Consider the following 57806-nt stretch of genomic DNA (forward strand, 5'->3'; position numbering starts at 1 on the left):
CAGTTGGGCCAGTGGATGGTTCCATACACGTCCAGTATAACCACAAACAGCAATGCAGATAAGGCACACCTTTGTTGAAGGCCAACGCCCACACTGAACTATTTAGATTTTGTACCAAGTATGCAAACACAGCTCATACTATGTTCATACAGTGACTGAATTGCACACAGTAGTGTCCCTGGTACCACATATTTATGCAGCACCTCCCACAGTTTGTGCCAGGATACACAGTTATATGTCTCCATAAAGTCGATAAAGCACATATACGCTGTAGCTGCATCCCCACAGACAGCTGTGTGAGGGAGAACAGCTGGTCCACAGTTCCTCAGGAAGGTCATAATCCACAATGCTCTCCCTGAACTCTAGGTTTGACCATTGAGTGATGTCTCCTCTCTCGTACCCTTCTGTAAGCTTTCCAAGGAAGGCAGAAACGTGTAATGCCCTGTTTATTATTATGGCATATTCTCACCAGCAACCCCTACCCCTGCTTTCCAGTATGGATGTTGTGTGGCTCTGTGGATTAGCAGTTCAAATCTGTGGCTTCCAGAGCAATAATGTCACTGCTCTTGAGCCCCCAAGAGTGCTAAAAGCTGTCCATCAGTGAGGGGGCTACAGTTTTGAAAAATCTGACGCCAAACGAAAGTGTAACATTAATCATTTTGTCACATCGAGGCATTGAAGGAGGCAAGGGCAGGCGCAGGGACAAACAAAAGGGGCTTTATTTGAAACAAAAACGGGAGCAGGACAAAACCAACCAGACCATGAGAGTTCAACCAGAAAGGCTGGCACATGCAAACCACTGGCTCACATGCAGGATAGTGACGTCAATTACTGGACTGAGGAGCACGACACTGAGAAGCATTTTATACACGGACTAATCAGAGCACAAACGAGTGGAGCTGGAGTAAATCACATCAGGGCAGGAACAATAGGTAAGACAAATGACGAACGGGCATGGCTCATTAAGACCACGCTCGGGTGGAAACAGGAGGGGCAGAGCTTGACACATTTGAGATATTTTTATTTATTTGTTTTAGAATGAATGCCTCTTTTAAAAAAATAAAATTAAAAGGAAATAAAAGATAGTGTCCTTGTTGAGTTTGGGGGGACATTACCCCCAAATGACCTCTCATGATATTTACCCAGAGAGCATGGTGGCATATGGGAAAAGCAGAACTGCATAGGAATTTGTTGGTTTTCCCGGAAAACCAACAAATTCCTATGCAGTTCTGCTTGTGCAGATGCTGAATAAAATCTCATCAGTCTAGTGATACATTACCTGCCTTCTTTGCAACTGGCTGTTATAGTCATGAAAATGTTAAATACCTTCTATGAAATATGCAATCGAGAAAAACTGCAGTTCTTAACTAAACCACAAACAAAATGATATAAGATTGTGTAAAATATATATATTTTTCATGGAATGTTAACAGTACTCCCATGCATGTATGTGCGTGTGTGTGGATCATCCTCCATCATATATACTTTAAGTAGTACACAACATTTCTACTAAAACAGGATATTTCAGACAGAAAATAAAACTTCTGCACAAAATGCTGCCTAACCTGGCTACTTTATTGGCTACTTTTAAGCTATATTATACATAGAATAGCACTGAACCTTAAATACGGGATGTCATGACAGGCGGGACTACTAAATACCCGACAGGGAAAGCAAAGCAATCGTCTTTTTTGATGGAATATTCAAGCCAGGATCTAGACTTATACCACATAGCAGAGAAATACCTCTCTCTACCACCGATTTCTCGCCGGGGATAAGTTTTTAGAATAGAACAGGCTGGTTTGGAGATTGTCTGTTCAAATAATCGGCTACACCGCCATCACTGAGAGACGGATCAGCAACATCATCACTGCAAGAAACATCAACCGAACTAGAGTGAGAGTCCGATCCACTAAGCTGAACATTAAAGGCTGTCATACTATATCTGGGGTAGCTTTTTTTTGGTACCAGTAATCTATACGTTTCTAGCTCGTAAATTTAGGCTAAACTCCTGTGACTAGCTATTTAACTAGTGTGTTCAGCTAACCAATAAAGTTAGCTAGCAACCTATCAAAATGTCTAAATGTTTAGCTAAATAAAAGATCGAAAACTGGTACGAACAATTAAGATGACAAGATGGAAAATGGTTGTTGATATTATGTTCAGTTAATGTACAGACAGCAAAGTTTCTTTGTAGATACAGAAATGCACACAGTAAACTGGGTGACCGCCAAAATGTCACATAAAATTATCAAAGTTAACATCGATGGATGATCGTCTCCGTTCGTATGAACGCGCTGTTTGTATGTACGGAGTCCGAGAATATTTATACTTTTGTTACGTTTATGCGCAAATCAAAGATACATTTTTGCAAGAAATAAAACGAAAAAATATGTCCTCGGGAAAAGAACACATTTTTTCTATTTCTCCAACACCTCTTGGCTGGGTGGGCCAGCCCCGCCCACTGGCCCACCCTGGCCCCCCCGTGAAGCCGGGCCCGGCTCTTACTCATTTCATCAGCAGCTACACCCAGGAATGTGCCTGTAGAGCTATAGCGGCCCTTTGACTGGCTGGCAGTGGGATAGGTAGGCTATGTGCTTCTGTAAAAGACTTACATGTTAGTTAAACTTGTGCATGCACACGGAAAACATCAAAGCTTTCATTATTACAGAAGCAGACTTCTGATTCAGGCAACACAAGGTAAGGAACTGAACTAATTATAATAACAATGAATAAATAGATAGAAATATATGAATTGAAAACCTTTATATTGTAGATATTTTGAATGTTAGTTTCAATGGAACTATCAATGTTAAAAAAAGTACCGTAGAATGTTAACAGACCAAGGCTTTCATTTGGCACTTCATGATACACATGCAGTTCCCCGGTTAAGAACGTCTGATAACTTGTACTAAGGAACGGACCGCCATGAAGTGTGTTATATTAAAACAATGAGCGCACGGACGTATTTGTGACGCTCGTGAAAACATTGCGCGACTTCAGTGGTTCGTCAGTTCGAAGTAAAGTAATAATAGTAATGATTATTATTATCATTATTCCGACTTACCTTCGACCTAAAGGCAGAAACTTTGTTCCCTGGGAACTACCTGTACATCAGGTATCAAATTTTGAATGTATACCGGTTTCATACAACCTGGTAATTTAAACTGCCCGATATTAATAATGGAGAAAATAACCAGAATAAATTATTTTAAACGATTTTATTAGTGTTTTATAAATGTTTATAAACAAACTAGTATCACCTGAAATAAGATCCAAAGCAAAGAACGTATAAAACACACGATGGAAACAAATTTGTTGCTATAGGCTCGCATTACAATTCTGATATTCCATTTACGCGTTATGGATCTTTTCCATTTAATACATCAGCACCGTTAAGGTTAAGAAGTCAGCTAAGGTAATTTCCGATCTTAAATATGTTATTTTTGCAACTAGAGCTGGCAGAACTATTACAGTTTTTCTCGATTGCTTTCGGACATTTTTACAACTATAAAAGTATTTCTCGTTTATGCGTATTGCATAGCATCATGGTTAAGATGCAAAAGGCCATAACTCACCCAAAACAATTATGTCTCAAAAGCAGATAATTCTATCAATGAATTAGTACGTGCCACTAAAATGAAAAGTACCCTCAAAGTGTATTTTCATCAATGTACGCAGCAGACTCATTTAAGTGTCTGAGTGATGCTGACAGCGGTGTACTTGATTACTTATTACAATAAAAGGGCTCTAGGAAGAGTTAAAATACATTCAAAAGACACATTGTCAAAATGTCCAGAGTTCCACAATTCTGAAAAATAGTTATTTTGCACTTCCTCACTGTTACTGACTGATCATTCCTCTAAGACCAGGAATCATTCTTGTAGCCCTACATTGAACCCTTTCCAAAGGAGCAATGTCCTTTTAAAGGTATGGTGACCAACCCTGCACACAATATTCTAGGTGGGGTCTTACCAAGGAATTATATAATCGTAGCATCACCTCTCTTGACTTAAACTCCACACACCTAGAGATGTAATTCAACATCCTACTGGCCTTTTTAATTGCTTCTCCACACTGACGAGAGTGGGACATGGAAGCATCAACATACACACCGAGGTCTTTCTCATAATTTGGACTGATACAAATATGGCTGCAACATATGCAAAATACACCAAACCTCTTGTTTCAGTTCAGAGTGAAGCAAAACTATACGTATACCAAAATACCATATCATTGGACAGCAGAAATTTCAACTGATGGAAATATATACTAATATTTCAGATATGGGATACTTAGCTAATAGTGTTGATACAAAAACTAGAAATAGATGACTGGACAGAGTTCTGAATTAAAACAGAGTGAACATACTCACAAATAAAACATAGTCAATTTCAGTCAGGGGAATCATTAACTCTCTAAACAAAAAAGTGACCACTGTAGCTTTGGCATATATGTAAACAATATGGTTTACTGTTTGGCAGGATGAACAGATTGGGCAGTGCCAGAAACTGTAATGTGGTCTATGCATGGTAAAAAAATGTACTATGTGCATGCATAGTACATGGGGGGTACAATTCAGGTGGTGTGAATCAGGTAGTAACACATACCCTCGCATGGCCCCTACACCCAACCCCTATGACGAAAATTACATCACCACAAAATTCTTACCCTCCTCTCGGGTGATGTGTGGGCGGAACCAGAACTGTGATTTATCCATCACAGATTTTATGGAGGGCTGGTTTCTTTGCAGTTGGACTGAAAAAAGATATCAAAGGGTATTTTCATCAATGTACGCAGCAGACTCATTTAAGTGTCTGAGTGATGCTGACAGCGGTGTACTTGATTACTTATTACAATAAAAGGGCTCTATGAAGAGTTAAAATACATTCAAAAGACACATTGTCAAAATGTCCAGAGTTCCACAATTCTGAAAAATAGTTATTTTGCACTTCCTCACTGTTACTGACTCATCATTTTTCTTTAGCAAACTGGTACTGATGTCAAAGACACCAGTTTCAATATTGCAAGGCTCTACATTTTACTATGTAAAATGCATTAGTAACTTGCATGCAGATGTACAAGTTTCACAGCACCGCTTAACACAAAAACCACAAAATGGCAATAAAATCATGTATTGTGGGGGTCAAAAACACAAAAATGCCGTATCACTGGAATTTATAGCATATATTCTTGAATCAGTCTGAACTGTTCTACATGTGGTGGCTTACAATGACTTACATATATAGTTTTGGGTGTAATATTATTTCAATGAGAAATTCCATAATCCATTTTGACAACAAGCAACTTAACATTATGCCAAATGATAACAATTGCACATAACCATTTGCATAAATATACTGAAATATTTGGAAATTAGTGTGAAACAATGACAAGTGATATTCTGCTGTGCAGAAGTGACATTATCGTGTGGGGATTATAACTTGTAGTTTTGCAAATTCTAATAGCCACTTTAGAAATGTATCAAAGCAGTTGATAAAAACTGTAGCAGGCCTACCATTGTCATAGCAATGTTCCTTGGATCTATGACTCAACAGGAACCACACCTTGTTAGACAAAAGCAAGGACGACACTTATGGATTATATTTAATGCATTTGATTATGTCACCAGTATGAGTCACTTCTTAGGACAATGCTTAGGACAAGCTTAAACTAATGTTTGTGTGAGATAAACCCACAAAAGTTTGCACACTTTAAAGCTTTTTAGGTTTAATCAAGTTTAACATTAAATATCAGAGTAATGCAGAGCATAAACAAAATGTTTATAGGAAGTTTGCATATGAAGAAGACTAGAGATTTAGTAAATATACTAAAATAATACTACATAAATCAGAGAAGACAAATATGAAAAGGAAAATGATGTGGCCTTTGTGTTACAGTGTCTCCTCTTGTAAAATAAATAAATAAGCAGGAACAACATTACTAGGTACATAGTGATATATTCAGGGGCAAATGAACACCTTTAAAGAATGTGAACCTAGTTAACTATAGAATTTACTGGAGGAACACACACACACACACACAAATATATCCTTTGTGAAATGCATTAACAAGATGATCAAGTAGCACGAGAAATAAGAAATTGTGACAGTCAAACATAATAATACTGGATATATGAATAACACTTTCTATGAATGTCATGTCTATAAGAATCTATGAACACATTTATAACATGTTATAATGCATTCCTAAAGCGTTCTAAACATGGCTCAAAATATTAAAAAGACACAATCCGTTTTAGCCATGTTTATCATATATTATGAATGCTTTATGAAGCTCTCATCTATAACGCAATATAGACGACAGCTTTAAGTGTTATCAACACATATTAAATGTGCATATAAATGAAATATGTATATAAATGTAATATCTTTTATAATATGACATTAACATATGTATTTTTTTTTCAGATTTATACAACTGCTGCTATAATATCGTTATAGCTTGATATGGCAAACAGAGATTCTTTTGCATGCATGACTCCCATATCAAAACACACATCACAAGCGATCCCAACAGCACATGTGCAAAGTTTCAGACAGCGTCTTCACCTTCCTGCAAAGAACAATGACTTGTCAGCCTACCCACTTTCCCATGCATTATCTACTGAACCCTGGGCTAGAAGTCAGAGGCAGACTGACTGCAGGGAGACGGATCCGATCTCCCCCACTCTTGATATATCTCTGGAGAATCTAAATCAGCTGATTCTAGAGCTGGACCCTACATTCGAACCGATCTGTGGTCCTTCAGCGATCAGAGGGAGTCCTGACAGCAGCCCCTGTACAGGTAGGCCTGCGTACAGCCTGAAAACAAGCACACGTTTGATCCTTTCTGAATGATGTGTCTCATCAGGCTAATCAAGTTTTATAAGGTATTTAAAGACATAATGTTAAGACTAAATACTGTAGTTTTTCTCAGTTGATTTTGACACATTTCATGAAACATACATAACACTGCATTGACTATAACGGCATTTCTTAAAACAGTTCATACATGTAGCACAACAATATGGTTTAGTTGCAAAAGGCCATAATTCATGACAGCCAGAATGCCTATGAGTCGTGAGAATGTTAAGTATGTTTCAGGAAATTTGCCAAAGCAATCAAGAGAAACGGTAATATAAAAATATGAATATAGCTATATAATTTTAAGATGGCGATTTATTAGTAATTTCATAGATATATGAATTTTGTACTGCAACCTTGTTCCTGTTTTGGATAGCTGGTCCAAATAATGGGCTGGAACCTAAGGTGTCGTGAGTCTGTACAGATTCATTGCCAGTAACAGACAGATTATGCAAATGGATTAGTAGAAGCCTCCCATATCTAGGAATAGTGGGCCACAAATACAGCAATTCCAAAACAGGCTGAAACTTATCTTGGAGAATGTTATTTGATTTGGATGGTTTAAATTGGCGTATTCATCATAAGACTGTAAGCTGGGTGTTACTCAAAACAGGCATGTGCTTGATCGGAATTTCCTTTGCTTCCAGGCTCATATATTCACTGCATTTAACTACACACCCTTGTATTACAGTCATGGTGATTGTTGTGAAGATTTGTTTTAGGAGCTGTGAAGGCTTCTCAGGTTCTCATGGAAAAAATAAGAATCCATATATAACTATCAATTTTTATTTTTTAACAAATGTGCTTATCTTTAAAAGTGCTTTATAAATAAAGTTGACATTGACATCAAAATGTAACAGTAATGATTGTAGTGTGATCCCTTTACTTCATGTTCCAATTTGTCACTGCCTGTCTCCTGATCCACAGCTATAGACACATCACCTGAGGAAGACCTTCCTGTCCAGGATAAGTGGTGTTCTTCTCAGACACAAAACATCTCACCTTCAGTCTCCGCACACTCTAGTAGTGTGCCCATTCCTCTGTCCTCAGGAACAAGCTGCTCCCCCAATTCTTCCTTGATTTTCTCTGGCTCACATCCTTTATCACAGCATCTCCTATCCAGCAGAAGTAAGGTTCCCCTATCTGCCTCTTGGGAAGCGTCATCTCCTTCCGGTTCCCTGCATTTGCTGAGCCGCTGTCGTGGCAGTGGCTCTTCATTGCTCTCCTGTTCTCCCAAGTCAGACACCAGCTATATTCTTGGCAGGTTTGTCCTCCTGTTTACTTTACACTCAGGCTTAAAACCGGCTTCCCATTCTTTTTTAATATAACTAAGTCCTTAAGTTATGCTTCTGACTCTAAAGTTTCTATCTGTTAAATATGGAATATATAAAACGTTGTATTATACACAATTATGCATAAGTGAAAATAGAAATATTAGTAAGCAGCCCCATAGAGATTAGTGATTTCATTCATTCTTTTGTTTGAATTGGCCTATATGGAGCCAAAGAAACTATTGATAAGCCTGATATATTCAGTCAGAGTCCCAGATGAAACTGTTAAATATCGAAAAAAAAGCCTTATTGAAGACAGTCTTGAAATCCTATATTTATATAAATTTCATTTATTGTTACCGTTTTATTTTAAGTATTTTGTTGCTTCTGGTTCTATTTTAGTTGTCATTCAATAAAAAAAAACTTTCTTTCTATCCAGCTGCCATTCTCTGCTCAGCGATGATGCTGATTTCCCAGATTGCAGTACTTTTGATTCCCCAATACTTTACAATGATGTCATCAGCTCCTGCCCTCAATCACCAAGGCGAACCAAACCATCCTTCTCTGAACACAAACTTGACAAGTCTGCACAGATTCTGCACACAACACCTCATCACAGTCACAGAGTAATCTGCACCTCCAACCCAAACAGTTGCTCATCTTCTGTGGCTGGATCTGTGTCAGACATCCCTGTGGTTCTGATTAATGGAGCCCCTGAGACTAAGGATGAAGCCAGACATCCTCAGAAGGAGCACCCAGTCTGCATCCTGGAAAGCCAGAATTTGGAGAAAATATCTTCGGATGGTTCCACCCTGTCTCCACATGGTAACAGCACTATACAGATTTCTGGTACTCAAAACTGATAATTCCTGTACTGTCGAACTTAAAATACTTTTTTGGGCTTCCAGTTTAATAAATATTTATATATTTGAACAATTAGAGCCCTTTACTTCTGGGATCCCTTAACTATTTTCTTTTGCATCATCATATACAAACAGTATATTAACAACCCTGTAAGTTACATTAGTTATAGGTTAACCGTAATTCAATTCATAGAGCCCTTTAATTGTAATAAGTAATCAAGTACACCGCTGTCCCCATCACTCAGGCACTTAAATGAGTCTGCTGCGTACATTGATGAAAATACCCTTTGATATCTTTTTTCAGTCCAACTGCAAAGAAACCAGCCCTCCATAAAATCTATGATGGATAAATCACAGTTCTGGTTCCGCCCACACATCACCCGAGAGGAGGGTAAGAATTTTGTGGTGATGTAATTTTCGTCATAGGGGTTGGGTGTAGGGGCCATGCGAGGGTATGTGTTACTACCTGATTCACACCACCTGAATTGTATCCCCCATGTAGTATGCATGCACATAGTACATTTTTTTTTACCATGCATAGACCACATTACAGTTTCTGGCACTGCCCAATCTGTTCATCCTGCCAAACAGTAAACCATATTGTTTACATATATGCCAAAGCTACAGTGGTCACTTTTTTGTTTAGAGAGTTAATGATTCCCCTGACTGAAATTGACTATGTATTATTTGTGAGTATGTTCACTCTATGTTTAAATTCAGAACTCTGTCCAGTCATCTATTTCTAGTTTTTGTATCAACACTATTAGCTAAGTATCCCATATCTGAAATATTAGTATATATTTCCATCAGTTGAAATTTCTGCTGTCCAATGATATGGTATTTTGGTATACGTATAGTTTTGCTTCACTCTGAACTGAAACAAGAGGTTTGGTGTATTTTGCATATGTTGCAGCCATATTTGTATCAGTCCAAATTATGAGAAAGATCTCGGTGTGTATGTTGATGCTTCCATGTCCCACTCTCGTCAGTGTGGAGAAGCAATTAAAAAGGCCAGTAGGATGTTGGGTTACATCTCTAGATGTGTGGAGTTTAAGTCAGGAGAGGTGATGCTACGATTATATAATTCCTTGGTAAGACCCCACCTAGAATATTGTGTGCAGGGTTGGTCACCATACCTTTAAAAGGACATTGCTCCTTTGGAAAGGGTTCAACGTAGGGCTACAAGAATGATTCCTGGTCATAGAGGAATGTCTTATGAGGAGAGGTTAGCTGAGCTGAATCTGTTCATCCTCGAGCAAAGGAGACTAACGGGGGACATGATCCAGGTATATAAGTTCTAACAGGTCTGGATGCTGTTCAGCCAAATGGCTACTTCAATATTAGCTTAAATACTAGAACTCGAGGCCATGGGTGGAAATTAATGGGAGAACGTTTTAAAATGGATTTGAGAAAGCACTTCTTTACACAGCATGTAGTTAGAGTATGGAATAGTCTCCCTGTTAGTGTAGTGCAAGCTAAAACCCTGGGTTCCTCTAAATCAGAGCTAGACAAGATTTTAACAACTCTGAGCTATTAGTTAAGTTCTCCCCAAATGAGCTTGATGGGACGAATTTGTATGAAACACTCTGTTACTACAGAATCTTCTCACAGATTCCGAGTAACAGGTAACTCTGATGATCATCTGGAATTTATAGAATCACGGTAACATTCAGAAGTAGAGTTCTCTTTCATTCCTCCCAACTGCCAGGGGCGGTATGATATTTCATACTAACACGAGTCATGAGGAAGTACTCACCAAAGCCTAATGAACTGCATATTCCACCATCTGCGGCGCAACCACTTTTACCTTGTATTACGTAGCACAGTGAGCACCAAGTAACTTCAGCATAGTTGTCCGCTATGTAGACACCTCTGAGTGCAGCTCAGGACATAGGAACACTCATCAACACCAACTGCCAAGGGCCGGCCACTAACATTCTAAGCCTTAAAGATGACCTTGATGATCCAGCAGAAGAACCACTGCTTAGAGATGGCAGCTTCCACATTGTTACCCCTGAAACACACAAATAACTGGTTGAACAGGGAACAAATGGTTTTTCGTGGACCTTCTCCTGGAATGGTGGACAATAGTAAGCCAATAGGACTATGGGTAGATTAGAATACTGCAATGACAGAACCTTAGTACTGAATATCGACCACTCACAACTATACAGTGCTCTGGTGAATGGAGCCCTAGCATTCAGAATAGTGTGGTGAACTTAGCTGTCAGAAACCTTTAAAACGGGGCTGGGCCCATCAGCGTCCAAGTCCAAAGTTGCAGATGACCTGGGTTGGGATACCAAATTTGGCTGTCCAGCTGAGACAGTGGATGTTGTCTGGACGGCTAGCTGGCAAGAAGACGAAGCAATGGAAATCAGGGTCTCAACAGGCACCTTGGCTCAATTAGCAGGAGGCTGTGCAGGACAACGGGAGCATGTGACAGAGCCTGAGATTTGGCCAGGCATGGGCCAGAGTGTCTAAGTCCTTCCAACTGTCCGGTTCTGCCTTCAGTGACGACTGAGACCTGGTGCTGCCCTGATGGTTTATGTTGTAGACAACAGAAATCTGAGAAAAGTACTTTAGAGTGAAGAAGACTCAGGAACCCTGTACCCTATACTCCTGAAACACCCCCCACAGAACACCCTTGAATCAAATCAAAGTTTAGTAAATGCACAACAGTAAAGCATTCAACAGCATAAGCAGACAATGAGATGAGTGCCAATTAAGCTACACTATATGGAAAAAGTATTAGGAAATGTTCATAGTGTACTTTTATCAATCAAAAGCCAGGTCATTCCATTAATGTGCAAGTTATCAGTGATGCCGGCATGACATTGACATTATCATTTGTTTGTTCTGAGCTTCATGTACCACTTCAGTATCTCCCATCTGGTCTGGTACCTCACTGGATAACAGTGCATCCCCTATTAGATGCTATACGAATGTTGAAATATGAGAGTGAGGATGTGGGTTTGCTCCCAGTTGTTGCAGTTACGTTGGCTCAGGGCACAGCAGGTCATCGCATTCTCTCTGTTTTCAGATCTGACCATTTTTTTCAGGGAGTATTGTAAAGCTAATGGAATTCACCGCAGTGGTGGTGTGTTGACAAAACAAGATTTAACTTTATTATCATTGCACAAAGTACAAGTACAATGTACTCTGACAATGAAATGCAGTTTGGCATCTGATCTGAATGTGCAAACAGCTGTACTATACATACATAGATACAAACATACATACTGCCAAGAGTAGGAGCACAAGACAATCTGGCAACTGGCTGCTAGCAAAACAAGACTTAAAAACACTGGGTAAGAGGTAATCAACGAGGAACAGGTATGGGCACTTGGCCAGTTAGGCTGATCAGTAGTTGCAGTCAGTTGATTTCTTGTAGTGAAAGATATGCCCAAAACACAGGAACAAGGAACTGTGGGCAGGAACACAACTAGAGGAAGCAGAAAAAGGAGAAATCCTGACTTATACTAATGTTTTTAAAGGGAAATAAATAGAAACTTAGAAGTTGAAAAGTCTGTACCTAAATATCCAATACAATTAAGCAAGTTTTAAACACACATCACAGTAAAATGGTTCTGTTAGAATATCCTTCTGTATTGCATTTCATTGTACCATATATAACATTTATATTATTGACATTGATATTTGGTTTGTCTGATTTTAAAGCGGATTTCCTCCTGCAAGATCAGGAACCGGGCTCCTTTGTAATACGGAACAGTACCTCTTTTCAAGGTTCCTTTGGACTCGCCTTGAAAGTTCATGAGAAATATTCAAACCTCCAATCTACCTGCCAGTTGGGTAAGACCTCCCGTGGACATTTTTAAATTGTAACTGCTAAGTAACCAAGGTAATCACGCATGCAGATACAAAACTATATACTTATTAGAAATTGATTTCATAATGAGAAAGCTACTGCTTATCCAGTGCAGGGTCATGAAGTGGTCTGACGCCTATGCCAGGCAGAGTAGGGAGCCAGGAGAAGATGCTGGTCCATCATGGGCAGATACATGTGCACATTCACACAATCACACATTATGGGCAACCATCACCATAGCGACCACCTTAACTACCCTAGCAAAACCTTAGCAACTACCTAACAACACCATATCAAAACCCTAGCACCCACATTATATACTTAGCAACACCTTAGCGACCACCTAGAAATACTTTCATGACCACCTTCAGTAACACATCACATCAACTTAGTATTTTTGGCTATTTTCTGTGAATTGAACAGTTGGTTAGCTGTGAGACACCACATCAACAACCTGCAGCACCTGCTTGTTGCTGTGCAATAATCACACTTGCATTTTCTTCCGGAAATGCACTTTTCTAGCTAAAGATATTGATTTATTAATAACTGCTTGTTTTATTAAAGGTGACGGCATCCATAGTACATCTCTAGTGAGACATTACCTTATTGAATCATCTGCTAAAGGTGTTTGTATTAAGGGGTCCACTGAAGAGCCATATTTTGGTAAGTTCTCATTAGGTCTTTCACTGGGTTTGGAGAGGAATGACAGTAGAAGAAAATATCCTGGGTGGAGTCATTCAGTGTGTACAACCCCAATTCCAAAAAAGTTGGGACTTTGGGTTTTTCAACATCTATATTTGGTGACAATATCATCAAATTATATATAAATTATATTGTACAAAATTGCATAATTTTCTTCAGATTATTTACAGTCTAAATTAAGATGTTACTGAAGAGTAAAAAAAGCTGGTAATTATAAATGATATTAAATTAAAATGAATTTACTTGTAAAGATGTAATTTTAAATGTATTTATCATTTTCATTAGAAATTACAATCTAAATTGATGGCATGTAAAGGTCAGGCAGGCTACATGTATGATGAAACTGTAAAATGCAGAAGCATATCACAGTGCAAACAATGAGACAGAGTGGTATTACACATTCTACCCCACTCCTCACTGCACTGTGATAAGGGAAAAAGAGATTTGTTATTTTAATGTTGGAGGGGTGAGCCTGGCATCTCTCCCAGGAATCACAGGGCACTAGGCAGAGGACATTCTACATGGGATGCCAGTCCATTGCAAGAAACAGCTGGAGTACTTAGTTAAATCAAATTCTATTTTGTTTGGTGTTGGTTCTAAGCAAACATTCATTCCTGTAATCTACACCTTGTGTTGTCCTTGTATAAACAACAAAAAAAACACATTTGTTTAATTTATTTGTGTTTCAACAAATAGCATCACACTAGAGCCAACTCTCTCCGCTCTACTGCAGGTAGCCTGTCTGTTCTGATCTACCAGCATGTTATTACTCCTTATGCACTGCCCTGCAGACTGCGCATCCCCACACAAGGTATAAATGAAACAAACAAATACTTTTTAAATTATACATTAAGATCAGAAAATTTAAAAAAACAAATACAAACAATGCATTTATTTGTCATTTTAAAACGGAACTATTTATGTTAATCTTTAATTGTGGGATAAAATATTACAATGTCATGAAAAATGTGTGGAAGCTAGTTTTAATTTTTTTTTTTAATTATTGGTAAAATGAATAGCCATGACTTACTTAATCATAAGAGTAAAATTGAGCATTTAGCTTGTCATTTCCAGAGTACAACTTGTAACATCTGAATCTTGTTACAGATTTCAGGACCAGAGAGAATAATAACAGCAAGGAAAAATCAGGAACAGGGTCATCAAAACAGTCTGGTGAGTAATCACACAAATTAGTCTTTTACACAGGTGAAAGTAATAGTCAAAAACATGACTCAAGCCCAACATTTACAAAGAACAAGAACAACACTGGTAAAATGGGGATGGGTGATATTGTAATTATTATTATTGTAGTAGTTGTTGCTGTAATAGTAGCAGTAATAGTAGTAGTAGTTGTTGTTAGTACAACAACAACAATAATAATAATAATGCATTTTCTTTAAGGGCACCTTTCAAAACACTCAAGGTCACCTAATCAAAAATAAAACATAGTATAGCAGAAAAGGGTGGCACAGTGGTGCAGTGGTTAGCCTTGTCCCATCATAGCAAGAAGGTCCTGGGTTTGGTCCCTGGGTCACCCAGGGTGCCTTTTTGTGTGGAGTTTACATGTTTCTGTGTGGAGGTTGCATGTTTCTGTGTGGAGGTTGCATGTTTCTGTGTGGAGGTTGCATGTTTCTGTGTGGAGGTTGCATGTTTCTGTGTGGAGTTTGCATGTTTCTGTGTGGAGGTTGCATGTTTCTGTGTGGAGGTTGCATGTTTCTGTGTGGAGCATTATTAATACCAACATCTCATGTCATGCACATGTGCATGCAATTCATACATCACTAGTCAGCAAGATTAAGATCAGGCTTCCTTACAGGGGCGCTGTAAAGGGGGGGTAAACGATGACGATTCTCGGGGCCCATGACTGAGAGGGGGCCCAGAGAAGCCCCCAATAAAATTGTGGTGCTGGTAGTCTCAGCTGTGTTGGGGGCCCTGTCAAGATTCTTTTCATGGGGCCCAAAATCCTTAGCAGCACCCCTGCTTCCTTACCTTGAATTCGTAATGGACATTATAATGCAGGGAGTCTAAGTTTCGCTAAAACATTTTTACACTTAGCAAGATTTGCAATTTTAATTATTTTTACTCTTCAATATTATCTAGTATATGTTTAAAAAACAGTTTAAACTTTACCTCCACTACTTTTGCATGAGCAAAAGAAATACCAAAGAAATACCACAGCTGGTTTGGCATTTTTCTGGTAAGGGTACTCAATGAAAAAGGAAAAGTACCATACCAAAAGTATGGTACTTGGTGCAGTGGAAAAGTGCACTAAGTAGGAGTGCAGTGGAAGAGCAAAGGGACAGGGAGGGAGAGCAGGAATAGATGAAGTCACAGATATTACTAGGTTACAATAAGGTTACAAAAGGATTTAAAATTAAGTAAAGGGATTTGGAACCTGATCCTGTAGGGGATGGGGAGTCAATGAAGTTGAATGCGTATTGGAATGATGCGATTGCTAGATTTAATTTGAGTGATGATACGGGCAGCAGAGTTTTGAATGACTTCTAGTCTGTTGAGAAGATTTTTAGGACTGCCAGCTAGAATGGCATTGCAGTAGTCAATCCGGGAGGTAGTCAGATAACTTACGAGCTCCTGATTGTGTTTGATTGAGAGGGCATGATGAATCCAGGCAATGATACATAAATGGAAAAAAGGAGTTTGACAGATATTACTAATGTGACAACTAAAGGAGAATCTACTTTTGAGGTGATTTAGAGACAGAGAAACCATCAATGAGAATACTGAAACTGTGTGCGGATTTGGAACCAGTAAGATTATGTCATTTTTGTTGCCGTTAAGTTTGAAGAAAATTTTTGGAAAACCAAATGTTAAATATTTATATGAATTAGTTGCAGAAAATGACAATCATATGCTGTTCATTCCAGAACCTTGCAGTAATAAATGACATGGCATGATGACATTTCCATTTTCACACTTTTTATATTGTTTTCAGCATATAATTTCCTGTACCTGAGAACGGTGGGCACAGAGATGCTGACAGGACCCTGTGCCCTCCAGAAAGCAGTATCTGCCATTTTTCAGCAAGAAAACATACCTACACCAACAATCGTCAATCTGATGGTGTCACCTAAAGGCATCACCCTAACGGACATTCAGAGGAAGTAAGAAAGCTGAAGGAATTGAAATCAATGGCCTGAACATAAAGCTACTGACATAATACCCAGACAATAATTAGTCAAACAATCAAACAATAAATAAACAAATAAATTAATGAATGAAATGAATGAATACACATATGCATCTGAATTTATGAATGAATTTTTAGCAGCCATTAATGTTATCGGGGCATGGCACAGTGCCTGCGGGAAAAAGACAATGATCCACTTATGGCTCCAAGAAACGGCATTCATTAACAAAACAATAATAGATTCTAACACAAACACACTGCATTCACCTACACAACTACATACAATGACAGACTGGAGAACAGAGCAGGAGCAGGTACTTAAATACACATTAGGCTAACAAGACAACGCAGGACCAGTGAGAACAATCATGAGGCACAGGGAAACAGGAAAATGGTGGATCTAATTAACTTAATAATGGTACTAAGACACTAACAGGGAAAGTAGGAAACAGATTTTAACACTAGGAATATAATAAGAAATGTAATACATAACCACAAAAGGCACAAAGCAAAAACCAAAGCAGAACACAAACCGCAAAATAGGGAAAACAAAATGAATAGAAAAGAAACACTGGGGAACAAAGATCTAATTGCTCTAACATTTCATACAGATTGTTCTCCAAAGTCAAATTTAGGAAAAATCTGCAAGGAAACTTTTGTCACAAAGCGTTTGCAAATTGTTACTGTAAATTCAGCTTACTTTACATAGTGAATGCACCATATTCTGTCAAGATATTTATTAACAAATAAAATTTTCCAAATAGGGTCTTCTTTAGACAATATTACCCTGGCCATCTACTGAGTTATTGTGGGGAAGATCCTGACAACAGAACGTAAGATCAAACATATCTTGTTGATACTTTTATAAAACATGCTTGTCTTGCCTCTGTCGCCATTGCTTTATTATTTATAACATTTTTTTTCACAACTTTTCTCTACAGTTGGCCAAAGGACTGCAAATCAGCAATGTAAGTTATTTTCTTATTTTTCTGCTTCCAGTGTAAATCTTTATCTCAAATTGTAATATCTTACTTTCATCATTAAAAAGGCCTCATATGAGTGACTATCAGTGACACCCTAATCAATAATTTTAAATATCCAAAATCCCTTATTTATATAAGTATTCAGACCCTTTATTATCAATGCCAATTTAGCTCAGTTCTTATTTCATTTGCTCATGTCTCTAGAACTTCTGTAATCCACCTATGGTAATTTCCCTTGGCATGATAGACACATCTGTTCTTTAAAGACTCCCAATTCACTGTACAGGGTGGAATATAAGACAAATCCTTGAAGAAAATCTGATCCACACAACCTTGGACTAGGGCTGGGATCTACTTTTCTCAATGCCCATGACCTGAAGCACACAGCCACACCAATGCTGGAGTGGCTGCAGAACAAGTTTTTGAATGTGTTTTAGTGGTTCAGACAAAGCCTAGAAAAACTGTAAACAGGGCAGAACATTGTAGTTTGCAAGCGTTTCCCCTCCAGTCTAGCAGAAAGGATACGCAAGGGAAAATCGAAGAAAATACCCAAGCATAGACATACAGAGCTGACATGCTTCTAAGCCAGGTTATACAAATACTGACTGAAGGCACTGCATATTTATGTAAATGGGGGATTTTACTTTTTAAGGTATCAGAAAAAATTGATTTCACTTTGTCATTATGGGGTAATTATGTGTCTGTTCAAAAATCTTAGAATTAAGTTCGGAAAAAGGTCTACACAACAATGTTTAGAAAAAGTGAATCCTTTTGGAAGGCACTGTACTTTGTAATAACAATCTTGTTGACGTATTACAAGACATGCGACCTTAAGAATCTCTCTTTTTTCAGAATGTTTGGCTTTGTATCGAAAGGCAACGAGTCAAATGCTGAGAACATGTGTCATATATTTGCTCCATGTGACCCCCTGCAATCTTCAAGCTCAGCTGTTGAGTTGATACGGGGCATCATCACTTCTGGTATCAAGTAACATCATTCTAACATGATATAGCAAAAATGGAAATCAGGCTAAATCTGCATGCTAAGTTATTTTTGATGCGATATCCAGGATTAGATGATATTACACAAATGATAAAAATGAAAAAATATTAATCATATTTAGTTGGACTGCCTTTAGTTTTCATTACGATTTGCTTGTGTCAATGAGCTTATGCAGCATCTCAACATTTATTTTTTTCTATATTTGCATTAATTTTATGCCAATATCGTGTATAAAGTTGAACCACTCCATAAAGTCTTCTCCAGAATATCCCAAATTATTTCAATGGGGTCAAGGTGAGGACTCTGTGGTGGCCACTTTGTGTGTTAAAATGATTCCTCATGCTTCCTGAACCACTCTTTCACAATTTGAGCCTGATGAGTATTGGCATTGTCATCCTGGAATGTGCTCGTGCCGCCAGGGAAGAGAAAATACATCGATGGGATAACCTGCTCCTTCAGGTACTCAGCTGACTTCATTTTATTGCTGCATAATGTTGCTGAGCCTAGATCAGGCCAACAGAAGCAACTCCATATTGTAACACTGCCTCCAGAGGCTTGTACTTCATGTTGCATTATGCATGAAGGGTCCTTCCCTTCATGTGATTCCCTTCCCTTTCCTGGAAGTCTTTTTTCCAATTAGCCTCACAAAAAAGTGTTTTTCTTGTGGTCACACAGCTGTTTAGTCCCAATCTTGGAAGTTTTCATTGTGCATGGAAGTGCTCTTTCTTTCACTATTACTGTACATGTAGCCATGAGTTCTACTGCTGTTTTTTTAAACGATTTGACTTTACTAAGAGTTTTAGTGATCTCCAGTCATAATCATTCTTATCAAGGAATCTTTTTTTTAGACCACATTTTTTCCGCAAAGTTGACGGTTCATCACCATCGTTTCAGGATTTTAAAAGGGTTGGATAGTTCTTAACCCATTTACAATATTTTAACCAATCTCCTTAGTTGTTTTCTTTGCTTGATGCAGGCTGATAATTTGCCCCTTCTTAAATGTACATGGGACCATGGGATACGTTTTCAGACATGGTTGTTTAATAAATGAGAAGTTACACACTGGGCCAGTTGAAGTTAAAGGAACTATTGCCAACTGAAACCTATTATTTACTGCAATAATAATGCAATCATAAAATATTTGCTTATATAAAAATTCAAATGGTGACCTTTTTTTTGATGAGGCAGTGTACAACATGTAATATGAGATGTAGATAAAAAAAATTGTGATGTTAAAATATTAAACAAAAATATTTTAAACAACAACACAAAACCAATTTTTAAATGATTCTGCATGGGATTCTGATTGTTCAATCACATAAATCACAATGGGTTTCAGTGTTCTGGTGTAATGTGTCTTCATAAAGGTATAATGTATCCTTTTGATAGTCCAAAGGCTCAGAATGTAGCATGAACCTTACATTGAATCTTTATGTGGGGATTTATCTCTGTGTTCATCTAAGTTCAGATTAGTCAATCTAGTTTCCCTGCTCAGAAAATAACTGCTGAAAATTTCTTTATTTGTTGTTTATTTGTCTTTTTAGCAGTGGCAGCTGGTGAAAAATATTCTAGGCTCACGACTGTATTGTTTTCAGTGTGTGTGGGTCACATCAAGTAATATGTGTTCTCTTTATATCATTTTTATCTATTTTGCTTTTATATAAAGTTATTTTTCATTACCATATGCAGTGTACAGAATATGCTTGCCAAAAGATGGTGGCCCAAGGCGACTGTGCAATGCTATTGCAGCCCTCCTAGGTCACCCCTAGTGGTCTGGCACCCCCAGCAAATGTCCAGGGCTCTTAATGGGGGCGATTTATTTATGGCCCTTTAGGCATCCGATTTGAGGACACTGATTGGCTGATTTTATGTTGCTATGTGCATTTCTTGTATCAGTAATGGACCTTTTTCACATTCCCTGTTTCCAGAAGGTGGGACTTCAGCAAAGCACTGTACCCATACTTCCAATTCATCATTTAACTATGGCCATATCATCATGGTGCTGTTACTGTAGTGTACCTGTTTGCTCCACTTTTAAATAAAGCCAACCCTATATGGATTTTCAGGATTTTCTCTAGAATATAGAATTGCGGAATGCCTGGGTGAGGTTGATAAAGAGGGACAAAGGTCCTCTCTTATTATAGATGCAGAGTCTGTTTCTGCCTTGCTCTGGTTGTAAATACACTTGGTTGATCGTCTCAATTGAGTTATGATGTTGGATATCTGAATTCGCCAAAACAGAGCTGACAGACAGTCTTGGGATCTTTTCAACCAGTTTTCTTCAGTGGGTGGAGGAAACATCAGGGTTAGTATGAACAGGTTGTGATGTTTTCTTATTGTGGGAGTTGCCTGTTGACAGGGGAGAATAATCCTGTTAATCATTTCTCTCCATAAGTGAACCTTAGTGGTCCCAGGTTCCAAAGGTTCCAGGAGATGCACAGCAAAGGGTGTCGCAACTCTCCTAACACCTTTCTGCATATATAAGGCTAGGTCTGGCAATAAAAATGAACAAACACACCCCGAATAGTCACATCATGAATACATCATGAATAGTCACAGCTTTTCTAATGTTATAAATAGAGAACATGTAAGTATGGTCAGCATTTGGCATTTGTCTTCTTCATGATAGTGGGTGAAAATATCCACAGCTGCTATTAGATTATATACCCAATTTAAGTTGAATGAAAATGATTCAATTGGCTTAATCATGCATAAGAAAATTTAGTGGGATTAATTCAACTATATTCTATTCTCAGAACACAAGGTGAACGTATACATTTAAAATGAATTTTTCATTTAAAAAACTAATTCTAGTTGTGTGGAACCACTGTACGATTTAACTGAGTTCATTCAAATTATTATGCATAAAAACTAATACTGTATATTTACATATTATCAAAACTAAGTAATACCAACAAGGAAGCTGAATCATTTTTAAGTGTATAATATACAATATGTTTTTAAATATTATTTTCATTAACTTTAGTTAATCAAAATTTCTCATCTAAGCTACTATTTTTCCCTACTTGCTGTTAAAACACTCAAACCCCGTTATTCGTTTGAGTTGCCTTTGCCGATGTGCCATATGCATTCTTCTTTATCAGATTTAATATTTTTCAGAATTTGACTTTACAAGGCGTTGGATGGAGAATTGCCCAATAGTGCCATGACTGTCAGAGGTCAACAAAGTCTTTAGTGATTTATTTGCTCCTTTTATTACAACAATTGGCATATCAGCTGCAGGCTGATTAGCTGAATCTAACTTTGGGACTGTACAGGCAGGCAGTGCTCTCATTCCAGCATAGGCCACCAGCATCCCAGGTGCCTCCACTCAGCCTTGCCTTCCTATCCAAAACTATGGGTTTGAGCTTTCAGAACGTGCCTGTTTTATCAGGACAGGAACAAGTGCATGTTAAATCCATAGAGGTCTCATTCAACATGGCCCAATGGACTGAAGCTGCAACTTAGGTGTAGAGTTCATGCCAAAAATGGCATTGTTTGAGAATGATGACAGTAACATCTACATGTTTCCATGAGGCATGCCATGTTCTTGGACTTACAGTACCAGTCAAAAATCTGGATATACCTACCCATAGAAATGTTTATTTGTAATATTCTCTACATCAAAGTCATAAAATAACATATATGGATTATGTACTGACTAAAAAGTATTAAATAAAAGAATGTTGGGGGAGGGGGGGCAGCTCTGTGGGTTGGGATTCAGAATGTTTCTGGATCGAATCCCTGGGTCGGCAGGCTGATGCCCTTGAGTAAGGCCCTTAACCCCAGCTGATCCAGACCGGCTGACGCTACTGTCTCCTCTATGCCAGTTTCATGAAGTGGTCTCCTGAGATGCTTTTCCAGCTGTCCTGAAGGAGATCCCACATATATGTTAAGCACTCATTGGCTTTTGTTTGTTGTTCTCCACGACGCTCCATGGCTGGGTTGCTCTCCATATGGAGTAATCTTTGATCCCTTGGAAGTCAAATGCCCCAACATTCAGAACTAGGCACACTGTTACTCACTGAAAATGTCAAGCAATGTGTTGCAGATTCAGAGGTAGCACAAACACTACTGGTAAGTTCAAGGACAGATCCTCTTGACTGGCATGGTATGGTGTGATTTTGTTGTGTGTGCTCAGGAGGACACACTAGTCGAGCGAATTTACAAAAATCTTGAAGTGATGTGTACAGACAGAGTGGATAATTTTTTCTTTTTTATACTGAAGTGTGAAGTGAAGCAATAAGTTATCAACTTTCAATATAGTATATCAAAAGCTTTGTTGTTCTCAATTGATCGCAACAGCTCAAATACCCTCAACTTCATTTGTTTACTGCCACAGGCACATATATGCATCCACAATGTGTGTGTTCTTTCTACCAGTCCAGCCTGTTTAGAGATGTTTTGGTATATGTTTTTTTGTACATTTTTACAAATCTGTACAAAACTTGAACTGATATTTATTGTTCATTTTTTTTCTACATTAAGTTTTCTGTTTGTTAATATGTTATTAATAAGATGGATTTATTATTCGTTGCCAAATGTCACCAGACCTTTACCTCCCCCTCCAACAAATGATTTTTTTTGGTGTGATACTTTCTTGCTCAGTGGATAATTTTGAATTTTTGGACCGTAGAGGGGAAACCCCACGACGACACAGCGGAGACGACACAGGCAAACTCCACACACATGGAGCCACGGTGGAGACTCAAACCCTGAGCCCAGAGGTGTGAGGCAACAGTGCTAACCACTGTGCCACCTCTGATAATTCCATATGTGTTATTTTATAGTTCTGATATATTTATAGTTATTGTAAAATGTAGATAATAGTACAAAGAAACCTTTCTATAGGAAGGTGTGTCCAAACTTTTCACTAGTACTGTAGACAAAGATGAGAGTGTTTAGGCTAGGCATCATGCCTTGACAAGACCATTCTGATAGCTCACAAGTAGGCATGCCTCAGTAAACAGCCAATTTATGCTCCCAGAAACTGACATGGGGATGACATTGGTGAACAACTTATGCACCTTTCCCTGACAGATGCAGCATTACTCATGTACCCTAAGCCTGGTAACAGGCTGTGTGTGTTTCACTTTGTGTGCAGAGATTTGGTGCACTTTGACAGCAAAACTGGCCAGTGGGTCCTACATTTTACGAGGAAGCTCTAACAGGAAGCCCTTACCCAGCATAATGGCCATGTCAGGGGTAAGAACAGGAATGATTCCTTACTGTCTGAATAGCTCTCCGTCACTAATAAACCCGGTATACAATGCAGACACAAAGTTATGGCACCAAAAGGCGGAATATCTATCAAGGCCTTGAAGGTGCAGTGGAAAAGACCTCTGTAATAGCAGATGATGGTGTTTGGCAGCGGAGCTCTTTGCAGTCCAGGATAACCTGGGCGTCCTCTGGCAGGTGGGTTTATATTCTCTCTCTGGGCTTCCAAATGCTCACCGAATGCAAGAGAAAATAGGGATAGTTGGCCCAGGATGATATGACAGAGTAGTGTGATGAAAGCGATGAGCCAGATCTCTCTGATTGAGGCCTGAAGTAATATGTATTATTAATACGAGGAATATATATCAATTGCAGGTAGCATCTTAGTCTGTTTTCTAGTTGGTCCTGTCTCCCTGGTCACTTTGGAGCTCGTGATCTGGGTCATTGGAAATTTAGCAGGTTCATTCAGTTCCCCTCAGGTGGTTGTAGGTGGCAAACATGCAAAGAAAACAGACCTTTATTAAGATACATAAGATGAATAGAATTAAAGATGTTCTCCCTCTTAGTCTAGTTAGAATAGTTACTTACTTACTTAATTTCTTACTAAGTTCATCCTCAGTTGCACTTCGCTGGTTATAGAGCTACTCTATATATCTCTTGAGTTATATTTACCATCAACCTAGACTGCTGGTTTTCAGGACAGTGGCAAAGTTATTAAAGCATTTATGACATTGGTGGATGCTAGTGGTGGTTGGTAGCAATGAGCTGGTGTGGCAGCAGCCATCCAGAAAAATCAGCAATAGAAAATACATTCACTTGCCAGTTTATTAGGAACACTAGACTAAAACTAATGCAGTCTAATACAATAGTCCTGCATTAAATTTTCATAAATGTGATAATATTCAATATTGCTTTAAACTAATTTAGAGAGCGGTTAATTCGACTGTGTGTTTGTTTTGGAGGCTGTATACACTACATGTACATGCTGTGAACAGGCTATCTATATTTGGGTTATAGAAAAAGGTAATAGTTTCTGATAATGAAAAAGCCATTCCAGAATTTAAAGGCAGATAATTTCAGACCTTTAGTAAGGTCTGCAATTTCATATGTTAAAATAACTTAAAACATAAAAATTAATTGGCATAAATTAACATATCATAGCATAAATCATGCATAAGGGGTGCTGTTGCAATTGTGGTTAATTTATTTATAGATTTTTTGTAACATTTCGTTTCAAGCTCCTAATCTGACAAAATCAGATTTCTTTTGAAAGAGGTAAACGTGAAAGCCGAAAATTTCCTTGCATCCCTTTCAGTGTCATTTGTTGTGCCGCTGTGCCAGTGTCCTTCAGAGAGATATTGAGTATTTTACGTAACCTTTAGTTTGACCTGGTGGAAAACAAATTTTGTCTTGCCTGACATTCTTGCAAATAGTAATTTTATTCAGTACGTTACCTTCATGCAATTCAGATTTCTGACGGAGTCCTTTTTATCCTTCGCTGGAAGAAAGAAAAAATGCTCAGCTGGTCGCCGTTGCATGTAGTCATTATATAAATGCAATAAGCGTCAGATAGACTGATCGTGGGACTGAAGCGACGATGAGCCCTTACGCATTACGCTCCCTTTTCGTATTCGCCTCTCTGACTCTAAGCGTGGCAGCAGAATACTCCAAGAGCGAAATCGACTACGATTTTGGCGACTACCGGGGAAAGTGGTGCCTGGATGACCACGGCTTTGTCTACAGTATAGGAGAAGTCTATTTCCCCGGTCACACTGCCTGCCCCTGCACTTGCACCGAAGATGGTCCCATCTGCATAAAACCTAGTTGTCCGCGGATTCATCCCAAATGCACGCGTATTACCTACAAGTCGTGCTGTCCGGTATGTGAAGCTATTAGCCGAGTCTGTATCCATAAGGGAAAAACCTACAGAGTCCTTGAGGAATTCATGGTAAGATACAAAGTGAAACGTATTTTAATTTCGAATAACTTGAAAAAATAGTACATACAGTAAAAGGATATTGGAACTGGAGTTGAATTACTAATCTTTTCGATACTTTGAATATTTGAATGTATTTTATCTAATTAGAAAAAAAAAACTTGAAAACTTGTCACATCTGTTTGACCCCTCCCCACCTCATTGTCCCCAAAAGTGTCGCCGGAGCCGTCAACTGTAACTTTCTCAACTTTATACATATATATGTAATATGTGTTGGAAATTTTTCTAAATGATAATTCTTGTTTCATTACTGTTTTTGTTTCAATATTGTCTTATTAAACAGTAACCTTAATTATTGGGCTAAGCGGTGTGTTATGATTGATTGAAATGATTAGAAAAATCGTGATAGTTTTTTACATTAATCTTAATCAAGTTCTAACAAATAGGAGCCGAAATGTGTAAAAAGTACATCGTAGGATCAAATATGTTAGCTTAATGCTAGAATAATATTGTAATATTTGATCTCTGGTAATAATATCATGGTGCAACATTACCTTGCTAACTTAATTTACAAAAATATTTATAATTATACTACAGTTAGTTCCAACCAAGAAATCTCATTAGACGAGACGTTTTGCGAGTGCGGCCACTGCAAATATTTTTTAAACATTTTAAAACAGAATTGTCTACAGCACATCCCTTTGACTTAAGGTTCACATACCAGTATAATTGGAAACTGTGCAATTGCATATTGTTTTATAAATAGTAGCGGTACGTCATTACATTCTGCTCATTGGAACAGCATGTGCCAGCTATATATAAACAAACAAACAAAATAGATAAATAAATACCATATTGCTTCTCTACCCACGGTGTTGTGTTGCCTGTTTTGTCCAGTTGTCCCCATGTGAGAGGTGCCGATGCGGAGCTAATAGGGAGGTGTATTGCACTGTGGCCGAGTGTCCTGGTCTGCATTGTGTCAACCCCATATACGAGCCCCACCAGTGCTGTCCTGTGTGCAAAAACGGCAAGTACTCCTCTCTTCAAAGGTTTACAGGCACACAATTATTTCATCGACCTTTAAACATATTGAATTGCACTCACACATATTATTTGCTGAGCACACGTGACATAAAAATGACAAATATTATCTGCAGTGGTGCACTCTGATACTAACGATAATGCAGATGTCTCAGTAATAAGAAGCAAGCATGAGCACAAAGGCAGATATGTATCAGTCATACAAACAAACTCGCATCTCTTTGCCGTCGTCTAGGGGTTGGCTGTAGGGGTGTAGGTAGCCCACAATATGTAAATAGACTTTATTTATCCCTCCAGTAAATAGAACTTAAGTTTAAATTATTGTCTCACGATTTCAAACTCTCACTTACTCCCTTGTATCTATAGATATATTAAATGAATCAATAGATGTATTTAAATATATAAGGAGTACCATGAGATACTTATAAATCATATAGTGAAACATTTACCCAGAAACGCATACAAAGTACTGTGTGAAAATGACTCTTTTCCCCATTACAGGACCAAACTGCTTCGTTGGAAACATAGTGATCCCAGCCGGGGTGAGGGTGGAGATAGACGAACGGAATGTATGTTTCTGCTCGTACAAGGAAGGCACGTGGGAGACACATCACCAGGCTACCTGTGAGGTTCAGGAGACCAAAAATGAACGAGATGAAACCTTCGAGCAGATGGATCGGCAGCTCATACCCAAGCTGGAGACCATCCCATGAGGCAGACAAGGGCTGGCAGAATGTAGATTCCTCAAGTGCACCTACATCCCTGCCACATCAGTATGAGTGGAATAAAACAAGCTACTTTAGTTTTCTATTTCTACACCCCCTTATATGGTTTAGAAAAATACTAACCCCCCTGTGCATAACTGCAGTTTTTGCTGCCCCGGACACACATGTTCCAGTTTCCCCATCTCTTCCAACTCCTTATATCTATGATTAGAACAGATAGGAACACAGCAGGGTCTGGCTGAGTTACTGTAAGTCCTTCTGTTCTGTCCAGAAGCTTAGTAAAACATGAGGGTTTTGCTCTTGGAAAATATCTCAGCCTCCTCATTTATATGGATAAATATACAGAGAAAATATTAGCTTCATCCTTTTTTTTTTTACTGATGACATAATATCCATAAAGTATATTTCAGTTTCAGTCTGCCGTATTGTGTATTTTTCACTCTTTTCTGGTTCAAATCCGATTTCCTTGTTGTTGTATTCTTACCTCCACCGTATTCTTATCCACAAAATTCCTAACAATATCCGGAAATATCATTAATTAAAAAGGAAGCACGAAATGATATTTTTAAAGAAAAAAAATCTGACATTGTAATGTTATAAATGCCTTTGCTGCCTATGCAATACTACTGGCTGTGAAATATCTTGCAACAGTGAGATGTTAAATATGTATATTTTCTATGGCATACATGTATATGTCACCATGTTGCTGCCCTGGACAAGCATTATGAAATTTGGACTGATAAATACATTTGTAGGTGTTTGTCTGTGCAATGAATGTATATGCTAATGTTTAAATTACTTGCATGTGCATCATTCATTTTTGTGAGATAGATGACACAACATGCAATGTGTTTCTAAATGGTTTGTTGAGTGCAAGATTAACCTGACCTGAATCTAGTCTTTCCAGTTTGGATTGCGGTCTACCAACTTATTAATTATTTTAAATGTTAATGGTTTAAAGTTTAAATTTATTACATCTGTATTTGGAATGTTACTATACTGCATTTATAGTAGAGGTCATACAATGATGTAAAACAATTATTGCTAGTTGAAAAAAATGCTGTTTCATTTGCAAATATGTTAGCAGGGTAACTTTGAATCTAATACACCATTATACTTATGAGGCTTGCTTTGTTTTCATCATTAACATTGTTTTCCAAACAATACAATATCTCATCATTTAAATTACAGAATCAATGCAAAATACATAGTTTGTCACTGGTGTTTACATAATGAGGCATGTATTTTGTCAGTTTGTTCATTTTCAATTTATAGTTCAAGTATGATACTCTTAATAAAGACAATAGTTCATCAAAAATAAGAATCATCTTGTCATAACTGCACTATAATACCAGTGACACACCATGTAACAGCAGTGACAGAATTTTATTTCATTTTATTTTACAAAATAGAAAAACAAACAGATAAAACATTAACAAATTCTAATGTCCATATTAATTAGCTTTTTCTTTTTCTGATCATTCATTACATTAACATTAATCACTGGTTTCAAGGATATGGTGTAACACCAGTGACTGTAATACCAGTGACATTCTGATTAAAATTGATGATTTTTTTAATGGCTGCTTCTTGGCCATCTGGCAGTTTGGACATTGACCCGGCGGGCCGATGGGTTTTTGGGCCAGCAAGTCATGTCTGTTTTTTTTTTTTAAACTGATGTGCACACACACACACACACACACACACGCACACACACACACACACACACACACACGTCGGGTAAACATATCTTTATGGAGACCACTCATTCATTTCTATGGGAAAAATGCTAGTTTTTGCATTTTTAGTTTTTTCATTTCAGCCACAGACTTTTGTTTGATTGAGTTTTTATGGGGACCTGTTTCCTGGAGTACAACCAGAACAGCCTGCAAACAAAAACAATAAGAAAACAGCTGATAACATATGTCACTGGAAATAACATGAGGCAAAGTACAACACAGTGTAAATGAAATGCGGAATGTGCAGAGGAAATCCAATATAATTTTTTTCTCTCATTCGTTACTACTTGAAGCAACCTTGGGACTGTGAAAGGTGCTATATAAGTGTAACATTATTATTATTATTTACTTCCTGTTTCCCCCTAATTATGAGCTAAATCTTTTCTGACAGGTCCTGCACACTTTCCACTGTTCATATTTCTATTATCCATCCATTCTTCAGTTTTCCATAAATAGCCTGGAGCCCATCCCAGAAAACACAGGGCACAACTTGGACCGAACGCTAGTATGTCACAGGGTGCACATTACATGAGATTACTCATGCACTGCAGCAAGGTCCAGCTTCTACAACCACCCCTAGCAACAGGCAGTATATGCCTGCCACAGTGTGACCCTGATTGGTTGAGTAGACACACCTGTCGTTGAATTCCAGGCACCCTGGCTGTCTCCAAAAGCACACGTTCAAGGTTATGTCTTTTCTTGCACTTCCTTCAAACAGCAAGACCCCCCAAGCACTCCCACCACGCCAGCTCCAGCCCTTGCCTATACCTCTGCACCCCTGGTCACATGTGGCCATGGAATTTATCACCAACTTGCCCAAAACTGGTACAGTCTACCATAATCATGGCTATCATAGACTGATTTTCTAAGATGTGCTGACTCTACCCAAGTTTCCCTCAGCCTCAGAGCTTGTTGACATTTTCTTCAACAAGGTTTTCAGGATTTGCTGTTTGCCTGAGGACTTTGCGAGTGACCGGGGACCCCAGTTCACGGCTTGGTTTTGGCAAACCATCTGCTGTTAGGTAGCACCCCCAGACATGCAGGCAGCGAAAGAGGCTCAACCAAGACACTGTGAGGCTCAACTTATAACTGTAATACCAGCAGCACCTTAATCCTCCTCACCACCTGAGGGTCCCAAAAGCACAGGAGCCAGGTGTGAGAAATGTAGTGAGCAAGTAGAGGACTGTCTGTCTATGGATGTGTATCTGGAATGGGCAGGGTGTAATACTGGATTTGAGCATGGTTTAACCTGGACGTTTTTAATGTTGTGGATATTCCCATACAAAATGTCTTATGGAAAATATAAAATTTGGTTAAGGCTGAAAAATGCTCCTTCAATCAACCCTGATTGTCCTTCTTGGGTAAGTCATCGGGCCAGAGGGTTTGCGGATGGGAAAGATGAAGGTGGCAGTTGTTAGATCCTGGCTGTTGGTCAGTAAAGGACCTCCCGTGCTTCCTTGGCTTTGCAAAGCGTTTTCGTCATTTTATTAGAGGGTTTAGCTCTGCTGTGGCTTCTCTTACCTCCGTGGGAAACCCTGAGCCCTGGGATGGGGTCTGCCTATGCAAGAGACCTTTGATCATCTCAAGGCTCACTATACCACCATTCCAGTACTTAGGTTGCCTGACTGTGAGCTGCCTTTTGGTGTATACCTCCATACCAGTACCACTTTAAATATTACAATACCAATACTGCAAGGATATACCAATGCAGAGACAAAACCGTTTTAGTCATGGTCAATTATGTCGCAGATTTTCAGGAGACATTTATCTGAAATGCATTTAAATTGCTACTCATTTCAATTTTAATACATTAAGCCTCACTCTACTCCAGTACATGCCCTAATACTTCCAGGCATCACACTGGCAAGCAGCAGGGGGTTCAGTGGGCTAAGCCTCTGTTCCTTCCAGTCAGATGCTTTTCCATCTGAGATGCCCTCACCGGTGCTAGCTTACAGGGTTTGGAAACTCCTTGACTCCTTGCTTTGAGTCCCTGGTGGATTGAGAGGGATTCTGGCCACAAATGTGATGGATCTTCAATTACCTTTCTGTGCTTCACATAATAATGTTTCCTTGATTTCCCCCTTTTATTTAATTTTTTAATCACTATGTTCGTTGTGCTCATACCTCATTTATAGTTTAGCCCTCCTATCATTTCCCTCATGTCGTTCACCTAGGTTGCTACTTATTTAGTTTGCAGCATCTGCTCGCTGCAGAATGCTCTAGGGCCAAGTGGTGATGTGATTACCCTGCAGGTTCCAGGATTCCAATCCACAACCATGCACAGTGGCAATTAACACTAACTTCTTGAAATTACATCATTTAGAGGTACTAGATCTCCTAAATGTCTACTCTTAAGTAAGAGACTGAAATAAACAAAGGAAAACTCCACACACTGAAACCAGGACATGATTTGTTCTCACAACCCTGGAAGTGTAAGGCCACAAGTATTCAGTGACTCTGGAATTTATCAGTTTCAAATATTAAAAATACTATAAGCAAACACTTCATTCTTTATTTCTTTTTATTGAAACATTTTTTTCTTTGGATTAAAAGCAGGGCTTTTGCCTTTCCTTTTTAATCACTAAATGTTGAAGTTCAAATACTCTACTAACAAGCACAATCCAAGCATATTAAGAAATGCATAGAGAAGAACATTTTCCGAAGAGACTTATACATTACAGGAACCCAAATTAAATGGATATTAGCTTTTATATATTTTTTTCATCTTTGGTGTCAGAGAAAAGGGTGATTTCACTTACCATTACTCATTTTAAATAATAATATTTATATATAGGACTCATAATATATAAGGAACGTATCCCTAGTTAGAAATGAATCATTCTTGTGTCAGGTCAAACTGCAATACAGAAATCATTAACTACACCGTGACTGAGATTAGAATAAACATGTCAAGTAGAATAAGTATATAAATTTGCATTGTACAACATACATTGCATGAATTTTATGTGCAGATCACAAATCAACTAAATGCCTTCCATTGATCTGTCCACATCAACCCTTTTATTCAACAGCTCACAGCAAATAAAATCGTAAAGGATTAGAATATAAGTCGCACCCTTTCTTATTTCTCATATGGTGTCTTTATGTAATCTACAGGATTTTAATGTTCTTTCTTACATCAAGGAACTCTGAAGCAGCGGGAGTTTTCTGAGCATATTGCCACAGTAACTGAGAAAATTAAAAAAGGGTTATTCTTGTGAATAAGTGAATAAGCATCACAAAAATGAACGGCTGGAAGTGAACAGTTGTGAACTTGCATTAAAACCATATTATACTCCCTGATTGGGTTGAAGGTGTGAGAAATAAATAGTGTTTATGTGTGACTTCAGTGTAACGCTCATCTTTGGCACAGCACATCATCAGGCTCTCGTGTCAGGGTGTGATGCTTGGGATGCTGCGTGATCTCTTCATCACTAGTCGCACTTCCACATCAGGCAGCTCGTCAAGCTGCGTCTGACCACAACCTTCGTCAGCCGCCGCCATATGCAGGTCAAAGCGAAGTGAGATGGATTTTTTCCGCAGTTTTGGGTTCCCCCGGAAGAAGGAGCCCTCCCACTGCTTTATGACAACATCTATCTTCTTTGTCCTGCAGGAAGGAGCAACAGGCGCATGGAGAAACAGGAAACTGATGCTGAGCATAGAATGCAGTGATTTATCATCTCATTAATGTCTTTTTACTTCTCCCAGTGTTTTTACACACACACACACACACACACACATGCATGTGTTTGCTACTTAAAAAGGTCCATACAACACATTTTTTGTGTTGTCATTAACAATAGCAATAACTAGGTGTTCCCCAGATTTAGTGACGTGAATGAAGGCTATCCCATGTAGTACCAATCAACATTCAGATCTTAACCCTTCGTTCACATCTCCGAGTCATGCCCACCCAACACCCTGTCAGCCATGCCATTTTGGAGATGCTCTGGCCCAGTCATCTGGCCACAAAGAGTTGGTCCTACTCAGTGTCACTCAGATCTTTAGCACTGCCATTTTCTTCCAAATTCAACATGTCAACTACAAGTACTAGATGTTAGCTTACAGTCTATTACATCCCAGTCTTTGACACTTACTGTTTTTGCTAGATTGTCAGCATAATTTGCTTCACGTGGGGTGGTCATAATAGTTTGGCTCAATGGTGTTTATAATTGGCCTACCTACTGCATTGTGCAAAAGTCTTAGACGGCAAAAAAATTATGCTTAAATTATCTTCTTGTTGGTATAAGACTATGCTGTTGTGCCTGTCAAAGTGTGTTAGCTTAGCCATTTGAAAAATTCTGCTAAAATCACCTCTGTATTCGCAGTAACCAACCAATCAGTGGCAACTGTCCTAAGACTACAATATATAATTATTTTTGTCATATATTAACTTCTTGAGGCAGGAGAATCCAATAAAACCCATTAAAGTGCAGCTTCACTGGACTCCAATGGCACTTCTGTTTTCAGTGCAGCAAATCTAGACGTTTATTGGACAAATGCTTCAAAACGCCATTTCCAGGTAATCTTAGTGTCTCTGGGAGGTATTGGGGCAGTGGACTGCTGAGGATGTTGGGCTGCTGCATGATGATTACAGGAACTGTCAAAGTAGCTGGACTTGATTGACAGTGTTTTGAATTAAAAAAAAACAAAAAAAAAAAACATATTTTTATTGAAATTTTCTTATTGACTTTAAACATCAAACACACACCGTCCCCCTGTCCAGCAAAATAAAAAATATATAAATTGAGATGAATAAAAATAATAAGTGAATTTTAAAAATCTGATCGCAGCAGTGCAAATTTTACAGAACTTTTCAGATTAATCACAATTAAAAATCATGAGTTTCCAAAAAACGCATGTAGGGGTTCCATAAATGAGCAAAGTTTTTATCTTTCTTTTTTTACAAGAAAGTAAGTGAAGATTGTATTTTCATTTTATCATTTTCATTTTATTTTTTGCAGAAAATACCTTCCTATACCTATGGTTCATAATTTAAAGAAACTAATTGTTTCACATCAGGACTGATTTTAATCCCTAAATATGCAAAACCTTCTTCTGTAGTTGCGAATGGCGTATCTACAATAGGCTGCAATCTCTCATTTTCATTCAAAAATATTAATGCCGATTTGGAATTGTTTATTTTATACCCCGATTTGTTTCCAAAGGTTTCAATTAAATTCATTAATTGAGGAATACTATCATTTAAGTTTGTTAGAAAAAACAATGATGTCATCCACATACAACGCTATGTAATGTTCATAATCACCGATAGTTATAACTGTGATGCATTCATGAACTCTTATAGCCATAGCCAAGGGCTCAATAGCCAACACAAATAGTAAAGGCAACAATGGGCAACCTTTTGATCGTTGGAGAGTAAATGGTTTAGAGACATTATTATTGGTCAATATTTCAGCAGTTGGGCTTGAGTACAAGAGCTTTATCCATCTCAGAAAATTCCCACCAATTCCATACTGTGGGAACACATTAAAAAGGAAGCCCCACTCGATCCTATCAAAGGCCTGGCGCACATCTAAGGACAATACAGCTGTATCTCCCGAACTATGTTTTTCATACAATATGTTCAGAAATGTCCAATATTATGAAATCCTTATCTATTACTAACAAACCCGTTTTGATCATTACCCACAAGATTCGGAAGATACGACTCTAGCCTTCTGGCCAAGGCCTTGCAGAGTATTTTTATGTGAGATCCCATCAAACTAATAGGCTAGATCTAAAAGAAGAGCATTCATTTGGTGGTTTATTTGGTTTCAGGATTAAGGTTATTATTGCAAGTCTTAAAGATGGAGGGAGTATTCCTTTTGCGTAGGATTCCTCATACATAGCCAATAATGGAACAAGAAGTTTCTCTTATAAAATTCAATTGGAACGCCGTCTGGACCTGGTTCTTTCCCACTCTGCATACTTTGAATGGCCTCTGCTAATTCCGCCATTTTTAAACCGCAATCCAATTCCTGTTGTTCCTTTTCTGACAAAGTCTGGAACTTCAACTGATCTAAAAAAGAATTTTGACTCTCCAAATCATTTGAACACACAGATGCATACAAGGACTCATAGAAATCCCTAAATGTGTTATTGATCACTGTTGGCTCTGAGGTCACATCACCTGCAGGTGCCTTGATGCTGTTGATTGCCCTGTCCGACTGTCTTTTTCTAATTTGCCAAGCCAATAATTTATCACATTTTTCTCCTTCATTATAACAGGGCTGTTTTAGAAACTAGCACAGCCAAAGCCTGTGTTGCCACCCATAGATGATGAATTTGATTCCTTTTTGAGAGACATTAGTGCAGCTGGAGCAGAATCTGCTATATTAACTGTTAAGGCAGAGTTCAATGACGCTTTTGTGCCCCATGTTTCAGACCCGAAATTTCCAAAGCTGCTAAACTGCACGCTGTACTACCTAGGGTGACCAGATAATCCATGTCAGGGAGGACACTCTGAGCTAGGACAGGAATTGTAAATTACCATTTCAATTAAAAGGATCTTGAACACTGCGATCTTCCTGTGTGCTGATTGGTCAGTCTCCTATAATCATTAACGTGTCACTAATGCTAATGTGAAACAGCTGGATGAGTCTATCTGTTAAAGAAACAAACCAGTCAAAGCACAAGAAGAGCTGAACTATTTAGCCAAACACAGGAGCCTTTCGGTTTGAAATCAGTTTGTAAAACCCGAAGTAGCTCAAAGTGTCCTCCCTGACATGGATTATCTGGTCACCTTAGTACTACCGTATCACGAATCACTTCGATTACTCCAAGATGGCCGACACGCTGTATGCACAGACTGTTGTGACGTCATACGAAAACCATCTATACCAGTTTAAATAGCCTACACAACATTCGGAAAGTGGCACAGCTGGAAACTGTGTAAGGGGGGGGGGGACCTTTTTCACTGCTGCACCGCTAAAAATGTACCTCGAAAGATTAGCAACGGAAGATATAGCTGACGCTGGAGTTGAAAATAATGAGACACTGGGGTTGTCAAAAAATTGATTCTCAGATACTAATCAATATTAAAAATTAGTATCTGATTAGATGCTCATTTTAACCATTATTGATACCAACAGTGTGGTTTTCGCTTCATTCGCCACACTTCACACAACACCACTACAGCGCAGGCGCGCATGCACGCACACAAATGCACACACTCGCGCAGCCCCTCCCCTCCTCTCAATAGCCGCTGAACGCATTCACGCCGGTTAATGCACACACCTAGATGGCCGAACATGGCATATGCTGCAGTTGTTCTATTGCTAAATAATGTTTTTGTTCTGAGCAAAAGTGCACTTACTACTCAGATAAATTGCTGTAAATGTTTCTTTTGACTGCCTAAGACTTTTGCACAGTACTGTATATGCCATATATTATACTGCATTTGGCAAGGTAAATATATTTTTTAAATCTGGGATTCTAGGAAATACTCTTATGATACAAACAAGCCTAGCTGGTGTTGAGTAAGCAAACACGTATCACATTTGTTTCTTGTACTCACTCCACAGTGCCATGTGCCTCAGCACTCTCCCGTACAACATTGCCATGCAAGATTTCTTGTGTCTTCACCGTAGCCATTTTCCTTTCAGTGTTCTCTGGTTGTATGTAGAGAAAGTGGCATTCTCATACAGACATATTACAGACATAACATTTCACTATACTAAACACCAGTAACAACATCTTGAGCATCTGAGTAGTGCCTGGAATCATATGTATTTTCTTTTTGATGTTTGTATATCTATGCATAAGACTCCTGGCTAGCTGCAATCCTGCTTTAAATAGGCATTTAATGGAAAATAGGTGGATGCATAATGTCTTTACATCCGTACCTGTAAAGATGATTAGACTTTTCTGTTTCTGTAGCACTCCAGGAGTTCTTCTCACATTGTTCTTTGAGGTGTGTTCCTCCTTGCGTCCAGGCTCTGGGTTTAAATTCTTGGCTTGGTCATTGCATCCATGAATCCTTTCAGAGGGAACATTAATAAGAAAATGAAGAAATGAAGAAATCCCATACAAATACAATACGACATGCTTAGGAGGTTAATGTGATTGAACTATCAAAGTTACAACATTGCTTTGTGAAAATTTAATTTAGTTTATTCATATCACTTCTTTAAACTGTTTCATCTACTACAAAAACTGTACATAAAATACATAGAGACACATAGACACAACAGATGCACAGACAGAAACTCCTTATTCTTTTTAATTTGAATACAAGAAAAAAAATTAAAAATGCAGTTCTGATCCTTCAGGAATATCAGCACTTTATAGCAAGTTTTTCCCTATTTTGAAAAGTTATACAAAAGTGAAAGTCTAAAGCTTATTCCATCTTAATCCTATTGTTTCTATGTTTCTGTGAACCTTTTACTGTGAAGACTGTGAGTGTGGTTTGTCATAGGCTTGACATACATGCATGAATTGGGGGTCTGGAAGCCTGACGCATATCCCATGAAATAGAAGGCATGGGGCACCCACTATGGACTCTACCTTGGTGGTATCATACCTCTGTTTTGTCTGTGTCACCCAGGCTTTCTGTCTTTTTCAGCTTTGTTTGGCGGATTCATTTTCCTGGGGAAATTCCTGGTAATTCAGATTAGCATGACTCAGTTCGACTTCCTTGAGTTTACCCTGTGCCCCACACAGGAACAGTTTGATTGTTGCAGAAAGGCTGATCTGGTAGCCATCGCGGGCTTCTTTAACGTGGTGATCCCTGTCTACGCCTAAAAACGGGAGATTAAGCAGGTCCTGTGGGACGGATTGGTCATGCAGGGAATCCTGCTGGAGCCTGGAGGTCTCTCGGGTGTTGCACCTTGTCCAGCCCGGCCGCCTACGACGGCAGAAGCTGGAGGCCTGGAGTCCCGGTTACGCATGGATCCCAGTGATCCCAGTGATCCCGGCTCACCCAAGGAGGACATCCTCCTTACAATTCGGCTTCGGGAACTTGAATTGGAGATTAAGAGGCATGATTACCAAGCCCAACTCCTTTGGGTAAAGGCTTTGGAGATGGAAGCGGATAGGGAGGCGGTCCTGCAAAAGGCACGGGTGGGCCAGCTACAGCCCATTCCTAAGCCACGCAAGGTAAGCTCGCCCCTTGGTGCTACTCGTTCCGCTACTTCCTTGGCTAGTGTGTTTAACAATTTGGTCAGCTACACAACAATGTATATGCGCGCACATGCTAACCTTGGTTGTCTCCACTCCATACCTCAACAACTCTCAAGAACAGCATTTCACAACAGTAGCATCACACTCTTATTATAAGGCACAAAACAGCACAGCAGGAGTCTCAGAAGCAGCAGCAGCTTTTGTAGGCCAAGCCCCTCCCACTTAACAAGGAAGAGGTGGAGCAAAGTCCCAAGCCCCCCCAGCTGGATCCAATGACCTAGCAAAAGAACAGAGGCACACACACACACACACGCACACACACACACACAAAACACTAACGCGTGCTTTCACGTAACAGGATGTCAGACAACTTCCTCCAGTTAAATCTAGACAAGACTGAGGTTCTTCTTACTGGCACTAAAGCCACCAGAAGTCAACTATCTGACATCACAGTCAATCTGGATGGACTATCTATTGCACCAAGTACTATTGTTAAAAACTTTGGTGTTAGTCTAGATTCCGGTCTTTCGTTTGATGTACATGCTTCTAACATTAGCTGTACTGCCTTCTTTCACCTGCGTCATATTGCCAAATTAAGAAACATGCTATCCTACCAAGACGCAGAGAAATTGGTTCTTGCGTTTATTACCTCCAGACTCGATTACTGTAATGTCTTATTCTCCGGCTGTCCAAGTAGGTCATTAAATAAACTCCAACTAGTTCAAAATGCAGCAGCCAGAGTCCTCCCCAAAACTAAAAAATATGATATTACCCCAATTTCATCTTCACTCCACAGGCTGCCAGTTAAATTTCATGTTGACTGAAAAATACTACTATTAACTTACAAATCTCTAAATGGTCCAGCACTGCAGTATGTGAGTAACCTCATTGGCAACTACATTCCGACTCGTACGCTTCGATTGCAAGATGCAGGTCTTCTATTCATACCCAGAATAAAGAATGTTACTTTTGGGGGAAGAGCATTTGCTCATAAAGCACCACAGTTATGGAATAAATTTCCTATTACTCAGAAACAATCTCTGCTTTTAAGTCAAGCCTTAAGCCTTACCTCTTTAGTCAGTCTTTTGGATACTAAAATCCCTTTTTCTTAAGGTGAATGTGAGATCTGGGCGTTCATGGTCATTTGAGATTAAAGATGAAAGGGGGGATTGGTGCTGTCACCCTGTCACTCTCGCTGATCACTTAAGTTGTTGACGGTAGTTTGGCTTGACGCCAAAACCCCTGCAAACCCTCATGTCTGTGCTTCCTTCCAAGTCTCCCTTTTAGCCAGGCTGCCATAGTTACTTCAGTACTGCCGGAGGTTGGGTGTAGGGCACCAACTCTCTTCTCCATCTTCTCTTTTCCGAGCTGAACACCCAGCTGACACTTCACCACTTGAACCCTCGCCTGGGCTCCTTGGAGACCATTATCTGGAACCAACTAGGACTTTTAAATTATATGGACTTGAACTTTTGAACTAATGTTAATGTGAATACATTTTCATGCACCCCGGTCGCCCAGAGGAGGATGGGGTCCCCTTCTGAGTCTAAGTTCCTCTCAAGGTTTCTTCCTGCTAGAGGGAGTTTTTCCTTGCCACTGTCGCCTCAGGCTTGCTTGGTGGGGGTTTGGGTCGGTTATATGTAAAGTGCTTTGGGACAATGACTGTTGTTAAAAGCGCTATATAAATAAGATTGGGTTGAATCGTATGTTGCCACGAGTATTGATGATGCCTCGCCGCCAAGCCATCCGCCTTCCAACCGTTTGTGTTTTCTGGTTTTGTTTCATTTAATGATTCTGATGTAAAGAGCCCCGTAACATTTTTGCATGACACTGGTGCTGCTCAATCATTTATGCTTGATACTGTGTTGCCTTTTTCTGAATCGACCTATTGTGGTAGTGATGTTCTCGTGTGAGGTATTGAAGGTACTGTTAGAGTGTCTTTTCACCAGGTTTATCTTAAAGCGCAGGATTTCTCAGGGTTGGTTAAACTGACTGTTCGACTGTGACTTCAAGTCTCAGGAGTCACTTTCATTTTGGGAAATTATATTATGGGAGGGAAGGTAGCTTCACTACCCGAGGTTACATCAGAACTAGACGACTGTTCTGACGATCTGAGAAGTGACCACCCTGCTGTCCCGTGTTCCCTGTTTTGCCCCCGTGCCCTAGCATTGAACCTGTGGTGGGAAAAAATCTTCACCACACTTAGAGACAGAGATTGACAGTATGTGTACGCAGGAAGAGTTCATCTCTGTTCAAGGAGCTGGCATGACTGTGGAGGCTTTTGTTCGCTATTTGGGACACTGTGCAAGAGTCTACTGGTTTCAGTCCGGCTGCAGGAGCAGTGGTTGTCCTCGAGACCACCTCCTCAGATGAAGAATGTGCTGAACTTTGTAAAGTCTCTGCAGGAATGCCAGCCAGAGATCTCGGCAGGTGCTCATTAAGTTCATCATAGGAGTCCTTTTGCACCGGGTTTATTTGTTCTGTGTCCGTGGCGTGTCAATAAAAACAGAAAAATATTGAAAAATACCTCTTCGTCCGCTTGTGTTCCCTTGCCCATCACACCCTGTCCTTCCCTTACTCCACGTCCCCTTTCCCTTTCATTCTGTTACACCCCAACCCTAGACTGAGGCTCGTAACACTAATGCAAAGAGCAACTAACATTTACGGGTGTGTCCAAATCCATTTTGCTATTTTGACAGCGGGAAAAAAATGAATTTGCACCAGCGCAAGGTGGAAAAAGGTTGTCCAAACTCTTAATTATTCAGAGGCATGTTTTGTGTGTAACAAGAAATAAACCAATCGGAATGATGTGTCACCTCACCTTTAAAAGGTAGTGCTGCACGATCTGCTGTGAATTGCAAGTACAATGACGCGTTTGTCCGGCAAGCCAGGTTGCTTTTCGGCCAAGGAATTGGACGTGCTTGTGTGCAAAGTGGAACAAAATGCACAAGCACATCATCTTCGGGAGCAGCACTGCTCCACCTAAGCCTTTCGAGGTAAAGCAGGCATCGGATGAGGGAGCAGTAAGTGTGTCCTTGTTTTCTGGCATCATTAGACCACAGTGCTAAAAGCCGTATCACGATGTCAGAAGATGGGGAAAGCAGAAGCTCACTGATGAACAAGCACAGCGGCTGGGAATTGGCACTTAATTATGCATGTTTTTTATTTAAATTTTGGGTCTGCTGTTCACAAAATATAACAGATGCGGTCTGTTACACATGTGAGAAAAAAGGTAATTTCAGTAAAAAAAGTGCAAAGCAACTAAGACTGTACACACAGTCAGCCTCGATGACAGTGATGTTCCACCATTTTTTCTTGCCATGGCATAAAATGGAGAAAACCCCTGGTTCACAGAATTGTCCATAAGAGCACATAAAGTGACCTTTAAAATAGACACCAGTGCATATGTCACTATGATATCTGAAGGCATATTTAAGGTCATAACGGAAGGCGAGTACAGTCTTGTGAAGGCAGGTGGCACGCAGCTGCAAGTACTAGGGATGTATCCTGAATCCTTAAGTAATGGGGAGACCACCATTCAAGAAGATCTGTATATGGTCAGAGATGTTCACACTGCCCTGCTCAGTAGGTTTGCCAGCATAAAACATCAATTTATAGCCCAAGCAGACTGAACATGACTCGAGAAAAAGGAAGCTAAATTCCTAGGGCAGCCAGTGGGGTTAGGCCAGACCAACAGAAGACCAGACCCTTGTGTGAGCTCTGAGTACCTGCTACATCTCTGGCTAAACTTAAATAACAGCTAAGATCTGATAATGTCTGTTCAGCAATTATGAAGTACAGTCTGGAGCAGGGGTGGGTAATCTCATCCACAAAGGGCCGGTGTGTGTGTGGGTTTTCGCTGGAACTCTCCAATTAGATTACTAATTAGAGGACTGATTGGCTGAAAAGTCCTCACAACCGGGTTTGAACAGCTGACCTAAAGGTTAGTCTGAAAACCTACAAACACAGACAAAAGCCAGCTGACTGGGGAAGTTGCCTCCTACTGGCCAGAGAGAGCATCTCTCAGTGTACATGAAGGGCTACTTTTGCAAGGCACAAGGCTAATAAATTCCCACAGCTTTGCATGCATCAGTCCTACAGACGCTGTCTGAAGGACACCAAGGCATTATTAGATGCAAGGAGCGGGCCAGAGAGTCCGTGTGGTGGCCTGGGCTGAGCTTCCAGCTGAAAAAACTAGTACTTAGGTGCACATTGTTTACTAGAGAAAGAGTCAGTCTGGTGGAGCCCATGCCCAGTTTTTGATGGGGAGGAGACTGTACACGGATGCCATTGCACCCTTCTCTTTGTACTGCAGCACTCCCTGATCTGGCCACAGTAGCCCACAAGAAAAGGGTGAGGAAGGTCAAGGAGACGTCAACCTTCAACAAGAGGCATCGAGCAAGGAACCTCAGCCATCTTACACCTGGGCAGGATGTTTGGATTACAGACCAGAAAACACAAGGGACTGTACTATCTGCTCATTCCACTCCACCGTCTTATGTAGGAGGAGGGCCACCTTGCTGCTTAGGTGCCACCTAATTCTACTTTGTGAGTCTGAGAAAGGAACCAAACAAGTCAGTTCATCCGATAGCTTACCAGAAAGTTCAGTCTGCTAGAGTGATACAGAATGCTACTTCCCCTGGTAGTCATAGGACAAGATCAAGCCATAATGTGATTAAACCAGTAAGATTAGATCTGTAAGAAATGTAAGCTTAGTAACAGACCTTAACTAAGTTAAATAAATTAACAAGTTTGGAGTTATATTTTGGATAGAATGGTTCAGTATTAAGAGCAAAGAGTGGAAAGCATATTCAGTTTCTATTGTAACACAATGTAATAAAATTCATTAACTATGTACGTAGTAAAAATTTAAGCTGTTTCATTACAGTGTAATAATTTTGCCAAGAATGCCGTGGATTACTGTTATGGTAAGATGGGGAATAAGAGGCCTAGAAAGGGGAGATGTCATGTAACCTGCGGTATTACTCACAGTCAGTCAGGACACTACGGGCCAGGTGAGAGTTTGGGGTTGTTGCTGTATGGTGGAGAATAAACTGGAAATAAATCCTGGAGGCAACATATGAATCTGTCCTTTATTAAGGTAAAACACGACAGTCCTTTTAAAGATAGCACAAGAGACTGCTAAAAACTTAACCTTGCTCTCCGCCTCATGATCTCTTCGCTACTTAAAAGTCACAATATTTTATTCATTAGACCTGTGGCATGGTTTAAATTTACAATGCAAAGCTATTCCACTGATAAGCTGGCTAGTTGTTTCACTGCTGGCACTGTAGATACTAAACAAAACTGTATTACCCGAATGTTCCGGGTACGTGGTTTGGAGCGATAGCCCGTCCCACTTTCGCTAATGTTACGGGAACTATTTTTTTTTTGCGTGCCTATGACCGAATCACAGCCGCGCTCCTTCTCGTACATCATTGCTTAAATTTGAAACACATTTGAGACCATTACTCCAAACAGAATCTCTCCAGATCCTTCAGATTCAGAGACTGATGCTTGTGGACTCATTCCACAGATTGTCTATGGGGTTTCTTCAGGGGACTGTGATAGCCATGGCAAAACCTGTTAGGTGCTCATTTAATATCTGCTGGTATTTGACAGAGTCTATGTACCATGTGTCCTAACAAGTTGTTCCTGTTCCTTTGGAAGAAAAACAGCCACAATGAATCAAAGATCCACCACACTGTCATCCCCTGATCGTTCCAATCCTCCTGTGTGCCACGCCCCCTCATTTGCTTTGAGTGGAATCCCTGTGTTTTCAGCTGTTTCTAGTTGTGTTAATTAGTCTAGTGTATTTAAGTCCTGTGTGCCTTTAGTTAGTCCGGTCATTAACATCGTGACGTTGTTGTTTGTTCCTGAATGTATTATCCCGAAATAAACCCCTTCTTCACTCGATTCCTGCTACTGTGTCCCTGCTCGGTACCCAGCGGACATAACACACACCACAACATTTATATACAAGCTGCTTTTCTGTATGCATATCTTTCTGTTTGCACCAAACCCACCTTTGATGTTTGTTGCCAAAACGTTCTATTTTCCTCTCAACTGACCATATAACCCAGTCCCATTTAAAGTCCTTAGTTAACTAGTGCATGCTGTCAGTGTTAACACTTGTTAACACTTGTAATTAATCTGGGAACCTGTGCTATGCTGTTTTTAACGCAAATTAACTCCCGCCTGCAGGATAAAACAAAAATCTCTACAAACAGTCAAATGTATTGTAAACATAAAAAAACACTCCCAGCAACCTTAAACAGTCTACTTTTCAACTATATCTAGGTAGAAATTAAACATATATTTTTAAGCTTTGTAAGGTAAATTAAAAGAAGAGAGTTACTGACTCAAGTGTCTGAGTCACAAAGCAGTCCAGATCACCCACCCATTTGCAAATATTACTATTCGATAACGATACAATAATCCACAGATGTTACTGGGTCAAGAAAACATGTGAAAACTCCCATCAACAACAGCACATTTCTGGGTTCTGTTTACACTGAGGAGCTTCAGACTTTCATTTCATGATGTTAGAGAGTTTTCACTGAGGAAATATGGGTAAAAATACATCTCTTCAACGCATGGATAGCTGCAAACTATAAACAGTAACTTTGTAAATCAAAATGTCACTTGTTTGTATAAACTTGTCTTTAAAAAGACAAAAAAGAAAAATAATTTTTGAGCTAAAAGAGTTACAAGATCAAGTATCTAAAACTATCCTTCTGTTTGCAATTACTATACAGCACTGCTTCTATTTTGGAGATTTGTCTCAGAATTTGACCGGTTTGCACACAATGCGTCTGCATAGTTGGAAAAAGATCCATGAGATACTTTTTGAGTTATCACATTCATGAGAAAGAAACAGACTGGTCCCAAAATCATATGTATTCCTCGATCCAGGGAACACAATGAAGTGCACAGATATAGATAAAATGAAAATTCACTTTGCCTTCCTTAGTCAATCGACTAAGTTCCCCAGGACTCAGAGGAACTGAATAGAGTTCAGTGCAGGATTAAATGTGTATTCATATAATTTACCTCATATTTCAGTGCAGTGTCCCGAATATTAAGACAAGGATAAAGACAACAACTTTAGACAACAACAGAGATTGTTCAGTATTTAAAAATGTACCTCTTTTACCCTATGTGAACATATACTATTGTTCATGTTAGCTTAGGCATAGCAGAGGCATATAGAGATAGGGGGATGTATAACCCCCAATATTTAATTTGGCTTCATTCGCCGCTGCCCCTCCCCCCACAAAAATACATCTTTGTATTTAAATTATTAAGTTGTGTCTTCCCAATGGCAAACACTCTCCCACAGCCGTGAATGATAGTAATAATTGATTCTGAGTCTTACCGTTTCTCCTCACAGTCGAGAAGCTGCCTGTAGGTGGTAATCTCATGCTCTAGCCGCACCCTGGTGTTGAGGAGCTGGTAATGGAGCTGACGCTGGCTTTCAATACTGCTCCGCACTTGGTCAAGTTCAGCTTCCAGACCCTGGATCACTCTACTCAAGTCCTGCAGCTGAGATTTGTACTGCTCTTGTGTGTCTTGCAGAGATCTTTCTAGACCCTTCTCCTGAAAGAACAGCGGGGAAAAGAGGTGGGTCTGTTTTCTATGTCAGTAAATCAGTGTTGTCCATTAAACTGATTACTGTATTTCCAATATGTTTCTGGTTTCAAGTTCAATATTATACAATGTGTATCAATGGTACAGAGAAACACTTATGTCCCTGTTTATGTAATTGTCCAATGTACTGCAGTAGATCACACCCTTTCAGCAGAATGTATAACCAATGTCCATTGGAATAACCATTTGCTTACCAGTGCATGCAATGACTCAATCTCCACCTGCAGGCTGTGCCATTGTCTCCTGGCCTGAGTGAGCTCAGCCCGAGCCTCTCGTAGGGCCTCCTGATCTCGTCTCACCTGGGCTTGTGGTGTTCCTTCCTGCATCTATGCCAGATATGACGGGATCAGGGCACATGTATCACAAAGGAGCAGAGATGCAAATGCACCGACACACACAGACACTGATACAAATGCACATTAAACATCGAAATTAATGCATTAAGAATAGATACTGATCTGACACACACTGGTATCAACACATTACACATTGATTTAAAGCTTTATATGAACAGTGTAAATAATGCAAAGGAACGTGTATAGATTCATCAGTTGACAAGCAGGCATTACTTATGGACAAAATGCTTTTCCTTGCTTAAAAGGACAGTGTTACACTGAAAGGAAATCATGCAAATATACTCAGAAACATACTGGCATATACAGACGTGGACAAATTTGTTGGTACCCTTACAGCTCATTAAAATGCTTCAATTCTCCTGAAAAGTGATTCAATTAAAAGCAATTGTCTAATGTATACCTGCATGCCTTTAGTATGTGATAGAGTAAACCAATAAAATTGTGAAAAGAAATAATTTGTTGTTTATTTTTCGAAGACATGCTCCAATAGTATGAACAGATTTATGGTGTCCCTAAAGAGACTATTTATCCTTGCATTATAGTTATGTTTCAAACTAAGTATTTAACCTTACTTAGTATCACAGGTGCCTTCAAGAATTTCATCAGCCATTCAGCCTATTTAAAGGGAAAGAACATGCTACTGTGTTGTTTGGTATGATTGTATGCACCACACTGAACATGGACCAGAGAAAACAAAGGAGAGAGCTGTCTGAGGAGCTCAGAAAGAAGGTTATAGATAACCATGCTAAAGGTAAAGGCTATAAGACCATCTCCAAGCAGCTTCATGTTCCTGTGACCACAGTTGTCAAAGTCATTAAAATGTATAAGGTTCATGGGACTGTAGCCAACCTCCCAGGACGTGGACACAAGAGGAAATACAACCCCAGGTTGATCAGAAGGATAGTGTGGATGGTAGGAAAAGAGCCAAGGAAACCATCCAAAACCATTCAAGCTGAGCTCCAAGGTCAAGATACGTCACTTTCTGATCTCACCATCCGTCGCATTTTGAACAATAATGGGCTCCATGGAAGACCCAGGAGGGCTGACAGAAAAACATAAAAAAGCCAGAGTGGAATTCTGGTTGACTAACCCCAAAGTGTCTGAGAGAATGTCCTTTGGACTGATGAGACAAAACTGGAGCTGTCACATCAGCTCTTTGTTTACAGATGGAAAAATAAAGCTTTAAAAGAAGAGGGGACTGTTTTTTTGGGGGGCTGCTTTGCTGCATCTGGCACAGAGAACCTTGAATCTGTGCAGTCTCAAGACTACCAAGGGATCCTGAGGTGAAACACACTGCCCAGTGTCAAAGCTCAGCCTCAGTCGCAGGATAACATCCCAAAACACACAGCTAAAAGCACTCAAGAATGGCTGAGAAAAACGTTGGACTCCATGAGCCCATATCGTAATCCTATTGAACAACCTATGGGGAGATCTGAAAAGTGCAGTGTGGAGACATTAAATTAAGGGCACCATCTTTTTTTTGACCGTGACATTTTCATTTGCTTAATTATATCAAATATTCAAGTAAATTAGTAATAAAAAGCAAAGTCTGATTTGTGTTAAATATGGAAATAAGTGATGCCATTAAACTTTTGTCAGTTTCAAGTTATTTCAGAGATAGTTGTGCTTTTTTGTGGAAGGATACCAACAAATTTGTCCACGTCTGTATGTGACATAGCAATAGCATTTTCAATAGCATTTCACAAAAAGGTGCTTGGAGGACTGATCCCAGTCCTTTCATATAATTTATACTAGACCTATTTTCAGTGTCCCTGAATACAGGTTGCCTATCTGCTCTACATATGTGTCCTTTATAGAGGTGGCAACAGGGATATCTAGTACAATTATATTTATAGGAGTTATAATTTTACTCATTATTGTGAACAGCTTCATTGGATTTAATAAGAAATGAGTGTTTAAAAAAACACAGGAAAGTAATTTTGTCCCACATAAAATCCTATTCTAAAGAATAACCTAGTAAAACATGCATAAAACATGCATTATGGGTAACTGCACAAAATCACTTTTCTGCCTTAAAAGACTACTGGGATGGACAGGGTGTGTCACTTATGTTGATATGGGGGGTGGGGGTGACCGGGAGGAGGAAGCAGCAAAATTAGATAAGTTAGCATGCAGATTACCTGTGTATGGAGTCTTTCTGGCTCATTTGCTGGGCTGACCACACTGGGACCAGAGCGATTGCTGGCAGGCAGATGCCCATATTGCGTCCTGATCCGGCTGTGGAGCTGGGAACGCTCCATCTTTCTGCCATCCTCTTCTGTTGTTGACACTAGCACAACATTGTACCGGCCAGCTTGGTCCTGCAGAGCCTGTACTGCCTGCAGTGAGTGAGGGAGAGAGGGGGAGACAGAAAGGGAGGGGGAAGAGGCAGTGACTGAGCATGATGTGAGCAATGTGGGGGAGGGGATTGGGAACTGTGAGTGACTGAGTTAAACAGGAAGATGCTGAGTTAGGGAGCTCCAGAAATAATAAAAAGGGAAATTCAGAAGCAGAACCAGTTCTGCTAATAAACCCTAATTTATCAGCTGCAGAGGACCTTAAATATGAAAACTGCCTTATTGGTACAGTATACACACAGAAGTGCATCATTATCAATTTTATATTGTTTTTTAATGATACTGATTATACATAATTTATATTATATGTAGCAGAAATGATTTCAGGATGCTAGGCTAATATATTTCGAAGCTATATGTAGTTTCTGTTGGGTTGTGGCAGCCATGTTTGTTTTCATGATCACTACACAATATAATTTGTGGGGCACATGGCCCCGCGGTGAGTAGCACTGCTGCTCAGGGTTAGCACTGTATTTTTGAAAATCAATGCTACAAGAAAACATTTTTGTAAGCTAAAAGTTTTCACCTGTGTGTGTGGAGTTTGCATGTTTTCACGTGTGCTGCATGAGATTCCTCAAGCTGTTCTGATTTCCTTCCACAATCCAAAGACATGCAATTAGGATAATTAGCATCATTAAAAACGGGGTATTTCATACAGAATTTTATATAAGTTTAAACATGCCATAAGCAGGGATGCACATAACTGATATGCAAATCCGCATTCACCTTTAAAAGCGATACATACAGCAATCGATTATTGTAACAGTACAAATGTGTACTTGCATACCAGGTATGTGCATCCCTGGACATAAGTATATAATCATTTATTAAATAATAAATGTATGTATGTGTGTGTGTATATATATATATATATATATATATATATATATATATGAAAATGTCATGAAAATGGTACAATTAGCTCTATATTTATGTAGTTATCTAACATAGTATAAATAGCGTACAAATAAACCACGATTTATAATAATAAATACATTTGTACATTTTGGTCACAAAAAATGCCATAATTAGCTCTACATTTATTAATTTATCCATTTCTACATTTCTGTTATTAGCTTGTTTCCTGGATTTTCTTCATGCAGTGAAACGGTGGGGCGTTAGGACCCAGCAGGAATGCGCCAGGGTCAGTGTGGTTTCGCCTACAGGATAAAAACGTCACATCCGCGGCGCCCTTTTTATTAAGGGACATTGGGCTCGGTATATTCTGGTATACATTTAATGGCAAAATGTCTTACCTGCAGGTACCTAAAGAAGTGACTAGGGGGAAGGCCAAATTCATCTTTCAGGTTGTCAAATGAAGGAAATGTTTTATTGATATAGAGATCTTTCAGCGTAACAAGCCCCTTCTCTCTCCAAAAAAGAAAAGCACCATCAGTCTGACCCGGTGGAAAGTTATGATTTGATGGATTGGCGAATAAGCTGCTTTGTTATGTATTTTACATGCTTATTTCATCTGGTTCCAGATTTTAAGAGAATTTTTTACTGTAAAAGTTGATTTTGCTATTGTGGTGGCAGCACATTAAGCTGGGAGGGAAGACTTGTGGCACGGCAGCTCTTCTATATCTAGCCATGCTAAAGCAGACTGGGAGCCCTGGTCTCCAGGCCTGGCCTGCCAGTACACGAAGGCCCTAGCATCCGTGGCCCAATAGTAATGCTGAAATTGGGGGAGGCCTAAACCGCCCAAATGTTTAGGCTTGACCAAGTGTAATTTGGATATTCTAGCATTCTTGTAACCACAGATAAAAGGCATAATAAAAGAATCAAGGGTGTTAAAAAAGGATTTGGGTCAGAAAAGTGGTAAGTTCTGAAAAAGATATAGAAATCTAGGAAGAGTCACCATTCTAATAGCATTGATGCGCCCAATCATGGACAATGGTAGCAGCCGCCAGCAATCAATATTCTTTTTCAGAGAATCAATCATGGGTAAGAAATTCAATTGGTAAAGCAGTCTGGGATATTTTGGATCATTTATGTCGAGACATTGAAAAAAGTCTTGAGTAATTTTTAAGAGGAGATTATTAAAAAAAATGGGTATCAAAATGACCAGTTATGGGCTTGAAGCAGCTATTTATGGTGTAACCAGAGAGTTTCCCAAAATAACTAATCAAGTCCAATAATGGTGGGAGAGATGATTCAGCATCAGACAAATATAATATCACATCATCTGCATATAATGATATCTTATGGATCTGCGATCCTATTTTTATACCTCATATGAGTTCATGCTTTCTAATGGCCACAGCTAGAAGTTCTATTTCAAGTGCAAACAGTAAAGGTGACAGAGGGCCTGATGTGTGTCCCTCTGAAGTGAAAAATATTGAGACTTGTCTTGGTTCGTAAGTACGGATGCTACTGGGTGTCTATACAACATGTGTATATGTGTACAAGCTATGTGTTGTTACAGCAGCAGGGCAAAGTGCAGGCAGGAAAAAGGTGACAATTCACTTGCAACTTCAAGAGAAAACTGGGGTTCATTGGTGAAACTAAACATACAAAAGGAAACCAGGCAGATTAGCACAGAAAAACATGACAACACCTAATACAGCACAGAGCAACGTCTCACAGTACACACAACGCATACAACATCTCACAGCACACAACATCTCACAGCACACAACGCATACAACATCTCACAGCACACAACGCATACAACATCTCACAGCACACAACGCATACAACATCTCACAGCACACAACGCATACAACATCTCACAGCACACAACGCATACAACATCTCACAGCACACAACGCATACAACATCTCACAGCACACAACGCATACAACATCTCACAGCACACAACGCATACAACATCTCACAGCACACAACGCATACAACATCTCACAGCACACAACGCATACAACATCTCACAGCACACAACGCATACAACATCTCACAGCACACAACGCATACAACATCTCACAGCACACAACGCATACAACATCTCACAGCACACAACGCATACAACATCTCACAGCACACAACGCATACAACGACTCACTGGGGAAAAGAACTAAGGCAGGAACTTATATACACAAACCAAACTGAGCTAATGAGGACGCAGGAGTGAAGCATTAACAAGACAATCAATCAAACAGAATAGAGTAGCAAGCAACAGGTGCAACTAAAGAACAGGGAAAATCACAGAACTAGGAGAGTTAACAGGCAAACTAGAAAACACTAGGAATACAAAGCTAGTACAGAATTTAAAGGTACATAAACAAAACCAGAACACAAGGAGGGTGGAGCATGGATGGGAGAAGTAAGACAGAAAACAAATATTAGGAAAATCATAATCCAAAACTACAAACACAAAGGACAACAAAAGTCAAACAAGAAACCAAAAGCAGGTGAGACTGGACTTAAATTGGGTTCAAATCGACACCCAATGGGTTCTCAATCATTGAACCACAAACTCAGCCCCCTGAGCCATGCAGCAGCCCAAGAGCAGGAAGAAACACGTGAGGGTAAAGGATTCAAAGACGGAGGAGGACAGGATGGCCAGCAAACCCTACTGACCAGACGTGGAAGAGACAGAGGGCAGAGGGTCCAACAGGCACCAACCGTGACAATATGGGTAAAACTAGACACTAAAAACCTGTAAAACAAATTGTCTGTGTTTTTTATTCAATTCAATAAATTTTTATATAGCGCCTTTCACAACAGAGTCGTACCAAAGCACTTTACATGAATGTGTTGTGATACGTTAAACATTATTAGAGAGAGTAATACAGAATGGGGAAAAAGAAAGGAAAGAAATTAAATAAAGAAAGCCAGATGACAATGGAGGAGTGGAACCAAATCCATGGTTTTAAATCATCCATAATAACACCTGTTCCAATGAAACCTAGAGTCTCTTGCCTCAATGACTACAGACCAGTGGCTCTCACATCTGTGGTTATGAAGGCTTTTGAGAGACTTGTGCTATCATACCTTAAAACCATCACAGACCCATTGCTTGACCGCCTACAGTTTGCCTACAGAACCAATAGATCTGCGAACGACACAGTTAACACTGGACTCCATTTCACGCTCCAACACTTGGACTGTCCTGAGACATACATTAGGATTCTGTTTTTAGACTTTTGCTCTGCATTTAATACTATTCTTCCAGAGCTAATGTGGTCTAAACTGTCACAACAGTCTGTGCCTGAACCACTATGCATGTGGATCTACAGCTTCCTCACAAACAGAACACAGCGTGTGAGGATGGGCAAACACACCTCAGAACCACGAACCATCAGCACCGGAGCGCCACAGGGCTGCATGCTTTCGCCTTTGCTCTTCTCTCTGTACACAAACAACTGCACATCAGGGGACCCCACTGTAAAAGTCATTAAGTTTGCAGATGACATAACCCTGATTGGACTGATTCAGAACAGCGACGAGTCAGCATACAGAGAAGAGATCAAGCAGCTGATGACAAGGTGTTGCTCAAATAACCTGGAACTTAATGCACAAAGAAAACTGTTGAGATGGTGGTGGACTTCAGGCGAAATCCCCCACCTAGTGTCCCACCCATAACCATACAAGGCTCAACTGTCAGCACTGTTGAATCTTCTAAATTCCTAGGGCCTACAATTTCCCACGACCTGAAATGGCAGCTCAACATCACCTCCATCACAAAGAGAGCCCAGCAGAGGATTTACTTTCTGAGGCAGTTAAAAATGCACCATCTCTCTCAGTCTACGATGGTCCAGTATTACGCTGCAATCACTGAGTCCATCCTCACCTCCTCCATCACAGTCTGGTTTGGATCAGCCTCTGAACAAGACAAGGCCAGACTGCAACACATCACCCACTCAGCAGAGCGAATAATAGGCTGTAACCTGCCTACCCTCCAAACACTCCACATCAGCAGAACCAGGACGTGAGCATACAAAATCCCATACAAAGAAATTCGAGTTCTAATGAGTTCGAGTACTGAGGTACCACTGTAGTTTTATATTTATACGACAATTATTACTATATACATACATACATACTGTAAGTATCAATGAGTCCATTATCCACGCTGACCTGTGTAGGGTGGTACTGAAGGCTGCACCCACAGTGATACAGTTCGTAGGTCCCATGTGCGATTTCACCCCTCCATGGCACTGAACCACGACTCCATGTGGGAAGGCAGAGAGCATGGATGGTCAGTACATGCTTTGACACATAAATGGACAAGCATAGCAGATAAAAATGGCAGGTACAGCAGCGCCACCAGCCATAGTTATGGTGTGTTAGGTTGCGGGTAATCTAAACAGAATTAATGTTATTGTATACAGTATGTTATACAATAGTAGCTCTAGTAGCTGAAGTCAATAATCTGCAAAATAGTATGGGTCTTACAATTGAAAATGAAATTGACATAGTTAATAAGTTTAATAATTGTTTTGCACAAGCATTCACTGTAGAGACAATCAGGACCTAAATAGATACATAGAACTTTCCATGATACAATGTTTACGTAGTGATTGACGAATATAAACAACAGGATAATTACTGGCTTCAGGAAAAGAGAGCTTCAGAACATTAATGGCTGCAATAATAGCCTCTGCCAGTAGATGCCAATATTGAGCCAGAAATGTAACATTTCTAAACAGTTCAACAAATGTTTCGAAGTTTCAAAATTGCCACAACTAGTAATCAGGTTACATTACATTAAATATACATTTTAACAGCTATTTAGTAATTATGCATTGGAATACATGGTAACCTTCCCAACTCTACTCAAAACAAAGGCTGTGTCCAAATTTTTTTTAGAAAAAAAAAAATCAGGAGCTGCAGACTTCTAACGCTGTCTAGCGGGTTCTTAGTTTGTCAGAATTCTCAGGGCAGATGTGCTTTTATTTTGAAGGTTTGTGGTCATTTATAAAAAGCTTCTCTTTCAAAACTGTAATCTCACTCCAAGATTGGAGTGAGATTACATTAGGGGCAAAACGTGTGTCTCACGGTCAATGCCTGAGACTTGAGAGCCCTGCCAACTGCATTTATTGGATCTTGCTCTTCCATGTTTTCTGCAATCCATCTGTATGTGCATCCGTGTAATAACTTCCTTGCAGCGGGATCGTGCCTAACTTATTTTGGAATTTACCCGGAAATAACAAATGTTATTTTCTGATTTGATTTTATATCAAAATTGTAATATAAATAATTTTTTACTGGATGCTTTATTGATCCAAAGGGATTCCTTGACATGGACCTTCAATTATATATCTGTAATTTGTGATCAGAATTACATTATATTTTAATTGAGGTATTTGCATATTACTCAGAACGTGCCAGAAGTGAAAACTGAAATGACCAGACAAGCTCTGGAAAATTAAAATATTTATTTAAATTATTTAAAGAAATAATATGATATGAACATATAACATGGAGTAATTCAATGAAATAATTTCAGAAAGACCCTACAACAGCCATCGATCACATTCAAGTCTTTCATATGTCATTCTTCAGATTACGGAAGTGTGCATTCCATTGTTAAAAATTCCTGAAAGTCTACTGTGATGTAATCAAGAACACAGCAAAATATCACGGTCATACGTGACAAATTTTAAACAGAGGGCTGGGCCACAGATGCATATCTACTGAAATAATTGTAAGGATGTGTAAGCATTTCTGTGTTTAGAAGATACAATATTCTTCACTCCCATTGGTAGGATAAAAATCACGTCGAGATGAAATGTTTAACCATCCCACTGAAGGTCAACTGCTAAGACTAGACTGTTATCTCATATCTTACACTCACAGCTTAAATGGAATGTAGCTTTTCTTGTTAAACTTTAGTTTTGTAACATAAAAAGAAAAAAAGCATATAGAAGGGCATACATACTGTATGATGCAATGAATGCAAGGATCAGTGCACTGGAATGATCTGGTATCTAGCATTTCAGAATGCAGTAAACAGACTTGGTGATCACTGATGCATAGTTGACACCCTGCATTTTCCTTTTCTTAAGCAAACAATGGGTTCATGGAAACAATAAATGCCGTTTCAGGGAGTTTAATGTGGTGGTTGCAGCATATGATAACTGGGATGATAATCAGTGACTGTCCTCACACCCTCAGTGTTTGACTCAGACCTTTGCTCAGTGCAGGGAAGTTTCATGTTTCAGTCCAAAGGCAGATGCAGTTCAATGGATTGTCTCTAATCTCTCTATATAAAGTATGACACTGTGTGCTGCCAATGACACCATCCCCTGGCACGTCCTTCATGGATCAGCCTCACTGCCATCTTATACTAGAAAAGTACTGATGGATTCCAGTTAGATATAGTTGTATGGGGAATACCCTAGAATAGCTCCAGGTTCCAAATACACTAAAATAGGTTAAAGAAACAAAGTGCAAATCAGTGCATGATAGCACATTTAAAAAGTTGTTACCCTTCAGCTTTGTTACCCTTCAGCTTTTGGCATGTCTGTATGCAGAAGAGGCATGCTTAGAGCATCTCTGAATTGCAAAAGGTGCTCTAACCTTTAAATAATCTGCTAGAATCATTTGTCAGAAATTATTTGTGAAAAAAATATTTCTGAATCACAGAAAAGCTTGTTAAATTTTATCTTCCTATTTTTTTACTTGATTTTTTTTCACCTCCATGTCCCAGTCTCGCCAGTGTGGGGAAGCAATAAAAAAGGCCAGTATAATGTTGGGTTATATCTCGAGGTGTGTGGAGTTTAAGTCAAGGGAGGTGATGTTACATTTATATAATTCCTTGGTAAGAGCCCACCTAGAATATTGTGTGCAGGTTTGGTCATCATACCTTAAGAAGGACATTGCTGCCTTAGAAAAGGTGCAATGAAGGGCTACGAGAATGATTCCTGGTCTTAGAGGAATGTCTTATGAGGAGAGGTTAGTTGAGCTGAATTTGTTTAGCCTTGAGCAAGGAGACTAAGGGGGGACATGATCCAGGTCTATAAGATTCTAACAGGTCTGGATACTGTTCAGCCAAATGGCTACTTCAATATTAGTTTAAATACTTGAACTCGTGACCATAAGTGGAAATTAGTGGGAGAACATTTTAAAACAAATTTGAGGAAGCACTTCTTTACACAGCGTGTAGTTAGAGTATGGAATAGTCTTCCTGCTAGTGTAGCGGAAGCTAAAACCCTGGGTTCCTTTAAATCAGAGCTACATAAGATTTTAACAACTCTGAGATATTAGTTAAGTTCTCCCCAAACAAGCTTGATGGGCCGAATGGCCCCCTCTCGTTTGTAAATTTCTTATGTTCTTAACTAAATTTTCAAATCACTTGACATTATACACTGCCTGGCCAAAAAAAAAGTCGCCATTTGAATTTTTCATTGGACCGCCTTTAGCTTTGATTATGGCGCACATTTGTCATGGCATTGTTTCCACAGGCTTAAGCAACATCTCACCCTTTATTTTAATCCATATTTGCATTAATTTCTCACCGAGATCCTGTATTGACAAGTGAGTTGAACCACTCCATAAAGCCTCCTTCATCACATCCCAAAGACCTTCAAAGAGGTTAAGGTCTCAACTCTGTGGTGACCAAGTCATGCGTGAAAATGATTCCTCATGCTTCTTGAACCACTCTTTGACAATTCGAACCCAATGAATCTTGGCATTCTTGTCCTGGAATATGCCCATGCCAACAGGGAAGAAAAAAATCCATTGATGATGGATGGAGGTGTATCCTGGCCATTCAGTAGATTCAGGTACTCAGCTGATTTCACTTTATTGCTGCATAACATAGCTGAGCTGTAATAATGATCCAGTCATTGGCTCTTAAGTATTTGCTGATATAAATTCCAATGGCGACTTTTTTTTGGCCGGAGTGTATATGTGTGTACAGCAAATTTCAGCTCACTCACATGGCGACTACCCACCATTAACTGCACCTTCCATCATTGATGATGTAATGTAGCCACTAGCAACTAAGCTTCTAGCCACAACTCAAGAGCTGTAATTTGAAATACACAACTTACAACAGTGTTTGGAAACGTGTTTTGGTTTTAGGAAACACCTGTGT

General features: G+C 39.4%; 3 protein-coding genes and 1 long non-coding RNA gene across 5 annotated transcripts; 2 read left to right on the plus strand and 2 right to left on the minus strand.

Moving 5' to 3' along the window:
* The first annotated feature begins 2270 nt into the window (after positions 1 to 2270).
* On the plus strand, positions 2271 to 20343 carry LOC111850793 (tensin-4). Its single transcript, XM_023825059.2, has 13 exons — positions 2271 to 2700; positions 6432 to 6807; positions 7794 to 8130; positions 8577 to 8962; positions 9305 to 9391; positions 12679 to 12810; positions 13391 to 13489; positions 14262 to 14339; positions 14636 to 14701; positions 16482 to 16650; positions 17441 to 17509; positions 17618 to 17644; positions 18512 to 20343. The coding sequence occupies exons 2-13, from the start codon at positions 6471 to 6473 to the stop codon at positions 18648 to 18650; spliced, it is 1926 nt and encodes a 641-aa protein (XP_023680827.2). The 5' UTR covers positions 2271 to 2700; positions 6432 to 6470; the 3' UTR covers positions 18651 to 20343.
* LOC140581311 (uncharacterized) lies at positions 19530 to 26800 on the minus strand. The gene is made up of 2 exons (XR_011984374.1): positions 26666 to 26800; positions 19530 to 25376 (listed from the first exon to the last, which is right to left on the minus strand). It is a non-coding gene; the product is annotated as an uncharacterized lncRNA (long non-coding RNA).
* LOC111850800 (von Willebrand factor C domain-containing protein 2-like) lies at positions 25342 to 28904 on the plus strand. 2 transcript variants are annotated; one of them, XM_023825076.2, is made up of 3 exons: positions 25342 to 25826; positions 26712 to 26841; positions 27357 to 28904. In XM_023825076.2, the coding sequence occupies exons 1-3, from the start codon at positions 25476 to 25478 to the stop codon at positions 27566 to 27568; spliced, it is 693 nt and encodes a 230-aa protein (XP_023680844.2). In that variant the 5' UTR covers positions 25342 to 25475; the 3' UTR covers positions 27569 to 28904. The 2 variants fall into 2 exon arrangements, with proteins under 2 accessions (XP_023680844.2, XP_072559637.1); XM_072703536.1 differs by having other exon boundaries at positions 25342 to 25757.
* Positions 28905 to 31822: 2918 nt separating this feature from the next.
* krt222 (keratin 222) lies at positions 31823 to 48796 on the minus strand. Its single transcript, XM_023825068.2, has 6 exons — positions 48590 to 48796; positions 46287 to 46418; positions 45821 to 46041; positions 37167 to 37300; positions 36839 to 36932; positions 31823 to 32926 (listed from the first exon to the last, which is right to left on the minus strand). The coding sequence occupies exons 1-6, from the start codon at positions 48707 to 48709 to the stop codon at positions 32713 to 32715; spliced, it is 915 nt and encodes a 304-aa protein (XP_023680836.2). The 5' UTR covers positions 48710 to 48796; the 3' UTR covers positions 31823 to 32712.
* Positions 48797 to 57806: the final 9010 nt, after the last annotated feature.

Source organism: Paramormyrops kingsleyae, chromosome 20 (genome assembly GCF_048594095.1).
Source record: "Paramormyrops kingsleyae isolate MSU_618 chromosome 20, PKINGS_0.4, whole genome shotgun sequence".
In the NCBI taxonomy this organism is placed as follows: Eukaryota; Metazoa; Chordata; class Actinopteri; order Osteoglossiformes; family Mormyridae; genus Paramormyrops; species Paramormyrops kingsleyae.

What these genes read in the sequence shown, in the direction of transcription:
- LOC111850793 (XM_023825059.2), top strand. Translation starts at nt 6,471, where the DNA reads ATGGCAAACAGAGATTCTTTTGCATGCATGACTCCCATATCAAAACAC. An exon ending in ACCAGCTATATTCTTGGCAG is followed by an intron (nt 8,131 to 8,576) that starts GTTTGTCCTCCT and finishes CTTTCTATCCAG; the next exon opens with CTGCCATTCTCTGCTCAGCG. An exon ending in ACTGCGCATCCCCACACAAG is followed by an intron (nt 14,340 to 14,635) that starts GTATAAATGAAA and finishes ATCTTGTTACAG; the next exon opens with ATTTCAGGACCAGAGAGAAT.
- krt222 (XM_023825068.2), bottom strand. Translation starts at nt 48,709, where the DNA reads ATGGAGCGTTCCCAGCTCCACAGCCGGATCAGGACGCAATATGGGCAT. An exon ending in CAGAAAGACTCCATACACAG is followed by an intron (nt 46,419 to 48,589) that starts GTAATCTGCATG and finishes TATCTGGCATAG; the next exon opens with ATGCAGGAAGGAACACCACA. An exon ending in TTGAGTCATTGCATGCACTG is followed by an intron (nt 46,042 to 46,286) that starts GTAAGCAAATGG and finishes CTGTTCTTTCAG; the next exon opens with GAGAAGGGTCTAGAAAGATC.
- LOC111850800 (XM_023825076.2), top strand. Translation starts at nt 25,476, where the DNA reads ATGAGCCCTTACGCATTACGCTCCCTTTTCGTATTCGCCTCTCTGACT. An exon ending in GAGTCCTTGAGGAATTCATG is followed by an intron (nt 25,827 to 26,711) that starts GTAAGATACAAA and finishes TGTTTTGTCCAG; the next exon opens with TTGTCCCCATGTGAGAGGTG. An exon ending in CTGTCCTGTGTGCAAAAACG is followed by an intron (nt 26,842 to 27,356) that starts GCAAGTACTCCT and finishes TCCCCATTACAG; the next exon opens with GACCAAACTGCTTCGTTGGA.